The sequence below is a fragment of the Mugil cephalus genome, chromosome 9 (genome assembly GCF_022458985.1).
Source record: "Mugil cephalus isolate CIBA_MC_2020 chromosome 9, CIBA_Mcephalus_1.1, whole genome shotgun sequence".
Classification (NCBI taxonomy): Eukaryota; Metazoa; Chordata; class Actinopteri; order Mugiliformes; family Mugilidae; genus Mugil; species Mugil cephalus.
The window spans coordinates 16079136-16151224 of record NC_061778.1 but is presented as its reverse complement, the minus strand read 5'-3'; the positions used below and the strand labels follow the sequence as shown (position 1 = coordinate 16151224).

The window sequence follows — 72089 nt, the reverse complement described above, 5'->3', positions numbered from 1 at the left end:
TGCTGCTGCCGCACGCAGGAGCAGGAGGGGAGGGGCAAGGTGAAGATTCAGAATAGTTTCAGCACAATGTAAAGTATACGAACGATACACTTTTATCCTAAATCTAGTAGGAAAATATATTTGATATATCTAAAAAACACGATATATTGTCCAGTCCTGCTTCTAATTCTGCTTCAAAACTGGAAAAAAAAAGAAATTAATCTTTCAGTTCTTCTGAAACATGCGCGTAACTTGACTGCAGTTTTTTTTTTTATCTTGATGTTTTCCAGAGTGACGGCTCAAGTGCTTGTTTCACCGAACGCAGCGCAGAGACAAATATTGTACCTAGCATGTTTGATAAAGATCAAGACATCTGAGATGAGGCCGCGGCGACTGGAGGGTAATTAAAGTTGCGAGGGTCGACCTCCTAATAACATCACAGCAGGGGTGTAGCTGAGGCTTGTCGCTGACCGGCAGAAGCTGAAAAACGCCACAGAGTTGACCAAATTTTCTGTATATTCTTCGAAACATATATTCATAGCAAGCACGTTAGCGCAATCTCTGACTTCCAGTGATGGATGTAAAACCTGAGAGGCGTGCAGTGAACAGACAAGGGCCTTTGTCTGCCTTCCCTAAGTGGTCTTTTGAGAGCGGCAGGATGGGTGCCAGCCAGCCTGGGCATCATGTGGTCCCCTTCTCAGCCCAGTAAGGACCTCTCTTATCCTGTTTGTTGTGGCTGCGAGAGGGGCACAGTGGGGGCCCGTGGAAGATCTATGGGACCCTATGGTGCTGTTGTCTCACGAAAAAGGAATTACAAACAAATTGCTAAGGGCCAGCACATAATTTCAAGACTCGTGGCAATTTTATGACTTGCTAATGTTCCTAATTACATGGCCATGAAAGACTTAATTAATTGAGGGGTGTGTGGGGGGGGAGGGGTGAGGGCGAGTGCGGGGATTTAAGACCAAGGGTGCAGAAGAAGGAAAGAAAGAAAGAGAGAAAAAGCGCTAGGCCCCAAAGTAAAAGAAAGAATATAAGAGAGTGATGAGAAAGAAAGTGGTTGCCTCTGTTTGTTATCATGGTTCCAGTGCATTGGTTTTTACTGCCTGAGGAGAATTTAGTGGCTCTCACTATTGCGTGCAAAAGAAAATGTGAGTCTCCAGGAAACGCGACCATTACGATCAACCCCTTGCTGATACCTAATATGCCCTGCGTTCCCCCCATGACTTTGCCAAAGTGTCTGTAATCATATTATTGTAAATGTTGGCGCAGTTAATTGCATGGAGAAGAAAATGGGCTACGCTTGGCGGGTTATGGGGAATTTTTTGAAAGTTTGTTTGCCCTCTGGAGTATTGGAGGCACTAATAATGGTGAATTGGAAGCGAGAGTGTGAGAAAGAGGAAGATGGAGAGAGGAAGGAAGCAGGAGGAGGGCAGCACTTAACTGGGAGTGTTTCTTCCCTCACCGCCGAGTCTGATATGATTTCGGCGAATAAAGTGAAAAGAATGCAGTAGTACGCCACTCCTGGGTGGTTTAGATTCAGCACCGACGATCAGACAATTTACAGACGGGGGTGTGCATGAAGGAGACGGATTCGGTGTCAACTTTACGCGATTTAGACCCACAATCAACATTAAACCGTTTAGTTGCTCAACTGACAGTGACTAAAAAAATAAAGTATCATACCACATGAAAATGTGTTACATAAAAAGCAGTTTGTGAAATTGTCTAATCAATAATGTGGAAAAATTCATTATAATATTTGGCTTAATTATTCTATTATGGTCTCATGGTCCCTTGTCAATAGTTTTGTGTTATTTGAACTGGAACAACCTTCCGTCAAGACGTACTACCTTCACAGCAAATGTAATCTGGAGAATAAAAAAGGAAAAAGAAAGAAAAAACACACTACACTACTCTTTAAGATGAGACTGGTATGAGTACAGTGCAATTGTCATGTCTTGCAAAACAGCATGAATGCTATGACTTTTTTAAGACGTGTATTCCCACATGGAAGAAGACAATGAAGGGACTTTGCATTTTATCAGGTAAAATACTAAATTATGTTAGTTACCTTTTTTAATTTGAAAGAAATTATATATTATATTATAATAATACTTTTGATATGACTGTGGATGTGAAGAGGGTCATAAAACATCCATTCTCAATGTTCTGATCAAAAGAAAACCTTAAATTTAAATACACACCAGGTCAAATACCCGCAAGCACCTTTGATCCTTGCACTAGTTTATTCTAGAAACTAACAAGTTAATTTTGCCTAATGCACCTGGGGACACGGCAGCCTGACTTATGTCAAATATCATACCATGATATCATTGGCGCCCATTAGCTCTAGAAGATAATGGACACCGAATGGCGCACAGGAGACTGCACACACTTCCCCACACATACACGTCCATGCACATGTGCTCCGTCCCGCTCAGTCATGAAAAAGCGGCCAGACAAGGCAGTGCTGAGGCAGGCCCAAACACTCTGGGCTCACCCAGGGAACATTACTCATTTTCCAGCTCATTGCTGAGGCTCATTTAGCAAAGCCTCTTTCCAACCATCATCAATATCTTTTCTAAAGAGGCCTATAAGCGGGGAAGGACCAGGCTGCCCTAACCTGCTGTGGATAGCGCTGGGAAGTAATGAGAAATGACAAGAGGGTATTCAAACTTCTTTCATATTGCAAAACCTGTTGAATCAAGATGTTGGCCCGGGTAATGGAAGTGAACATTGTTTTTGTAGTGGGTGAGAAATGATAGAGCTCAACTGATGATAAAATCATGTTAATTATTAGGAGTAAAGCACAGCTATTTTTGTTCGTATGGTTTTGACCTTAACATGTTAAGAGGCCTGACTCCATGATTGGCAATGTATAAATAAATAAAGTAGAAAGAAAAATTGTTTCTGGTGATTCATCAGACCACGAAACAAAAATTTCCCTTCCCTTCTTTTCTTGGACCTCATATCATATGTTGGTGGTGTGCTTAACTTTTTTCCATACTAAAATCAAGAAGGCTTTGCGAGACATTATTTCAAGTGCATTTATATTACATGTAAAGATTTAAGCTTTAAGTTTTATTATTCCACGACATCTAGGCAGCGCAGATGCGTCACAGCAAGAAATATATAATAAAGAAATCCATCGTGAATAATGCTGTGAAAACTTTGAGCAAATGTTAGTGCTACAGAAGTGTGTCTAGTTCCTGAAACCTACTGTCCAGTGTAAAACAGAAACGTTTCTCACAGCTGCTTTCGACGAGGCCCAGAGGCAAGCTGCACATGACCTTTCAGAGTATTGCAGTTTGGAAATAAAAACCTTAGATAAGTCGGGACGGAGCCGTCAACAGGCTCTAGCAGTGGATAAACTGTACAGCGCGTTCAGATAACCCTGAAAATGCAGAATAAAGCAGACTAAAACACCTACAGTGGTCACATTTGGGCTTTCTCAGAGGACGAGTGATAAAGGGGAGACAAAAGACTGTTGGTGGGATGACAGGAGGGCAAAAGGCACCGTCCCACTGAGATAAACTGCTGACTGCAGTGGTGTGCGCTTGGCAATGCCACCACGGTTTGACTGGTGCCCCGAGGTGTGCTTTCTGATCTGACCATCACACTTTTTCACCACATCAGCATTTCCCCTGTACTGACAAACCTTTGAGACAGGCTCGTCAAGGTTAGTAAGGGTATAAGCTGCAGATTGCTGATATGTGTTGTGAGTATTCATTGAATATTTATGTAATTTTAATAAGTATTTTGGTAAGTGTATACCCAGAAGCGTCAGTTTAGCAACAAATACATTTCACATATTATCCAGGAGCCTGGAACTGTTTCATTCACAGTGGGTACAAACTCAATTCTTATGAGAAAAAAAACACTTTTAGTTTAACCCTCCAATTAGCTTTGGGCTCCATGTTTAACGTCTCTAAATATATGATTAACAGTATATTTAATAGGGACAGTTGGGTTAACATGAAATTTAAAATGATGATGCCTTTTCTACGTACTGTAACCATGTTACATATGTACTGGTGTTCTTTGGGGCCAATTTGATCCCAGGCTCTTTTAGCTGTATAAAACATGTAAGAAATCATCAACATTTTACACACATTTGCTGCGGTTGCTTTGGATGATGTTGAGGTCAAGATAACGTGCAATTTTATAACCTTTAAAAAGCTTTAGAGCCCTAATGTATCATGCTATGTTTGGGGGAAAGTATGGTTCCTATGAAGATATCGATAGTTCACTTAACGTAGAGGTGAAACAACATAGAAACACCTTCCTCTGATGAGAATGAGACCCTCAGTGTTGACCCTCCTGTTGTCTCTCAACCATCAGTAAACACACAACCTTCCAAAAATGGTAAGATGTTATGGCCCAGCGACAGGTTGGACGACAGGTAAGACTTAGTGCTGCTAATGACATCAAAACGGTTCCAGGCTCCAACAGATATTCTGTCAGCCATGTCCAAGACCTCAAATCAGCATCTGAGCTCTTCATAACTCCATCAATGAGAAAGTAGATAATTTTGGAAGTAGTGTATAAGTCAAAAGACGAAGGCTTTAGGCTGCTGACACCTGCCTCGGACATACTATATGTTATTGCTGACAACAGAAATAGTTTTACATAATAAGTGTTATGGAGTATGTATAAAGCCACTTAATCACGTCTAATTTTGGGTCAGTCAGTGAGATTTTATGGTGATCAGGGGTGGACTGGGACAAAACAAATACTAGAGCACCACTAGTATCTAGCTGTCTAAATGCAGTGTGTATAGCAGATATCATATACGTGTGATGGTGTATTTTGTTGTGGATGGCTGCAGAGTGCTGCTAGCCGAAAAGAAAAGCATGGAAATGAAGTGGAAAATGCATACGATTAGGCAAATACAATCTCCTTAGAACCTGAGTATACGAGCATATCTGTGTGAGTTTGTGTGTGTGTGTGTGTGAACAAGAAGCAGATAGAGACTGAGATAACGATGCACTCTAAACACATGATTACATCTGCATTTCCACATCCAACATTTGTTTTCATTAAATTTCCATTCCGGCATATTTGTGTTTGCATTCCTACATTTCACAGTATTTGGATCAAATTATGTGGTAAATGATGCACAGACATTTTAGTAGACTTAACTTATATAGAGATGCAGCCGTTCACCTCTTTAAGCCTCTAACATATCACACTTACTTCTAGTATCTGACTGCACTGATGAATAATGTCATTTTACTCAGAACTTTAATAACTTCATGTTAGAATTATCTTTAATGTGTATGTTCTGTCCTCAGTGGAAGGAAGAGGATGATGTTTTGCGTTCCTATATACATTTCATTTTCCATCTGGTACTCCGCAGCACCTCTAGGGACCCTATTTTGACTGATCTAAAATCCCTCTTATTTTGATAAAAAAAAAAACACTACTAATATATTTAGACTAAAAAAACATGATTGGACTTGTCCAACAAATAAACAAAAATTCTCATCTCAAAGGCAATTTTGCACACAGGCAATTTTCTGTGCTTGCAGGCGACCTGCACATCTGTTTGTCTATTATGGTAGAGAATGTGGAACAATGGGGGCGGAGGCAGATAGTTTAGCCATGTTTTTTTTTTTTGATCATATCAACAACATTGAGGACACGGGGCATCATTCATGACCTGACCACCTCTCCCGCCTGCATGTACTTGAACAGGCCCAACAAGTGGTAGCAATTTTCCATTTTCATTTGTTGACCACTTGACCATGTGCTTTCCCCGGCTCCAGCAAATGAGCTCCCGACTTATGGTCTGAACGCACCTGCGAGCTCTGCTCCGACGCACCGGCAGCTGACAACAGAGTGCAAACAGCATATCGCGCACCGTTTCAGAAATAGGACATACATAGGAACACAACATATGCATGGTACAGTGCCGCAGAGATCCACAGAGAGGACGAGAAAGGCGGTGAGCTGGTATTTGTGTGCGCGCTCAGACGTATAAAAAATATGCTAAAATAGCACTTCATGATCCATCGTACAGTGTATTAAAGTGAACAGGTGAGTGGAGTGGCGGGTTCCATCTAGGCCCTCGGCGTACAGCATCCTGCTCTATTCTCCTTCTCTACATGTTGGCCCTGATCCCTGGAACCACTTGCTGCTCTCCCTCTGGCCTCCTCCGCCGCTTCCTTCTCCTTTCTGTCTCCCTCTTGTTTTCCTTGCATATATCCAGCATTTCCTCCTCTCCAGCGGCCCAGACAATGGGATCCTGGCTGCAGCCAGCCACGGGGCCCCTCAAGCCGGCTGAGTCTTTTCACAACGAAGCCCAAGGGCTCCAGGGTAAATCCTACAACTTGGCATGCTACCGTGCCAGCTAAAGGGATGCCAATGTCCGCCAGCTTTGCTGCACTCTTCATTTGCAGCCTTCTCTCTCTTCATTTTACAGTGCCTGTGACTGCATGTCCTATCTCGCTGCTGTTTTCTTAGGTGCCCTGGCTTTATTAGCTTTTTTGTTTGTGTCTATCTTAGCAGCCTGTTGAGTTCACCATTGACTATTGTACCATTGGCACTCCACAAGTGAATTCATTCATTTTGTGATTTTACATTTACTTTAATATTGTAAGTTGTTTAATACACACCTCAGCTCTGATCACTTCCTGTTACCTTAACTGTAAAGCTAACCTCCTAAGGTCCTCCATTACTCTCACTCTCTTGACTCTTCTAGACTCTAGGTTTATATTCCTACAACCTCTTCATAAAACCTACACCAGGGGCTACACCTATAAAATCATTTATACCTGTGTGCTGTGTGCATTGCTTCAGTAATTATGTCGCCAAAACGCTCGCCAGCGTCTAGTCAGCTCTGTGTACTTCACACAATAACAACTGGAAATGAGCAACTCATGCTGGAGCTGGAGCTTTCAAAAACAAAAATTAGCAAAGGTTTTACTGCAACTGATTGCAACAGAGAAAAAAGAGAAGACCTCTCAATAGAGGAGCACAGTGCGTAGGAGGCAGAAGGAGGTGAATTTTCTGTCCTGACCTGAACAAGGAAATGCGTTTCGGACCTGACAGCTGTTGCTGCTTTGGTTTACCTAAAAGTGAGTCACTACTAGTTCTGATGTCCGGCTGACCTCCGGGCAAGCACACCCAAGGCTGCTAACTCCCTAAGGAGAACAACGGAATGGCCAGTTTTCTGAGGAAAAGAGGACATAGGAATTGGGCCAAACAAAAGCATCAAATTAAGGGGAAATTGCCATCCAATGGCAGTAAAAGGTCAATAGGCATGTCTTCAGCAGAGGTAGAAATGTTTCTTAAAGAAGTGTAGTACAATACATGGCAAAGCGTGGCACACCATCAGAGCAATCAGGTAGGCAGGTCACAGTGGTGACAGGGTGCTTCGTTCATGCCTGACCTACCATAACCAGTAAACATTCAGGTAGAACACAAAACACCATAACCCACGACCAATTTGCAAGATCTGAAGACAAGGTGAACATCAATGCAATTTTTTAATCTGAAAGGGAATTTAATTAAGCTGACTGCAACATTAGATTCCAACACTGAACAAAGCCCCTGAAACCTGAGGCGCTTTCACACCTACAGTATATTCCCGTTCCAATTTCAGGAAATCAGGAAGAGTTGAGATGAAAACAGATGATCAGTGGTGGTGACTGTGGAAACTGTTTCTGTTCTATTGTTTATGCACCAGAAAATGATGAAAACGGACTCTAAACAATTTTTCTTTTAAAAGTGGATTTCAGAACATTTTGGTTAAATTATACTGGTGTGAACGAACAAGGTATGAAAGCACACTTACTTAATCTGTAGCAGACGTCCATATTTGTCTTAAGATAAATGTCCATTTAAAGTCATAGGTATGTGGGGAAAAAAAGACCGATCTGGTCTGTACTTATATTTTATTTTTTAGATGCATCTGGCTCCAGTGTCTTCATCCGTTCAAGCCAGATATTACAAACTTCCAAGTTGTCCTCAGATAATGCATTCAGGACATATTCTCTCACCTTTACTCTCCATGCTTATTATTGCAGGTGACAATAAGTGGCATTATTGTTATCAGTCAAACTAATATTAAGTATTATAATAAAGCTTTCTCTCTCCACTAACATCTAAATATCCCATTCCCATGATTACTGATAATCTTGCTACCATTACACTTCTTATAAACAAATTTAATGTCTATAATTTCTAAATATAGAATTGCAATTTTTTTTTTATCACGGTTTACTATTATTTTGAGAAATATTGTCAATCTTTCCTCTGCTGCTAACACACAAGTAGAGCATGTGTGTAGTAACACACACATAGACATGCGTACTGCACTGCCCTTTGCGTTATCAGTGAGCCAGAAGGCCAATGAAGGAGAGGAGGGGGCGTGTGCAGGGGCTGCTGGACAGCTACATAAAAAGCCGCTGGCATGAAGAGTGATGGCCCGGCCCGTTGTACCCAGAATCCGGCCTTCATTTGCTCGAGCTGACCCCCACTGCTCCCCACCTTCACCCACCCTGCTGATCAAAGCTGCTCTTTCATTTTCCCTTTATGGAATAATTTGCATAGGACATTGACAGTGCACTTTTGTTTTCCTGTTACTGAGGTCATTTTTATCACCGGGACAACGATAAATCCAGTTTACTCCTGGACACAGGTGACCTTTTTTCTCTCTAATCAAGCCGTTACAAGTTGCTGATACTCTGAGATCGGAGTCTTTTCTCTTTCTCCCTCTGTGCATCAGTTGACTAAATGAATGAATGAATGATCCTCGAGTGTGTGAGTGCAGGCCTGTGACTAGGAAAGAATAATGACATCACAAAATGATACAAAACCAATACACACACCCACAAAGTAACTCATAGTAGTGACTGAAGTAAGTTCTAGTAACGAAGTTGGTCTTTTTGTGAACTTATACTAAGATTAGTTATCATTTCACTATAGTCTTGTAATTAAGCCACCGAGTGAAAAACACAATTCTTTGCCAGGAGTTGTGCAGTAGTCATGTGGCACACATTTGAATTACTTACTCCAACAGCTTGGAACAAATCATTAAGAGAAGAAAATTACTAGTTGTTTGATAAAAACTTTAACTCTACATAAAATTCTCAGGTGAGAAGTTAACTGCATTTGCCACGGTCCATTTCAGCATAAAACATCCAGAGATTCAAAAAAGATTGGAGTTTTAGTGTTGACTGAATCCAGCAGTTACGCCACCAAGGTTTGTTTCTGGACTATTTTATTAGACTGTATTAGATATAGCTAGGTACGCCCAATCAACTTACACTTGAAATGGCCAGTGGTCAGTGATACCCAGTCTTCAGCTGCTGGAGAAAATACATGTGATTAGTGTTTGGCCAAGGGGGGAGTCCCAACATGGGACAATTTGACAGGATGACGAAACGAAAGGCAAACTTTAATCAAAAGACAGAATCTTTCCCAGAACTAGGGGATGCAAAATGGCCAGTCCTTACAGATAAACGGAACATATGCACACTAGACTCTGGGAACACAGAAGATCAAGTACAAACAATAGTGAAGAACAAGACAATAAAGAGGAAATGGGGATTCAAGCCTTCTCCTACCTATAGAGAAGGTACGATTCTGGACTGAGGACTCCACACCTTCATAGTACATCTGCTCCACAGTCTACACCTACAGCCTTCTGCCCTGCGACCCTCCTCCCCAGCCACCTCCCTTCGTGCTCAACTGCGACCTGATCTGAGGCAGCTGTTGTGGAGGATTAAGTCTAGTTTTTAAACAAACACATGTCTCTGAGCGCTTGCCAGAGGCCAGGGGCAGGGGTCCAGCTCATGTGCTCACTGAGCATGAACCATCCCTGGGGGAAAGGTAGAGAGGGGGTCCCCTGTGAAATCTGATGTGTCCCCGAAGCTCCTCGCCAGGGCTACAGTAAGAGGGAGCTGTTTTGAATTCTCGCCTGTGTGAATTTAACTTAAACTGTACAGCGCATGGGTTCTAAATGTCTGACTTGAGGGGGGCAGTCGTTTTAGCTGCCGGCGGCCTTTTAACCCCTCAACAAAAAAGGGACTGTTCGCAGCTCCATTTCACATAAAGGTGAAGTGTGTTCCTCCTCTACCTTTCGCTACCTTTGCCATCCTCTTTGTCTCTGCGTCCGTCTTCACATCAGGGACGAATGCAGACAGACAGGGGTCATCTCAGCAGATTAACTGAGAAGACCAGATCCAAACGAAAAACGCTGCAGGGAACATTTATCACTGGCAGATGCAATCATGCTAAATGTGTCTATTTGCATCCTTTTTTTTTTTCGCCCCAAAAGAAGGAGGGTCGGGGGAAGAAGAAGGAGGGGGTTATCCATCTCTCTTGTAGTTGACAGTCCCCATTAAAACGCAGAGCGTGCTGAGGACTGAGCCAGCGAGACGGCCGCAACTTGTTCCTCACACTGTTGTGACAGCGAATGCAAATAGCCTGACTTTCCCCCTGGAGAGAGACGGAGAGTGGCAGGCAGGAAAAATGCAGAAAAGAGAAGTGTTAAAAAAAAAAAAAAAAAAAAGGGGGGGGTGGGGTGGATGGGGTTGTGGAACAAGCCAAAATGAAGAAAAAATGTCACTCCTCCCTCCTCTGGTCTCTTTTAATGACTTCCCTTTCTTCGCCTCTGCCATCAAAATATTATATCAATAATTGCTAGCGAAAAATTAAACAAGTAAAACAATGAGACGGCCCTGGGGGCTGCCTTTCCCCTCCAAATTAGTCTGTGCATTTTAGAAGAAGGTCACTTCCTCCTCCTTTACCACCCCCCAGCCCCAGCACACCCCTCCTCCTGCTTCCATCGGATCAGTGACACGTTCTCGAGCGTGATAGCGCTGACCTGAGTTTGAATTTAGAGTGTTCATTAATAGGATATTATGCCATATGCTCACTGCACTGTCTTATTGTAATGTCTGGCACTGGTTTAAGAATTTGTAATTAGTGCTGATATAATGAAAGGACTGGAGGGGCCAATGCTAACTATGGTGCAAGAAAGAAATTTGCACTTTGAAATGTAAGCTAGTAGAATCACTCACCTGCTGACCCACTGGCTGAACTGATTGCACACTGGGGAAAAGACCTTGATGGGTTTCTTTTTATAAGAAGTATGTCAGAGGGGGAAATCAGTATTGCCTGGTTCCAAATACACAGAATAATACATAAGGCTTAAGAGCAAAATGATTTGATCAATGATTTTAACCTAGGATATAACTCCTGTCTGGACCTATATTCAGGAGACCTCAGGGGTCTCTAAACTGTTACGATTTCTTTAAAACTCAATTGTGTTGCTTTTTCCTCACACTTACATGTGCAACCACCACGAATGGTGAGAGGAGAGACTGCGACGCCAGTCAAACTTTGCATCAACATCCGTGCAAGTCAATCCATTCACTAGTGCGTCAGAGAACGCAGCCTGGAAGCATTGAGGAATCATTTGAGTCAGTGCGTTTACATGCACAGCTTAATCGAGCTATGCTCAATATTCGACTTTGTGAATACAGTCCTTGTCCCAGTTTACATGCAACGGAGAAAATCGAATAACTGACGGGAACATGTCCTCCTCCTCCACAGTAGGTGGCGATAGGTGTTTTTTCAGTGGGTTAATACCACGTTAATATGATCCGTTTTCCGGTTGACCTATCGCGTCATATAATACACAAGAGTCGTTCATGCGTTATCCGATTGTAGTCCGATTAAGGCGTATACATGGCGGAGAAAACCGAATTCCAGTTGCATTATAAATCGGATAAAGAGAACTCCAATTTTACTCAGAGTAACGTGTTTACATGCACTTATGTTGTCCAGCTAGAGTCGGATTAAGGCAATAATTTGTTTTTTTTTCACGTGCGTGTAATCGCACTGAGTGGTACAATCTACCGCTACATTTGGAGGTGGACCACATTCGTTTAGTAGTGTGAACACAAAATGTGTCTCAGTGTGAACACAAAATGTGTCTCCTCTGCACTGTTTGCAGAGGTGAAGTTAGTCTGTGTATGGAAGCTTCCAGGGCCCAATAAGCAATAACTTACGCCATAGCTTCTCCTAAACTTTGAATCTTCATGTCATGGCGCACACACAACAAACAGCACTGTTCGCGGCTCTGATACAGAAATAGGTGGCGATCCAATAGAGACAGAAACTGTTAGAATATTCTACTACAACTGTGATCGGATTACAAGACAGATTTGGAAACACATTGAAAATGTCAGGTGTGAACAGGGTATTTTCGACTGGTTACTTGTGATTGGATCACGGAGATCCAATCACAGAATAATAAGAAGGTCTGTGAGTGTGTGCCATTATGCCCATTATCTCAGTACCACAAGTTGAGACTACAAACACTTGGAGAGGTCAGCGAAGCAATACAGATGAAGGAGACGGCCATGACAGTAGCCTTCTCATTGTATCTTTTCAGTGTGGCAAACATAAAATCTCTCGTTTTCCATGAATGACCTGGTTGGCGTGAGCCGTGCCCAAAGGTTCGTCAGGGCTGTGTGTCGTTAGTGGCTTCCGAAACTTAAGCTTTGTTTCTTTGCTGGCGTTTGCTTACGGCAGTGGTGTTGTGGCATACAATGATGCCATGCTCCCAACACTACGGCGAGCTGTTTTTCTCACCAGCACCGGCACCACTCTGTCCCACCAGCACTAATTTTCATTCATAATAATCTTCATGTGCGGCATTGAAGGATGAGGGTTTGAGCAGCTTTTGCCTTGGCACAGTCCCAGCACTTTTAGCCCTGATGTGCCGTCATAATTATGCTGTCTGTGCTAAATGCCTATTGTGTAAATGTGCAGTGCAGTGCAGTTGCCAAAAACAGCACAAAACGGAAGGACTTTTCACCAGGCAGTAAATAATTGCATACAATGTGGGTTATGCTAAAAATCTATCCCCAAAGAAGGCATAATACTGAGAGAAATGTATGGAATAAGACAATGACACAGGAAGTGCTGGCAGCTGCAGACACACACACACACACACACACACACACACACACACACACACACACACACACACACAGATTAGGAAGAGGCATTAAGGGGATTCACATTTATTTAGGGAGAATAGCTTCTACTTTTGTTCAGGCACTCAGATTCATTGTTTTCAGCTGTTTAGACTATGGTTGTGTTACACCAGCGATTAAACAAACACGGAGCAGTCCATTTTCAACCCATCACGCTGCAAATAGACTTGTGGTGCACCAGTTGGTGATACAGACTGAACCATTAACATCTGCCTGCACTGCAGCAGGAACTTGTTCAGAGTAACTTGACTTTTATTAACTGTAACCCTAACCCTCCCGGTCCATAGATTATCAGACACACACAGCTCCCACTGATGCAGCACAAAACGCCAGCCTGCAATAGCTCATCTTCATGATGGTTTTAATGATTTTGTTGAAACAGGTTTAGAGTAGTTAGGTGCATGTATGTTCCACCTTTAATTAACTATATTTTGTTACCCCGGCAGGTTAAGATTCTTTTGTTGACACCATTCATTTCAATGATTGGGGCCCATATAACTGAAACACTCATCGGTATACATCCATATATATGTATATCCATATATATATATGTATATCCATGTATATATATATATCCATATACTATCCAGTTCTACAGCACCACAACAAGCTGTGTACCTAACATTACCTTGCATTGATCCGTCCTTCAGAGTGACTTAAATATAAATAAAAACTAAGCTTGTCTGATTAATTTATGGTGTCACTGCCACTTAAATTTACATACACACCAATCAGCCACAACATTAAAACCACTGACAGAAGAAGTAACATCTTGTAATAATGAAATGTTCTGCCGGGAAACCTGTGAAATGTAGATGTTACGTAGACATGTACCTCCCACCTGGACCAGACCAGGCAACCTCACCCCGTAGCGATGACACAGACACACAAACAATAACAGTTTAGGTACAACAACATGAAGAACAGCACAAGGTGTTCACCTGGCCTTCAAATTCACTAGATCCCAAACCGATCAAGTATCTGTGGGAGGAGCCACAGAGGCCCCTCCCTTCAAACCATAGGACCAAAGGCCCGCACTAACAACACCCTGTTACCAGACACCAGATGACACCCTCAGAAGGTCCATGTCCATTCTCTGATGAGACACAACTGTTTTGGAGCCACAAGGGAGACTTACACAATATTAGGGAGGTGGTCATAATGTTATGTCTGATCGGTGTAAGTAAATATATATGTGTACATGGTAATTCCAATCGGTAATCCATTCATTTGACTGCCACCTAAAAAAATCTTTAATAGGCCTGCAACTTAACAAGAATAGATAATATAACAGAAACAATAAATAACCATTTTTCCTTCAGTAAACTGGGACCTGCTAAATCATTTATTTTATACTTACGTAAAAACTAATTCTTAAAAGCTGTCATTCCGTAGTTTCCTGTCTTAAAAGTGTCAATAGTTTCAACTAATAATATTAAGATGATTGTTGCAACATTTTGAGACCAGGTCCTGAGAAGAGTCAGAAGAATGAAAAATTTTATGATCAGAATTTTATGATTTGCTTGAGCCTTCAGTTGACATTTTACTGTGAAATCCAATTCAGAGCAAAAGATAAAAGTGAATATATAAATATAAATGATCAATATATGAGCAACAGCTCATAGAACATGCAAGGAAGTGTATTTAAAATTATAAGGTAAAAAGAATACACCAACACTAAGCCCAAAAGTCCTTGGGTTGGTCGGGGAAAAACGGGGATGATGGGTCAGAAAATTCATTTAAAATTTTTTTTTTTTGAATTCAAAATCACAACTGACAACTGTAAGCAGTTCACTGCATTTGGAGGCAGTCTTCAAGGCACTGTAACTAAGGTCTCATTTAAAGTGCTGTGCGACATCAAAGGCGTAAGATACCTTCATTTTTGTTTCTACTTCTCGATTCACTTTCAACAGCGGTGACTGAAACTTTTGCCAAACACAAGTCATACAAATTTTTGTATCTCCAAACCTCCCCAGTTAACCTTTCCTCGATGTTTCCATTTTTATTGACGCAAAACCAAGCGGACCAATCACTGCTCCACTGTGACGCAGACTGATATTTCTGAGAAAGTGGACGTCGGGCTGTGGTGTCAGGGTCTGTGTAGAGCCTGGGCTGACCCCACAGCTACGTCAAACTGACGTGGAGGCATAAACTGCGTATAACATACTTAAAAACATCAGCAAACTGACATTCAGTGCAATGGACATTAGCCTGACATTCTAATATGAGACTGCTTATACTACGTACCATAACACTTTATGACAGAGAGCTTGATGTTAGTAGGCAGAGGTTGCTTCTGAAAGTGTCGTACATACACCAATTTTATTAATAGGTCATATATAGGGTATAGGTCTTCAACAGGGGCTCCCCTAGGGGGTACGCGGAGGTACTGCAGGGGGTCGCAAAGGTTTTGGTTGATTAGATATTTTTTTGTATATATATATATATATATTATTTTTATTTTCCCCCCAAAATAGAAATTTTGTTAAATATGCATTAACATGAATCCAACATATTTTAGTGAAGGGATAAGGGATAGCTTAATATTAAATGCAAAATGATGATAAGAATGATGTATATTTATAAACAGCACTAGGCTGAGTTTAATATAGAACACATATAGTAAGTAGGGGGTCCCTGCTTAATCTCTCCATCAGTTTGGGAGTCCTTGGCCTGAAAAACGCTGTAGACCTCTGAATTAATTTCTGAATAAATTTTTCATTTCAACAGTAATATAAAACCTTACTTAAAATTATTTGTATCAGTTTGCCAGGCTCCACCTAAGTTTCCTAAGTGACTGGGGGGAAAACTGTTCCCTGTAAATAAAACTGAACATGTCTGTGTGTAGCGTGGCATCTTCCACAGCAACAGGACGCGTGTCTGCAAACCCTAAACCGTGATTGCTTTAGGAAAGTTCCAGCATGTAAAATGTAGAGCGCGGTGGAATAAATTCTGCGGCTCTCCTGCACATGACACTGCACATAAATATTCAATAAATTAGCTGCGGCCGTTTTATAGATTGATCAGTCATCTCTGGCACACTGTGACAGGCAATGCTGGGGCTGAAATATTAATGCTGACAAATTAGGGATTTCTGAGTAAATGATGTCACATTGCACGGCTTCACTCAAATTGAATCCCTGGCATGAGGGCACATTTGCCAGCGCGGTAATATACTTGCCTCCTCAGCTTCGCCCGTTTCCCTCCTCTTGTCTCTAACCCTCCATCTTCTCCCTCCCTGTTGCTCCCTCCTAAAAATGACATTCATTATTTTATCGTTAAGCAGGAGTCATACATTTTCTTTTGTGCGCGAACGGAAAGAAAAGGGAAAAGAGAGAAAATTAAGAAGCAAAATGTCAAATCACAGATCGACCACATTTTTGTGGCGCCAATTGGAGCTCGTCTCCCGGTGACCGGAGGGGCCCCGCGCTGAAAATGGCGTTGTGTTGCGCAGTGAATGCAGGAATGTGACAGTCTCTCTGGGGAAATACAACTGCATGTATGAGTCAGAGCCTGCTGGGTCAGGGATTGTCTGACAGAGTCTCTGCGAGGATTTCGACCAGCTCCAATCACAGACAGCCGGAATCAAGCCTCAGCTCTCGCAGATTTGTCTGGATTACTCGCAGCCATTGTGAATACAATTAGACAGGCTGCAGTGTTTTAATGCAGGGAAAACACTCGAGATCCGTGAGAATGAACCGCGGGTGCGGCGGAAATTATTTTTTTTGCAGAAATATGGGAAATGTGCTGCTGTGATTTTCAGAAAGTAATGGCAGTTATTAAAAACGAATGTCATGGACAGGCCAACAAAATGAAGCAGCGCATCCAAGAACGTTGCGAGATTCAACTCTTCGCTCTTATTAAATTGTATACTTAACTTACATATTATCAGTGGGATTAATAATAATATGAGTCTGGATTTTTGTCAATCCAATTTTATCACTATAAACACAATCATTTACCTGCTATCTTTTCACAAAGACGTTTATGGTTATTAAAGAAGATGATTGAAAATTCCCTGGTTGATAAATGTGGTCGTAGAAAGGATACAGCACATGATTGTTGGTGGTGGGATGTTACAAACCAATTACTGTACTTAAGTACACTTTTTGTATTTTCTGTGTTAATCAGATGAAGCAAATTATGATGTATTAATATTGATTAAGACACAACAACACCACATATATTTCACATTACTATAGTTACTGTATTTAGCCACATGTGTCACTGAGGGAATTAAAGTAGACATGTAACACTTTGACGATTGTCATACAATAATATGATGATATACGCTGCATCGTTCTCAAATAAGCCAGTCTGCTGAATTAATACTTTTACTTTTGGTACTTTAAGTATTCAACCCTTGAATCTTTTATTACAGTCACATTTAATCAGGTGCGAGAACTGAGTTTTTCCTCCAATAATATTAAACGCCTCCACTTAAATAAATATGAACGCTACAGGAGTAATATTTACGACGCCATCATCAAGAAAAACACCAACAAGTTTATAATTTTCGACCGTAAATAAGTGAGTAATTTGCTTTTTTGCAAAGAGTCTCCCTCCTTCGCTGAGAGAGTGTTATGTGTTATGCAACGCTGCTGAGTAAGACATACGGCCCACCTTCGCATTTAGTTATGCACCGGCCCTACAATTTACCCTTGTGGTTTTCCAGATCACAGAGAAAGGCCCTGCTCAGCAATAAGCCTCAGCTCATCTGCTGCTAGTCAGCCTGTAATGAATGAGGCCTGCGTCTCTGATCAATACTATCTGTGAGGAATCACCGGCAGGCCGGACAGCCGCACATGAGCTGCTCCCCGCTTTGTGTGTGTCTATGTATGTGTGTGGATACTCTGGAGATGTACATTTGCCGTACATGAATGAGACTCGTCAGCACTGCGTATGAAACCGGATGCACAATTCAGTAGAGCTGCACGATGATTACACATTATTATTATTATTATTAATTTGTTTGCAGGATATTTTCTCTATTTAACAGTACTTTTTTCCCCCAGTAATTACACAATTTCCACATGCCTTTCTTTGTCCAATAACCTTAAGCCTAAAAGCTTCTATTTAAAAAAAAGCAGTGTGTAGTCATTTTGAGAAAACAAAACGTGTATTTTTGTCACATATAGTAGCAGTGGGAGTAGCATCTCTTTCCTGAGTTTTTAGAGCATGTTCAGTGGAGGCTGACTCATTATTTTAAGGCTGTTTTGTTTTTGTTTTTTTCTCCACTCTCTGGCGATGTTGACAGTTTATTTTAAAATTCTCTCTCTTTTTACCATAGGACCCAAGGTCGTTGATTTTGTCCTGACAGTAGAGCTGTTACTGAAGGAATCTGGAGCTGTTTTTTTTTTTTTTTTTTTCAGGTAGGCAGCCTTAGAAGCCTTAGGTAACCCCTTAATCCCTCATCTAATAGCTGCAGCTCTTTAGACATAAGTAAACATTAGCTAGTTTGACAGAAATCTGGCATTACCCAAAACACATTTCATACGTAAACAAGTGTATCTTTACAAATAATATTTAAATAGAATAAAATAATGAGAAATATTGGCTTCAAATATATTTAAATGTCTAAATCTGGCTTTAAAATTCTGAATGTGCAAAAGTAAAAGCTCAAATTTTATCATTTTTTATTATATTCATGATTAGAACTTCAATTTAAATGATTTAAACTAAGTGTGCTATTATGTGTTTGCTCTAAAATCATGTAAATTCATTGTAAGAATCTTAGTTAAGTGAAATAATACATAAATAACCACACAGAGATTATAGTGTTTCAGTGAACGTAGCAGGTGTTGTGTATGTTATCACTGCAAAGTAATAGGGGTTTAATTCCCACTTGTGCCACTAAAAAAAAATAAAATAATAAAAAGTACTCTGGTTTTGAGTGTGTGAAGGTTGTCTGAGGTATTTGTACCCTGAATGTGTCCTCTGACCTGACTTCTACATCCAAAAAATGTCAGGGAAGAAAAATGAAAAAAGAAAAAAGAAAAAGGAAACTGTCCGTGGTTTGTCTATCAGTCTTGGTGATGAACAGAAATGGAACACTCTCCCCTCTTGCCTCACTCTCTCCTCCCTGTTCTTAATGCAATCACTTGGCCACGCAATCGTCTGTCTCTCTCTTTTTTTTTTTTTCTTTTTTGATGCCAGCCCGTTTTTGTAAGCAAATTACTCCATCAGAACCCGGCGGCGCCTGTCCATCACGCTGAAGGAGGAGGAATGTCGCTCAGACAGCTGACTGACAAGGAGGCACGCACAAGGGAAAAACAAGATGAGGTGGAGGATGGACGGAGCGAGGGATGGAGATAGAAGTGAGGGAGAAGAGGATAAGAAACGGAGGCACACATGATGTAAAGGCCAAGAGTAGGAGAGATAGGAAACAGGTTAAAGTGAAAGGCGGCGGGTAAGAGGAGGAGAAGAGAAAAAAAAAAAGTGGGCCTCCTTTTTTTTTGTGGAGTGTCCCCTGGGTGTGGCAGTATCAAGTCAATCTGGGGGGCTAATTCGTGTCAGGGTTTGAATCCTATCTCCTTGAGAGGCGAGCAGAAGGTTGATAAAAATTGAAGTGGAATTGAAGTTGGATGCACAAGAGGATAGGGGGCACAACAATGGAGTGGGGGAGGAGGATGTGAGCAGCCTGCTCTCCCTGCTGATCCACTCCCAATACATCTGACCTTGGCTAAAATGTCCCTGCCATTCTTACTGTAACTTCCTGCCTGTTAAAACTTGGATCTTTTTCTCTGCGTTGTGGCAGTAAAGGCCTGCACATTATGATAAAATTGGACTCATTATGGCATCGCTAAGAAAAGTCTTAGAGTTCAGGAATTATCCCTACCCACCATCTTTTCCAAAGAGAAGGGAAACAAAGGCCCGTACTTTGGGAAATCAGTGAGCCGTAACGCTGTGGAAAGCAAGCAGAACCTTAAGTGTGGTTGGAGTGAAATAAATTACCCTGTGGTGGGCAGTAATATGCCCCCACTATCATCAAAACTGCCAAAAATCTCCCAGAATCCCTAAAGAAAAGCAGAAACAAACTAGCAGGAATGGATGAATACATTTTGGAGCAGCTGAAATAGACCAGACACTTCAACCGGACGTCCCAGATATTTAGATTAGATTCAACTTTACGGTCATTACACATGTACAGGTACAGAGCAACGGAACGCAGTTTAGCATCTAACCAGAAGTGCAAAAAGCAGTAAGTACATGCAGCACAAATAGTGTGGTATAGAAGCAACGTGGTACAGGTTGATTTTTATAGCATATGGACAGCATTTACAGATAATGCTGTATGTGCTGTATGTACAGGTGAGACCATATATACCACGCGGTGTGGGTTGCAAAGGCAGTGATGGGTCTAAAAGTCATTCCCTTGTTCATGTGTCTGAGGTACAAGTGAAGAACACAAACTTCTCCATTGTTGAGGCCCATACACACCATCTTCTCTGACGTCTTCTCCGAGTCATGTGCTGAGATGATTTCTTTTAAAGCAACTGCACGTAAGGCGTAGGGTCCGTACGTAGACAGGTACGTGGTTCCTACCTCCTCTCACTTCTGTTCCTTTATCCCCAGACAACCCGCTACCCCACTCTCCTCTGTTTTCTAAGCAGCATTAATGCCTTAAATGGCCCAAAGATAGCAGAAAATAAGCCTTCTGCTCAAACACCATCTGCACACATGTGCTAATGTTTCTCTTCTTGGAGAATATAAGCAGATTTTCAGAAATTGGTGGCGTCACGTTAATCGAAGCCTGACTCTGATTTTCTAAAAAAAAAAAAAGAAAAAGGTAGGGGGATGCCGTCATGTTTATAAGGAGCCGATGAAAAAATAAATACATGGAAACATCGCAGTGAGACCTTCAGACTGAAATTCTTGACCTTTCACAACTCTTAAACAAGGATCAAGGTAATTAAGCTAGTCTTCCACTTTCATGCACCCAAATAACAACCCCCAAGCCACGGATACACTGTGCGATTAACACTGTCTCATGCCTGTTCCAAATACAGAAAGCCCACACAAACACTTTCCAAGCCTAATACCAAAGCTCGGGAGTAGCATTTGTATTGCCACAGTTTTTTCTTTTGGCTTTTTTTTTTATTTTTTCCTCATCAAATGATGTCATTCTCAAATCTCTGTAGTATTATGCCATTTCCTTTTCCATTCATTTCGGTGCAGATGGGAATGTGTGTGAGAATATCAGCCAGACTCATGTTTTTCTTATTAATAAGGGCAGATTAAGAGATTTTCCTTTTGATGCTCAAGCCCACAACTGTCAAAACAGCAGGCAGTAAAAGCCAGTCCCCCCCCCCCCCTCCTCCCCTCCCCTCTGGAACAGCCCCCTCTGAGAATACATGAACACAGATCTGTGTGAGTGGGCATATTTATGAGAGATAAATGGGTTTTCAAGGTGCGTGTGTGTGTTTGTGTGCGTGTGTCCCTATTTGTAAACGTTTTGGGATTAAAATGGATATCAGTCAATGTAACGAAGTGACCGATAAAATTCCTAACTTTTTTTTTTCTTTCTGATTTGCGCCCACAGTTGATTGTCAGATGTTGCGATAAACTAAAGAAAACCTCGTTGCGCAAAAGTGAGCGGCGACTTTCAACGGAGGGGCTCGCCCCGCGAAGAGCAGGCAGCTGTCTGGCCGCCGCGGATTCGCTAAGAGTGCAAAAGCCCCTTGTCTGGCTGCGACCTTTGAACTTCTCCGCAGAACAAATGCCTTCAGCTGCCAATGTCACAGCCGAGGTTGGCAGCGCCGGCTTTGTCCCGGACGTCATCCTTTCTCCGCTGCCCACGGCAACCCCATCATCCTCGCAGACCCTCCCCCCCGCCCCCTCGCCCCCTCGCCGCCATCCCCACCCCAACAAAGCCAGACAAATGATTTCGATTTGTCCTCTGCAGTCTAGGGAAGAAGTTATCGATACAATCCGCCAAATGATGTCAAGGATTTGTCAGCAAAGCTTATGAATGACAAAAACAGCCCACCTCTATCCACCCCCACCCCTCAGCCTAAAAACACCTCTACTGCAGGCCAAGAAGATTGAGAGCCAGGACACTTTATTGATTTCTTTCCCCCTGCATCCTCACCCTCACCTTCTTAAATAGAAGCTCAGGCTACAAAGGCCAGAGCAGCAGCTTTTGTGTGCTAAAATGTGGCTAAAAGCTTTCTGGAAGGTTGAGGGAAAGGATTGAATTGGATATTGCATCTAATGCTGCCTCCAGCAGATGGGCTTTACAGACGACGGAGGGAAAGGAGCGGTGTTTGGCTGGCAAGCTGGCCGCCTGGTTGTTTGACTGGCTGGCTGACATCTCCGCGTCCCCTCCTTCCTTCAGCTCGGGTTGTTTGTGAAAAAGATCAGTGGGATGGCGGGTAAATAGAATCAACTTTGTGCCGCTGACAAAAGGGGGTGTTGGAAGGGTAGCGGGATGAGGTGAGGCTATTGAGAGGCGGCCTGACAGAAGGGTGTGATGCCAAAGATGGTATGTCTGGCTGGGAGTGGACGTGCTAAATGAGGGCTGATGATAATCTGACTGGCAGACGGCGCAGAAATGGAGAACAAATAAGGAGCGGGAGGGGGAGGCGTGGAGCATGTGACTGCCAAAAGTCGACGTGTAATGGAAGAAATTAAAGGCAAGTACAATACACGCCGCACTAAACACAGGCTAAGCAAAGTGATAAAGGAGTATTTCTGTGGGAGATCTTAGCCCACAATGATTATGAGATCATTCGTCACTTTTTATGGGGGCAGGTTTTGGTAATTTCACAAAGCGATCTGAAGATCACATCCACTTTGCTGTGTAGTGAGTGGCCAGGTATACAAAGGTGTAAGTGTTTGGCCTTTTATTCTACGAGTTGTCAGTTGTGTCACCAATGAGACACCATAATGTGATTGTGGAAAGGTCGTCTGATTAAATGTGCACCTCTTTTCCTGTTTGTACAGTTCACTGCAAGCGTGATGCGGAGCTCACCAGAAATACAACTACACGTTGCGGCGACGCAGACCAGAGCAGCTGTGACTGGTTGTCTCTCAGTGGCCAAAATGCACAGGGTGTTTTCCCATCTAGACATCTCTCTCTCTTTGTTCTTTTTTTTTTTTTTTTTTTTTTTTAAACTTCAACTCCAACGTGAGCCGCTCACTTCCAATTGCCACCGAGTAAAGGACACACCACAGAAACTCAGCGCAATTGGCCGGCCACCGGCGAGCATTCTGGGAGTGTAATTACAAAACAATGCCAACGTACCAGCGCACAAGTATAAGTGCTTACCACTGTAGCCGTCTGCAGCATAAGCTCCGCTTTGATCCCTTGTGGGAATATAAACCGAGAGAGAGAGGGAGAGATTGAGGAGGCAGCGTTAAGGCAGCCAGGGGGAAGCTGTACTGGCAGGCTTTTCACCCCTCCCTCAAGTGTGGCCATTGGTCATGGAACTTTTTCCTTTAGACGTGGTCACATGAAGGACCCAGAATTAGAGGTATCTCATACAAGGGGCAGCCAGAACGACAGGGAGCCAACCATTTCATAGCAAAACGCCCAAAAAAGCTTGTGACTTACACAAGGAAAAATTATGGCAACGACATTAGTATTAATTCCGAGACCAATCAGTGGGTCTGCACAATTAATCGAATCAGTGTAAAGCAAAAACACATAGCTACATTTTTTTCACGGCAATGTTTTGTCATGGTGATATCCACTCACATCTAACTATGGTCAATATTAACAGAAATACTGTATTGTCAAGGTATTCTTGATAAAATCTGTTTTCAGTGTTCAAAGTCATCTCCAATTTAGAAAACCAGTACACCCAGTGGAGTCATCACTATTATTCAAAGCTGCTTGAAAAACCCTAAAGAAAAAACTGTTTAATGTTAAGATAAAGGGTATATGAAATCTCTCTCTCTCTTCATGTATATATATATATATATATATATATATACACACACACATATTTTACCTCACTCATCATAGCCCCACCAGGCCTCATCCTATCTGCATCGGAGGAGAACACACAAGAACTCCCATCTACTGAGGTAAGCTCTTTGGCAAACAGAGCGCTGAATAAAACAAATAGGCTGGGGAGCCCTGCTGCTGCTGGGGAGGACAGAAGGCCTGGAGATGGCATGATCCAGACTGCAGCTCAAAGAGCAGAGCAAAGACAAAGCCGCCTGTCGGAGGAAACCACACCAAAGCACAGGCCTTGTTCAGACCTGGTATTTACATGTGTCCTGGATGATCCGGTCACAGTTGGTCAGCTTTGATACAGGTGTGAGCTGATCACTCGTGGGACATGTGGAGTTGGTCTGCATCACTTGATGACCACATTTCTCCAACAGCGGGAATACGCAATGTGTCCTGACCACACTGGCAGACCCCCTGCTTAAATGACGTCCACCCGAGTTTTGCCTCATTTACTGAGAAAAAAAAACATAGCCACCATTATGAATCATCACCAGAAAAGACAAAAGCACCATTAATCGTGAGAAGCTCTTAAAATATTCTGTCCTTGTAGCTGTTAGATAAACAAAAGACATTAAAAAATCCTCTTCAACAAGAATAAATTAACCAATTCAATTAGCTGGTCTGGAGTTGCACCACTGGAAACTGATTGTACTCAGGGAGAGATCTGTTGGACCAATCAAATCATTATTTTTCTTGGTTTGTGTTGTTGGTTGTGTTACCATACCTGTGGACGTATCATGCCAAACTCTCAAACAGTGCCACTGTGAAATTACTGTGGGTTATAATCTGAGCCTCGTGCGCTAAAATCCCCAACAACAGAGCAGAGATAAATAAATAATAAGTTAACTTGTGGGCTTTCAGTGAGTAGGAGAGATTTAACAGCTCATTATGCCCCATCGTTTGTGTCACATCTCTATGATGTTGACTCATACACTACAGCAAAAGTGTCGCTGGGTCATGGCTCTGAAACAACAGTAGGTAGAGATCATTTTATTTATTCATTTATTTACATATGGAAACACAATTTCATTGTGCAGTTGTGGTCGCATGTTAGGAGCACACACCACAACTTCACCACAGCACTAAGTGAATTTCACCAGCAACATAACAAGTTTTAAACAGAGTTTCGGTTTCTATCATTCTTACTCAAAGACAGCACATTTGAGGTAAAAGGATTTTAGTTGTGGCCAATACGAACAAAACTAATTCAAAAAATGGAAAGGAGAAAGAATTTTATTTATTACTTAGGTCACTTGATTACACAAATTACATCCACATGCAATGGTTTCTACAACAAAGCTTTTAGAGAATAAATATCAAGATTTAAGAATGATATCCAACACCCTGATTATTTTAGACATTTTAGACTTATTCCAAAGCAACACAGCTTATTTGGCCTTGACCCTGGAAATAATAGTTTAACAAAACAATTCGAAGTACACGTCCCTGTAGTCATCAGTGAAAGTTGAGCCAAAAATGTCACTGACAAATCCTACAAGTGCTCTGAGTGGAATGCACGGGTGAAGGCGAAGCGGTGGAAAACACAAAGAAGTTTGAAGTTTCTTATTGCAAAATCAACAAACTTAAGGGGGGGAAAAAAAGTGACGTCACAGCTAAAATGTTGCAACATTTTAATTGTCGAGTTCTTTCCAAAAGACAGCTGGACGTGTTTGCATGCCAAAGGGATGAACCTCGACTCCCCGGTGGGAAAAGAGTCGGGTTCCTGTTTCGATGGCCGTCATTTGTCAGTGCACTCGATAGTTTTAGTGTCAGCTTAAAAGAGCCTTGGATCCTGCCAAGACTAAGTAACGGATCTCCAGGCATTTATGAAGCACATGAAATCTTCCTCCATGCTCTCATTCGGCCCTAATTCAATTAGGCTCCTCTCCAAACGAGCCTGAGACCACACATTCTTTCCTCTCTCTGCCTCTCTTTACTTTTTCTTTCTTTCTTTTTTTTTTTTTAAACTGGGCATCAGACGGTCGCTGGGACGTCATGACTACACTTTCACCTCATTGCTTCAGCCCCTCCACATCCTCTCTGCACGCCAACACCCCGATAAGCATCAGATGTTGCAGCGGTCAAACCAGAGTCTCATGACATCAGCCGGGCCGAGGTTTCAGCAGAGCAGGTCTGCAAAGCTCAGGAGGTACTGCTGTTAACCGCTGGCTTTCATCCATGATGACGTTACGCACAGTGCTGTGGTGGTTGTCACAGTAACAACACGATTAATGAATTAATAATAATAATACGCACCAACTTATATTATTATTCGGGGCCCAAGCACCAAAGGTGAACAACAACAGTTTTTATTATCACTATTATTAATATTAGTGTATTTCATATACACCGATCAGCCATAACATTATGACTGTACAAGTAAATAAATAACATTGACCATTTGTGACAATACAGAGTCCTGCTGAGAAACTTTTGGACCTGACATTTGTGTGGATGTTACTTAGACATGTAGCACCCACCTACACCAGACCAGGCACCCCGACCCCACAGCAATGACACTCCTTGATGGCAGCAGACATCCCCAGCAGGATGCACCGACACACACACACAAACGGTTCAGGAACAAACTGCAACATGAAAAACAGTGCAAGGTGTTGACCTGGCCTCCAAATTCACTAGATCCCAAATCAATCAAGTATCTGTGGAATGATCCAAAGAGGCCCCTCCCCTCATCACACACGCCCCACAGGGCCCCCGCTAACAACATTGTGTTGCCAGACACGACAGGACACCCTCAGAGGACCCATGTCCATTCTCTGATGAGACATAACTGTTTTGGAGGCACAAGGGAGATCTACACAATATTAGAAATGTGTTCATAATGTTATGCCTGCTCAATGTACATACAATTCACAGCATCTATATGTGGTGTTATATATATGTGTTGCATTACATTATATTGCATTATACACTATATTTGAAGTGATACTGAAATTAAGAAATATGTCTCAGTATCGAGGCTCAAAAGTGCGTGAATATAAGCTTGTATTTATGAGCTTTACTTTTCGTGAGCGTTGGATATAGGAAAAACATTGGACCTCTTGACTGTCTTTTTACAGTAACGCTGTGAAAAGTAGGACAGCAGGACGACCTTTGGCGCTTTAAAGCAACGTAAGCTGCTCTTGACATCACAGATGTCTGAAAGGCTTACTTTTAACATTTATTAAGGAATATGGGGAGATCAAAAATGCATGCGTGGGCCGTGTATTCATATAAAATTGTGAGTTGCGAACAACTTTCTACAAAAACTACAGATTTTAGAAAATATTTACTAGCCCAAAGTGAGCAGGAAAAAATATTTCGACTTTTACACTCTCTCTCTTTGACACACACTCTTTTTGAGATTTGATGAGTTCAGTGTAACAATTAGGCGGAAATGGTCTTTGTCAAGTCAAGGACTGTAGCCCGTACGATAGGGAGCCTCAGCACTAATCCCCCCGCCAGGAGTGACATCCGGAGGAATAGCTACAAACTGCTGGAAGCCCCTTTGACCTTAGCTGACACCTTCTGCTGACCTTTGTTTGACTTTAGAGCGAAGTCCCAGAGCTGTCCAACTCGAGCTCGGCTCCATAACACGCATTCTCTCATCCGTTTCTCCCTTTTTCATCTCGCTGTCCTTTCCCCCCCATTTAATAGCCTCCCCCCCCCACATCATATTTACAGAGGCTTACAAAACGGGGCCAGGGCACATGGCTGCTGCTCCTCGGATACCCAATCTGTCTGCCACTTATCTGAGGGATTACTGCGGTAAGGGCCAGCTACCGCAGATTAGAGACAAAGGCCGAATTAAAACAGGGCCTATCAACAAACACCGGGACAAGATGATAGGGAGGTGATCCAATTACACTGATAACCCACCGATCCCCTGCCTGCTGCAGGAGACTCTGGAACAAACAGAGGTAAACAGATATACACTCATGCAGAGCGGCACATGTCGATAGAGATGCATGCACGTTCGCGTGGACACGTTGGCAAGTGCCAGTGTGTGGATAAACAGCGCTGCATTGCCACACATCTGTGGGTGAATTACAACAGGTCCCTCGTTATTCCCTGAAAGGGCTCCAGTAAACGGAGGGTGTAGAATCTATGGCGGTACCCGCGCGTTACAGACGGGATGACACAGACATTACTACACAAATTATACATATGGATGAAGTGCAACAAAAAAAAAAAAAAAAATGTCCTACACAAACTGTTGGACATTCAGGGACACAGCAGAAAATGTAATTTTAAAGAAATATCGTTTTTTTTTTAAGCCACTGAGGAAGGTATTTCTCAATTTCAGAAAGCCCGATGGACATAAAGCAACATGCTACCTTTGTTTCAGGTTGAACTTTTTGTTTCGTTGCGTCTTCTCTTAGTAAATTTTTGGAGTTTTTTATTTTTTTTTATTTTCAAAGCTGCCAAAAAATTCCAAACTCTGCTGACAAAACACACTCCAAGGACCTTTTATTTGTCTGCACAATTTACTGTCTCAGGAATGTTGTTGCTTGTAATGCAGCTCTAACTGTGAGACTTTTTTTTTTTTTTTTTCCCTGAAGATGAGTTGCACCCTTAAGCCCTTCCAACCTTTACAAAAAAAAAAAAAAAACACAACTGTGGTTTGGGTTTAATGGAATTTTATTTCAACACACTACTTCAAGAGTCTGGCGCGTACACTTTCGGTCAGCGGAGGTATGTTAACAACACAGAGAAACCCTGACGCACAAAGTCCAACAGGACGGACCAAAAAAATGTTGACAAAAAAAAAAAACGGAACACCAAAGGGTCAACGGACAAAAACAACAACAAAATAATGCGTAAGTTGACATAAGTGATAATACCGTGTCAAATTAGCAAACATGAGTTCTGCGAAACTAGAACTAAATAAATAAATTGTCTTTGCCGTTTTCTTCCCCACTTCAGTGTAATGAGAGGGTCCAATCTTTGACTTCGGCTCTAATGGAAAAGACACATTCCAAGAACTAGCGAGGAAATGACTGACAAGAAAGTATGAGCTCACCGTGGCCTCGACACTGCCCTCAGCGCTGGCAGCAGACAGCCACCAACCTCCAACTCTCCTCTCGGCCAATCGCGGGCTACCTCATTACCGCCGCAGCCCTATTGTGTTAATTGAAGCCACGCTAACTACACCGTTCCTCCTGCTCTATAAAAGCAGAAGACTCGTCACCCTCTCTGGCCGCTTCTCCCTCCAGCTACACAGGTAATTGAATTGTGGCAGGTCTCTCAGTAAGCTGGCTTGTTTTAATAACTTCACTAGATTATGTTTAATAAGTGTGCCTTAAACGCTCTTTTCGTCGGGCCAGGGAGGATGAGGAAGGTCAAATGTGATAATAGAAATGAGGAAAAAGGCCATTTTCCAGGCCCCGCTCTAGGGACAGATGTAATCACGGCAGCCTATCACCTTGTCGGTACAGTGTGAAGTTCAACTGTGGGCCATGGTGATGGAGAAGGCTGAGCTGAGGTGGATCAGTTCCAATTCAGAGACGGCGGTACAGAGGAGGAGGGGGGGAGGCTCATTCCGATTCCATGAGCTTTCCTTATCTGTACACAAGTCGACAAATGGATACAGCGTTGAGATCAAAGGAGGTGATCCGCAGCCATCCAAGCAAGAAGAAAATATAAAGCCGAGAAAAAAGTTGCATAATTTAACCATGAGAAGGAATGTTTAAGTCATTCTCTGAATGTGAGTCTACATGGCACGGGGTTCCTCCGCTCAAGCCCGTGACATTATAGAATGCACATTAAGTATCAAATATTCCATTAGACACACTTTTCAGTGATTAAACTTGTTCCCCGACTCATATTTTCTTTTCTTTAGTCTAGCAGAAAGTTGTCCCAGCTGTGTTTTGACTGGCTCCGTGCATTTTAAGCCCGTCTGAAAGCTCCGAGGTTTGAGAGTCAGACCCGGGTCAAGTCTTATCAGCCCGAGCCGATGGTTCGGTTTCTCTCCGAGAGCCACACAAGCGACAGGCGGCGCCTAGGTGACACCCGGCCAAGGCGAAAGGTGCGACCCGGGTCAAAGGGTCACACCGCTGAACAAATAAAAGATAAGGACGTAAAAAAACAAGAAAAAAAAACGGTGTTCTGTGACGAGTTGGTTCCGACGTCGAGGCGTCGCAAATTAGCGATGCGGTGAGAGCTGCGAAATCGAAAGGATGGTGAAAGCGAGCCGTGGAGGCTAACACAAATAAAGAGGCTACTAGTCAAACAGTGCAAATGGGGAGGATTTGCCGTTGGGTACCAGGTGTTAGGAAGGAGGGAGAAGGCTGCAGACGGAGATGCATGGGGAATGAAAGTATGCTGATCGGCAAGGCCGTTTGAGCCACTGTCACACAGACGCCCATTTGCATAATATTGTGTGTTGTCAGAGGAGTGACGGCTAGTGCAGGTAGTTATCTAGAGGAGCAGGACATAGACGTTACCCTGAGTGAGCGTGTGTGTGTGTGTGTGTGTGTGTCTGCGCTTGTTCTGACCGCCTCTTCCCGTCACCTCGCTGGACAGGCGGCATCCCCTAGCCCTGTGATTAGCATGTCAACGTCTTAACATGTCGATGGGAGCGTCGCCGCAGGCATCTACATTCATATATAAATGTAAATTCAAACCCTCCCCCGTCCTCCCACCTTTCACGCACCTGCACCGCGTCGCCGCTGCTGACAGTTCAGGATTGATTTGGCTGCTTCCCGTCCTCGGAGACGGCGGCGGAGCCGGGCGCCGGGACACCTCGGACATTGCCAAACAATCATGACATGCTTCAAATCGTCAACACTGACGGGAGAGCTCGGAGAGGAAATGACAGCCACAAAACGTCCCAATCAGGAAAACTTTGTATGAAAGCCATCTAGGAAACTTTTGACCCCCTTATTTCTTCTTTCATATTCTAATGACGTGTGTCTGCAGATGAGTCTTCATCAGGGCTCAGAGGGAAATGACAGGCCTCATCAGATTCTAGGAGTGACCACACTGTCAGTCCACACACACTGATTTAAGATTGGGTGTGGATTGTGGGGAAACACTCTTCACACACTGACTAAGCCATCACTGATTTTTTCTTTTTTTCTCTCTTTGATGGGCAAAGAGGTTTACATCTTTTTAAGCATTTATTTATGTAGTTATTTTTATATTTTGACATTAAGAAGCGCCGGACTGAAAAAATGGCCTGTGGCCTCATCACGGCAGAATTTCTTATTTTTCTAATCCCCCTGTTGACATTGTTCAGTTCACAGCTTCTCCACTCTAAAATTTCAGTAGGAATTACGTTACCTGGAAACAAAACCAAAAGGAACCGCGATGAGAAACGATTCGTTTCAAAAGAAAAACGCTAAATCTGACGTGAGCTATTACAATGAAATGAAACTCGCGCTATATGTTATTTTATGTTAATTGAACAGAATATAAGACGATGCTTTGTTGGACATAGTTGTTGTTTAACACTTTCCTACTGACTGGCCTGCAGGAATCTGTTTCCCTCTCCAAAAGAAAGACAACAACGATTAGAACTCATTTGCAAAAAAGAAAATGTCAGTCATGTCGCACACTGACGTGTCTATTTTTTTTAGCTGCTTATGCCCTTTTAAATTGCCCCTCGGGAACAAATAAAGTGATTTGAATTGAATTCAAATCACACTTGTTTTTTTTTAATTTTTTTTCACTGTAGTGAAATAATTTCTTTTAATCTTTTTACTAGAATACACTCTCCATTGCTGATACTTAACATCATTTTAAAATGTCTACCGGTGCATATTTAAATAAAAATTATAGAAAAAATCTACAAACACTATGGTAACTGTTAATGAACGGTAATTAAAATCACCTTTCTATCAACTTTTCACACAAACTGATGACGCAAGTTGCTTTTAATGACAGGTAAAAAAAAAAAAACCTGTAAAACTTAATGCTCTAGAACAAATGAAGAAATGAAAGAAAGCAGAATTATAAATCTCACAAAGTGATATCTTAAAGCAAAGAGATTTTTTTTTTTTCAAATTTTATTGTGAGGTGTTTTCCAGAAGAAAGCAAGAAAGGAAGTAATGTGTTTTCACCGCATACAGCAACATTGAATGATTTGTTCCGTATGTATGTACTATGTATAACTGCATACAGCCATATACGCAACTACACAGCCAGGAAGCCAGTTGTGCTATATGAGTGAAACACAGTGAGAGAAAAATGACAATGATATGAATGGAGCTGTAGCACTGACCTACGTAATTCTAAAGATAGTGTAAAAAAATATATGCATTAGTAGGAGTGAGGCTGGTAGATGGCACAGACTAAGACTAAGACTATGTAGGAACTTAACATCCCACTCACCTGTCACAAGTCTTCAACCTAATCATTACGTATAAGCATTAACACTGTATAAACTGTGGGTTTTCATGAGCCAGAAGCCAGGAAGGTGAGATTAGTCTGCTTCTGTTTTGCTTTCTGTTGGGTCAAATTACTTCATTGTGAACATTTCTTTTATCTTTATAGTGAACTTTGAGTTTGTAGCAAGTAGTATGACAGTTTATGTGTTGACAGAAAGTACGGAGAAGAAGAACGCTACCCTGGGAGTGGCAGACTCGATTCTTTCAAGAACATGAGTCTGGTAACACGCCATTTGGATTTCTTTGTGGGGTGAGTTTCATCTTATACAGAGAAGAAAATTAGCTACGCAAATTCATATTCTTGCAACCAATCAGAGCTCTAAACCAATTAAACTCCACGGTGCTCAGATGATGTATCTGGTGATGTTGCTATTGCTACTCATGTCCATCAGCTCATAAAATCCACCCTGATGCTTTGATTGGCCAGACAGATATTTGCTGGAGCGTAATCAGCTCCCAACAGTGTGAATCCAGGTCAGCTTTCTGCGGCAGTTATTTGGCGGGAGAAGGAACTCAGGAGTAAGCTTTTTTCCGTCCTAGAACTTTGCCAGCCTAATTCGAGATCATGACTTTTGTGATCCACTGAGTTTTCATGCGTTACAGGCAGATGCACGTATTTGCACCACTGGCTGACTGGCCCGGCTCGCGCTCACCTCGGTGGCATTTTGAATCAATAGCGGGAGTGTAGTGTGTTTTTACTGCATGTGCACTTTTCACATACACTGTCAGCAGACACTGTACAGGTCTGAGTGGAGGAAGGCTGTCAGGGAGGGTCAATACGGAGCAATTATGGATGACCTCGTGGTAGTGGTGGTGCGTGGGGTCAGGTGGAGGCGGGGAGCACTTTTGAGGGCTGGGGTCTGCCGGGGTCTAAGGAAGGTGTGAGATAAACCCAGCTTGACCTTTACCTGCCAGCGACCTGGACACATGTTAGTTTAGATATGATTGCTTCTGGAATTGCAGGCACCACTGTGTGAACCATCCACTCACTGCCTGGGTAAAGCTGGGGTGTATTTTGCTTCTAGCAAAAAAAAAAAAAAGAAAAAAAAGAAAGAAACATTGAAGATGGACGTTGGACCGCTTTGGATCAGAATACACTGAATTTACATACATTTTATCCCATCTCCAACATATACACAAATGTATGTAAATGTGAGTTTCAACTCAGTGCAATTATCTGCAGCAATGCAACTACAATTGATATATATATATATATATATATACACACACACACACACACAGGCACATATATATACAGTATTGGTATGCATTCATGCTGGGTTACACAAAAAGACCTAGCTACAGTATCTGAGTTGAAAATGTTTAAACTTGCATGTAGGAAAGTTCTTTATGACTTACTACTGCTCATAGGACAGAAATCATGGGTCCCTGTGTAGATTTAACTCAGCATAAGTAGTTGTCTTATTAATAACACAAAATAAAATCGAAATGATCTTTGAAAAAATAAAGGGAATCTTTGGAGTTTATTTTGGGTGTGACAACAGAATTAGTCAAGAATAAGATTAATAAAATAATAACAAAAAGGGAACCAGGAATCTAAAATCGTATAATGCACTGCCGTTTGTCATGAAAAAGGAAAGATACTTTAACAAAATGATTACATTTAGGATTGAGAACTTATTAACGCTGCTCTGCTGCTAAAACATTTCAGATTGCACTGAGTCAGCCGTGCACAAACCAACAGTTTAATTTTAGGTCCATTTTGAGGACAGGACTAAAAATGTAGTGCAATATATTGTTTAGGTATTACTTATACCGACATAAATGCATACAGCACAAGTAGAAAAGGTGCTCTGCTGTCAGGAGGATACTGATAAGCGTGAATACACCTTGGGTATTTGAGACTGAAACTGTGCTTTAAATAAAAAAAAAAAAAAAAGACTACGATCTCTGCAGTTACTGTTATTCACATCGGTTATGATAAATGTGGCGTAGTTTGATTTTATCACTGTTTACTGTGTTACTCAGTACTGGTAAAAAATGGCCGGATGTTCTATTCCATTATCCATTATTTTATTATAATCATATACCGATATCATATTCATCTGCAAATGCTACAACATTAAAGACAATCATCTGAGCAGCAGTGTCAATCTCAACACAGATACTGGTAACACAAATAGCGACTGATACAACAGTCAGACAGAATGATGTACAGCTCTAATAATCCTTTAAATTTTGCAATATGCAACAGTATGATATTACCATTTTCAGATTTGAAATAAACACCATATATGCGATCCCTGAAATAATCCGTATAATGTAACATGTGTGAAGACTATAATATTATTACGTTTTAAGACATGCATGACAGGGATGACCTGGGGCACCTAGACTCAGGTCTTATCAGAACACAAGTCTTTGGTATCAGGTTATTTGAATTTCATGTTGGGATGGGTTTCAACTGATACAGAGAAAAAAATAAATAAATAATACCGGCGAGCACAATTGTATAGTCTTACAACCATCAGCCATGACTTAAAGGTGATGTTGGAAGTGATGGGCCAAGCTATTTTGTGATCGTCCCAGCGGGTCTTTGCCGGGGCTTAATCAGCTCAGCTCACAAAGAAGCGACTCCAGACCAACTTTCGAAAACACACAAATTTTCATGTTTTGGCTTCCAGTCTGTGACAGTGACGAGTTTCGCTCATCTCGATGTGTCAGAGGAAAGTCTCCTTCTGGCTATGCAAGACCAATAACGCACACTTAACCCGACCCTGTAGAATCACGTAGAGCTCTGAGTTGCGGATCAGGCACCGGCGCATGGCTCGAAGCCTGGGAAGACGGACCGTTACAGCTACGTTGCTGGCAAACCAAACAGCGGTAGTGTTGCTGTTTGATTACGCTTTCCTTTAAATGCGGAGTCGCTTTGAAATTGTGAAAGATGTTCATCTCAATCCGAGGACTGCGCACTGTTTTCTAGATCACACACTGAACGGTTTTCAGCAGTGCTGTTTTTGTTTGATTGTTTCACTTTGAAGAAAATGGTGTTAGGATCATAGATAAAGGATTTTCTTACATTTTTCCTCAGGATAATTTAAAAAAAAAAAAAAAAAAAAACTCTGAATTAATGAATTCAAGGAGTCAAGTCAAAATATTAATAATTTGTTTAACCATATTATAAGTTAATTAAACTAAATATTTTCTTTTGCTAATAAAGTCTTTAGAAGAGGTTTCAGCCTACTCAGAATTACTGCTATGATGTCAAGTGAAGGGTTCTCTGCCCTGGTGTGCATTTCAATGCGGCGTTTTCTTTAAAATCCGACACTTTGGAAATGTAAAGCATGTTTCTTAGCGGAGAGTGGCAGCTATGCAGAGTTTTAGAGGATGTTTTGTAAGATAAAACAGATATTTCTCCGCTCGTACGTTCCTTCCAGTCACACGGTCTCCTCTATGTTATTAAAAAAAAAAAAAAAACAACTGCTTCATTCACATTTTATGCTACAATTAAACAATTTAAACGGCTGTCAACTGACAGTAAAGTGTAAAAAGAGGAACCCTCCACCTACCGACACACACACACAGACGCACACACTTTAACCAGGCGGTGTGAGCGTGTGTGTGCCGTTCCAATTAAAAAACATGGGCAGGGAAGAGGAATGTGCAGGGTTTTTCCTCTGAGACCCCAGTCAATACAAACACTAAATGACACACTGATGCAGGCGAGACGCTCCCTGCACTGATGCACATGCAGCCACACACACACACACACACACACACCCAGACGCACACACGAATGAGCACACATAGGCACACAAACGAACCAGTCAGCAAAACAAGTTTAAAAACACCCACAGACAGAATCTCTCAGATGAGATAGCAAAGAAAAAAAAAAAAAAAACATCAAGCTTTTTTTTTTTGGTGTCTTTTTTTGTTCATCTTTTCTTCTGCATCTTGTGACCGGCCTAATTGAGTTGTAAATCATCAAAACAACAAGTTGATTCCATACTGAGATGTCAGAACATTTCTTGACAAAGCCGGGGAAAGGCATAATTACAGAGGAAATTAAAAAATGTGCTCAAATGTGCTGTTGCAAACAGAAACAACAAACATATTACATTCTCCCTGCAGGCTACGACAACACTAACTGTACAGTACACTGCACTCAATAATAATGCATTTAATTAGCTATTCCATTCTTCAGTGGCTTCTTTAAATGGGTTATGGAATGGTTTAATTAGAAAAGAATATAAAAATACTTTTGAAATGTTATTTTTCTTCTCTAACGTGCAAGTGCTCTTCAGAGTCGGTATTGATGGGAGCAGATGGTATCAGCAAGCTGCATCAGCGGCAGGCAGTGTGTGTGCATGTGGCAGGGCTAGTTTCAATTCATACTCACCCCACACCTTTGATAGTCAAGTGGATTACACCTTGTGTTCAAACAGAAAAGGGAGGGAAGAAAAGCGGCAGAACACAAAATGGAATTAGAAGGCTGCTTATAGGCCCTGATTCATTTATTGTTAACTCCATCCAGTTCATTAAGTCTAATCCCTGTTAGGACGGTGAGTACCAGAGGACCTGAATGGGTCCAAGCTGGCTGAGGAGGCCGGGGGGGTTCGGGGTGGGCGGGGGCATGTGCACCTATTGTAGCCGTCTCAGGGGTCAATCCTAGTCCCTGTGGTGTGTTTGTGAGATGGGGGAGAAAGAGGGAGTCAGCTGGACGAGGCTTTCCTCCCGCTGGGTGCCTGCGCTCTGTATAAGGTGGGTGTTGAGTCCCAACCTCCCACCCCGAGGGTTTTTTTTTTTTTTTTTTTTTAGCCCCCACGAGTCCCTGTGACAAGCGTGAAGCAGCTCTTTCCTTTTGTGAATCAATCTGGCGGGGCTCTTCGCGCCTCGTCTGGCCAGACTAACACACACACACACACACACAGGGAGGGTCACCGATGTCCATGTTAATACAGATGTACATGCCAATAAGGCCTCTTAATCAGTACACAAGAGGGAGAGATTGACTTTTAAAGAAGACATACGGCCCCGCTTTCTTTCAACCCCAGTGGAACCGTTTCCTCCGTGCCGTGCTGACTCCTTTAATTTTCCCTGTGTGGCTGACCTCGGCCGCGTTCGGCCGCATGAACACGGACAGAAAGGAGGAGGAGGAGGGGGGGGAGAAAAAACACTGAACAGAGGAGATAGAATCTGTAAACACACTTTTTCATTTATGTAGCAATTTCCATTCACAGTGGCAGTTCAAAGTGCTTTACAAATTGCATTAAGTAGTTTGAACAGTGTGCTGCTAACAAGAGGAGTGATTAATAGGACCTATCATTAAAGGAAAATCTGACTTATAACCGGAGCATGTGTCTAAAAATAGGAAATAATATTGAAGTGGGCATGAAACCAGACGTAAACAGTTTCACAATGTTTGTGATGACAATTGACTGATGACAGAAATATATTTCCTCAACAAAATCATTTTTTTTCCATCTATATATTTCTAAATAGATAAAAAAATAATAACAAAAAATAAAAACTAATCTTTTTACAATATGAATATAAATTAGACTACACATGGAGTTATAGGCAATTTGTAGCCTTTACTAGGAGTTTTATACTATTTCTGGTGTTAAAATTACAGAAGAGGATTAGGGCCGCTGTGAGAAAAAAAATAATTAATTCTGAGTTTAATCTCAGAATTCTGAGAAAAAAGTCAGAATTCTAAGATTAAAGTGAGAATTCTGAGATTAAAGTCAAAATTCTGAGAAAAAAGTCAGAATTCTAAGATTAAAGTCAGAACTCACCTTTTTTCCCCACAGTGGCCGTAATCCTCTTCCGTATAAAATAGATCAAATTCAAAACAAAAAAAAAACAAAAAAACAAACTTAGTTAGGTTCCATTACTATAATAGGCCTTTCATTATTCTGCCTGTACTGTTAAAATGCACTTCACAAACAACAATGTGGTAATTGTGAGCTGTTAATATGAAGCAGTGGGAGGAATGAGAGGAATTGGGTTATTTCTCAAATACACTGGTGACCAAAATGTGCCCCATTTGCATTTTTTAACTGGTGCTGGTTTGCCCCTTGGCAGGAAGTCAATCTGTTTATGGTCTTTAATGCGGGTAGCATCAATCAGTACACTGAGATGAATCATTTAGTATGAATGAAACATGGTAAACTATATAAGCTGGGACACAAAAGTAAAACACAAAAAAAGACACAAAACTGGCAGAATGACTTTTCAAATACAAAGCAGTATGTCTAATTTAAAGGCCATTCTCACCTGGCTGACACCTGCATAGGACATTCAGTGCACTACGTCTCCCAAGATGCTCCTGTAGCTTTTCATCTATATTCAAAACTGTTTTTTTTTTTTTTTTTTTTTTTTTTTAATGGTTTAAAATCTGTGTGTAGCTGTAGTATTGGCTACTAAGGTTCGTCTAGCGGTTCATTCACAGATACATTCCCTTATACCGGTAATCAGTTTTATTCACAATAAAATACTTAAATGACAACTACTAGCTAACACAACATGGGACATGGCTTAACTATGAAACTATACTGTACACATATAAATACCCTCTAATGTACCAAAAAACAGTACAAAATAGACTTTCCTTTTTGATAAAGCTTATAGTCAGGGTTGGGGTTGGGGTGACCTGCTGGACCATCCCTTAGTTATGCTGCTACAGGCCTAGGCTTCAGGTGGATGATGTAATTTCTAATATATTACTGCTCACGTATTTGCTGTGTCTCCCTTTGCCTCCATTTCTTCCTGTTAAAATGCTCATGCTTCACGCAGGCCAGAGTGTGTAAAGCGTCTTGAGACAATTTGTATTGTTATTGAGGTTACAAAGTTCAAATTGAATTAAGTACATTTGCCATCGATAATGTAGAACCTGATTTGATCAAATTTTGTGAGATTTGAAAATACTCATTTAATGCAGAAGCAGTTGCAGTTGTGATGCATAAGGAAATCTATTGATCAGTGCTGTAGGAAACAGAGCTCTAATGAAAGAAAAAGAGAGACCAATGTGGAACCTCTGGTTATTAGCTTGAAACAAACATCATAAGATGTTATATACCAGTTCTGATGCAGTGTACAAAAGGACCCAGCAGCTAAGGCAAAGTGAATACAAGTTCTGTAATCAAAAGTCTTAATTTATTACTTTTCTGGAGAGAATGCAATTGGCATGGACACTGAGAGAAAAAAAGAAAAGAAAAACAGTGTCCTGAGGCAAACCAATCAAGCCCAGAACTATGGTACCACGTTGATACAAATGCCTCTGAATCCAAATTAATCAAGTTGGACAATAGGGCCACAATGGCGTCTAGATTAGCGTCTATTACTCAGATGCATTAGCGCTTTGCGCCTGTATTAAGAGTCCTCGTTTAACACCGTTCAAGGGGCGGACCAGAAATCCCCAAGTTTCTAAATTGGAATTTCATTCCCCCAGGTACTTCTGCTCATATGAGAAAAGTTGGAATGCATTTGATCTGTCCTAATTTCAATTAATTAGCGACAATGGTTGCTCGGGGAGTCCCACAGGGCAGAGGGAAAAATGGGCTGAAGGGAAGGGAGCGTCAGAAAAGTGATGGGAGAAGTGGCATCAATAAACTGTTAGAGACTCATTAGCAGGCTAAATGGCTCTCCCAAAGTCACGACACTTTAACACGGGACCTGGTGCCTAATTACTGGCCAAAGTATCCATTACAGGCCCCTCCTCTGCTCCCCTCCCTACATTCCTCTTTCTTTTTATTCCACCCATCTCAGCCACAGTGGAATCGGCCTGTTAATGATTGCTCTACAGAGCAAGATTAGAGGGCCATTGTGGTTGGGGCGAGTGCGAGTGTGGGCAACCGGTATGAGGAAGTGAATGTATAAGTTGGTGTCTCTGTTTATTAAAGCTTTCAGGGATCTAAAAGTATCAAAATTGCCTCCTTGAGTTAATCTCTTCAACCCTGCCAGGCCCACCTGCTGTCCGTCACAAAAAGCCCATGCGTGACTGACCATTGTTCAAACGCACAAAAGGTCATTTTAGACAAAATCCCTAATCATGTGCATGTGCTTTTTACAAAGCATTTCAATTAGATATAGTAGTTGAGCCTACACATCGATTTAAAAAAAATAAATGTATATAAATAAATGTGTATACAATGGGAAAAAACTTTTACTAATTTTATACTGCAAAATTTTAAAAGACGAAAGTCAAGTGAAAAGTACTTTTACTGATAAAAATGCAAGTAAAGTAAAACTACTCTCATCTGTGATTCAGTAACATTAATATTAAATAACTATTTCTTTGACTTAAGGCTTGTCTATTAGCTGCTAGTAACTACATGTAAACCTATTTACACACAAATGGGTAGCCTGACATAGTAAGAGTCAATTCTTGATCAAATGAGAGTCTGGTAACAGTTAGATGTTTTTGTCTCAGTTCATCATGGGGCGTGTTTCAACTGATACATGACGTTAAAAAAATAAATAAATAAATAAATTCAACATTAAATTGGAGCATCCTATAACAAGTTAGAGCCATGACATAGTAGGTGACACTAAGCGATGAAGTCATTCTCTACAAATGCCTTAATCACTGTTAACTGTTCATCCTTTAGAGCTGTCTCGCTGTCAACATCTTACAGCAGATGTGTGTCATTTAGTTATGGCAGCCATTTAGTTAGAACAAATTCACCTCAACAGTACATATATATATATATATATATATATATATATATATATATATATATATATATATACATATATATATATGGGATCTAGTGAATTTGGAGGCCAGGTCAACACCTTGCGCTGTTTTTCATGTTTTTTTGAGTTGTTGCTTAATTGTTTTTGTGTGTGTGTTTGTGTCACGCTGCATCCTGCTGGGGATGGCTGCTGTCATCAAGGAGTGTCATCACTATGGAGTGGGGGTGCCTGGTCTGGTCTGGTCTGGGTGGCTGGTACATGTCGACGTAACATCAGATCGTCACAAGATGGTCAATGCTATTCGCTCCTCAGTGGTTTTAATGTTGTGGCCGAATGGTGTATATAACCCATATAAACTTGACCCAACATGTAAATCAAAGCCTCATTATTGATTGGAATGATGGGGGACTAAAAGCAACATCTACCTTATTATTCAGTTTTGTGACATGTCTTGTAAATGGGCTTAAAATCTAATAATAAAGTTGTTTTTATAATCGCTCATATTCAACGTTTCGGTGCACGGTTTATTAAACAAAATTCTGCTTAACCAAGTAAAATAAAAAAACTAATTTCAGACAGCCACCACACGTTGAATATTTATGTGTATGTATAAACGTAAGAAAGCGCACAGGACTGCTGTTTGTTGTCTAGGCTCATAGACCTCATATCTGCCCAAAAAGAAATATTGAGCGCAGCTCAGCAGGGAGCGGGGGCTAACGAGGGGGGAAGCCAGAGTCTACAGGTTAATGCTGTGGTGAGGTAATGGTGTGGCAACAGGCACACAGCAATAGAGCAGAGAGTTCTCATGGGTTAAATAAAAAGGCTGCGTAGGATATGTGTAGCAGTGACAAAAACAGGTCTTACGAGTGCAGCAGTGGATTGGGAGTTGGGTTCATCTTCACCTCGTGATGTTTTAACTAGCTGAATTATGTACTGTTCCATAGTGGGCTACAGGTGTTAGGGGTAGATGAAACAACACATTCTTACTTTTCTGGCATGCAAACTGTCACTAAAACATATTTAATGTTAGCAGAGACAAACTAAATGCACAACTGCCAACACAAAAATGTCCTTTTAAATATTGGGTGTTATTAGTCAGGCCCTACTAAAAAGGGAGCTTACACAAAGGAAATGCTGATGACAGTATACCAAAAGAAAAGAGGAGTAAGTCAGGAGAGGCTTTAAAATCAGACTATATCTACAGTAAGAGGGGTCGCGCAGAGGTGGTGGTAGGGGGGCTAACCGATCTCATCTCATGTCCTCTCTCATGCTCTCTGAATGGGGTCCTAATTGGCAGGGTTGTGTGAATAGGCAGCTGGCCGAGGAGTGTTTGTACAAAAGAACACACAGGGAGACGGCGCTGGAGACGAGGCCTTCTCTATTCACCACTGCTATCCTCAAAATAAAAAAATAAATAAATAAATAAATAAAGGGAGCTCAAGAGAGAATGAGAGAAAGAAAGCAACGGGATGGGTGTGGGTGGGTACGACGGTCAAGTAACAACTGAGCGGAGTGGAGTGGAAATTGACAAAACAGAGAGAGAGCGGAAAAGAGATAGGGCGAGCAGATGAGAAAGAGAAGGTAATCACAGAAGATTATCTTCTTGTGATGGAGGCAGAGCTGCAAGGATAAGTAGGCTATACTGAGGAGGACGATCCCAAACAAGTCAATAAAGCCCCATGTCTGGAGGCCTGATATGGGCGGAATGGGTGGGGTAGGGTGGTGCTTGAGTGGCAGTTAGGGCAGTAAGGGGCCAAAAGTGGTCCTCATAATGTGCAGCAGCACTTTGGGGGGCCTGTGGGCTCGGATTTCACTGCATGTGTTCCAGTTCCCACAGAGGAGAAAGGTGCTAGGCAGTCCATGAAGCATTCATTTTTGTGCAGGTCTACGTATACAGCCTGGTTCCCAGTGTTCCTTGGAACATTTGGAGATGGGGATGGGTGCTTTTCTTCTTCAAAATTAGTTGTTTCTCAAAACCATTCCTATCCTGAACTGTAAAGAAAACTTGAGAGTGGATCTGTTTTATAATATCAAGTATTATATCTCATCCAGATCCTTATCCTTATCCTGGAGCCTAGCCCAGCTGTCGGGGAGATGAGAGGTACACCCTGGATAAGTCTCCAGTCTATTGCAGGGCTAACACAGAGACAAACAACCATTTGCAGTCACACTCATCTCTACGGTCAATTTAGAATCACCAATCAACCTAACAAGCATGTCTTTGTAGGTGGAAGACATCAGAGCCACTGTGCCGCCCTCAGATATTATATATATTGTATATATCTGTATATAATACTAATAGTGGCCCAAGGAGTAGACTTGGCAGTGAAGGGTCTTAATATCAGGATAAACAGGGATGGATGTGTATTTTTAAGGGAATGAGCAGAACTTTCCCCATCAACGAGAAAGGTGTCATATTACATGGCGCCTAACATACAACTAACTCACTCACCCTCATTCACTGCTGTGTTTTCACTTCTCCTAACATAGGAATGGATGGACAACAAGATGGATTCAACGAGTAGGTCAAATTTCACTGTAAGCAAATGCATAAAAAGATTCAACATGGCCCGGCCAATGATTGTGATGTACTCAGAGCTTCATAAGATTTTTAAGGCTGGCAGACAGACACACACTGGAGAACCTCTCGTACTGGAACCGTTAGCTCTGCTACAACAGACGTACCCATACAGAGAGAGTCTCTCAAAGGACCACAAATGTGCTCCTAGTGACTGTCACAGCTCCAAATAACGCTCCGTCTTTCCAGCCGAGTCTCACCGAGTTGAACAATACCTTCTCTCGTGGCTGTTCGTTCTGACTAGCAGACCGCGGTCAGTCAGCCTCCCGCGGCTGTCCTGGCAAACCACAGCACACAAGTCCTAGACTCTTTGGTCTCTCACTGCACATGCATTTTTATGTTCAGATAAAGGCATCCAACAGCATTTGAGGGTGTATTTAGTCTTTACTGCCAAATGCTACTGAACTTACTGCTACTTGTCTCCTGAAGTCTTGTTAAGGCTGCTGTATTAAACAACGGAAATTTCAGATAGGTGTTTAAATCTTCTTGTCTAAAAGTCTCCTCCTTAGTTCTGTCATTACTCAACACTTTGTAAAATGATTAAACATAGTACATTACATAATGAAGGTGAATTTGTACACCTTCAGCTTTAGTACAGATGAAACCAAGAAGATACCCCCTCAAGCCAAAGTTAGGCTCATTAGCGGCTGGTGTTGGCTTAATATTGACTGTGTAGTTACCGCTGTGATAACATCTTGTGTTATTCTGATTTTAACTAATGTGCAGTAGTTTCAGTGATTGCTCCCTAAACTGTAGGTGTATGTCACTGGACAGAATCTGTGCAGTACAATTCTGCTGGTAGATAAATATTCATGGCATATTTTGTATTTATTCAAATGCCACTTCATCTGGTCATTGCTGCTTAAGCTATGCAGAAGTAATGCTATATTTCAGCTTTGGCTTTTTATTTTTTTCTCCACTGCTGAAAACACCATGTGTGCATGTGTTCAGAAATGATGCATTTTGGATGAGGCAGGTTTGGGGGAAATGGCACCTGATATGACCTCCATTTTATAGAATGGTCACAGGCATAATGAAAACTCCGGGGGGTAAGGGGGGTGACGGATATAACCTTAGCACACTACTGCATGCCCACATATACAGGTACTGGAGACACACACATCCCTTGACACATACCATTCACATGTGAAGATCTTATAAAACTTGATGATAGGAAAAGTAAGAAATGGAGCATGTAAACATTTCACATTGTGCTTTTCAAAGTGTTTCCAAAAAGTCATTCCAACCTGTTTTTCATAATTTAAACAAAATACTTTGTTTTCTAGTTTTCTGGGTGTTTCCTTACCAGGAGCTATGTGTCTATGTCTACTACTGGTCTTCCTTCATAACTACTGTGTACACAAAACTAGGCCTGACAGTATGGTCCCATGTGTATGGAAATAAATGAATACTTACTGATGAAACATGAACATGAAGATAGGCTAGATAGAATATAGACGCTGCTGGTGGTGAAGAAGAAGTTTGAAGGTGGATGAAGGAGACCTCTGATGAAGACATCTAGGATTACAATGGAGAGGTGGAGATGGGGAGGAGGAGGGTTACGCTGCAGATGGACTGACTGGGAGAAGGCGGGCAAATAGTTCATCGGATAGAAGTGGTGACACGCCACTTGAGGATGGACTGATTTTGACAGCGTGGGAAAATGGAAGAGATAAGGAAATAGAGCGACAGCCCACAGTCACCGGAGGGGAACAGATGGTGAGAGATCTTATTGAACTTCCGGCTAAGCTCCGTTAATTAAATGTCAGAGGTATCATTAGCCTGGAAGACAGACAAACTTCTTCACACGCAATTTCTTTTGTGCTTAAAGTTAGTCTGGATTTGCTCCATTGAGAACTGACTATCCTTCCTTCTGGCCAGTCAAGTCATTTTGGCAGGATTTATGCGGTGACGGACAGAAGAGTCGTCATCACGTCATCTCCATTTTGGAGTTGACAAAATGGATCTGACTAGTTGTAGGACTATTCAGTTGCATGAAAAGGCTTTTTTTTTTTGTCCTCTTGGAATGATATCCAAATGCTGTGTTACCAGACCCATATGCTGATAAGAACTGGCTGCTCCAGGCTAAGGCATACATTCATATAGACTATTATATACATTCAAACTAGCAGTGTTATTTGCATTAGTGCCAGTGATTCATAATTTTAAAAAAACAACTCAAATGTCAAATCAAATTCTTCTCAACATTCACCGGTCCTGTCTCACCATCACATTGCCCACCCTGCAGCAGAGAGAAGGAGGCTAGACTGTACAGTATGCTGCTGATGCTTGTGGTCAGTTGTGGAGCTTACAGCTGGTGACATGATAAGGCGATGCCAGGATCTGGTAGGTGGTAGGATTTAGGAAGGTGTGGCTCTCCTTTGCCCAAAATAAGTGAATATGCTAGGACATTTTCACCGAACAATGTCTACCAGATTAATTGGAAAATATCAACTAGCTTAAACATGAATCCACAGAACGGCAGAATTGGGCGTCAGTGATTTTTCCAACAATACGTTCTTATTCTGTGCAAATCTGAGCAATTCATATAGTTTTGTTTGTCAAAGGTCTACAGTGAACATGACTGTGCAGTCAACTCGTACAGCCCATCATCAGCACCTCCACATATTAATTTGCATATTGGCAAATTAGAAAAATCTGGAAATAAAACCAGCAACGGTTCTTGCACCATCATGATATCCTATGCATTATTTTATAAATCATGTCCCTGTTTCTTGAACCAAACTATACACGGCATATGGCATTTGTAAAATGTTCTGAAAAGGTTTATCTTTTTGCTACTATGCTCTCTTCTGATGGTCATAAAGACGTGATAAATGCCAGAAAATAAACCATCTGTTTCTCCCGCAAACTGTCAATTGGAAGAATCCCACCTTATCCATCACAGCGGTGCTATACTCTCACTGGGAACTATTGAGCAGCTGTAGGCCTCATCTGTGCACTTGCTGCTGCTAAAGGCAGCATGGCGGGATACCTGCGCATGCAACCCAACAGATGTTTATGGCTGTGTGTGTGAGCTTGTGTGCATGAGTCGCAGAGTGTGTTTTCTGCTTTTGAATTAATGTATCTTCGTGTGAGTCTCTCTAAATGTGTAAGTATGTGTTTGAATGGTGTGTGTTTGTGGACAATGCCAGCAGCCCCTCCACGTCTCCTGCCATCTGGATAATTGATCATTTGCTATCATAAAAAAAATAAAAGGAGAGGGAAAGTGTTATAATGGGCCACTTCTTAAACGCCCCTGTTTTTTTGAATCTGTTTGCCACGTCTGTTTTATTTGTGTGGGGAGCTGCCAGTTGTCATGATGATTATGAAGAGGGTATTATGGGCAGGGATTATGCATCATTGTGCAATGTTTGAAGATGATCAATGACCTGAGGCTTTTAGTTGGTGTTTTAGGCTCGCTACTATCTCCTGCTCTACTTAAGCTGCATGTTGCCAGTAGCTCCGTGATGTTAACCTTTTTTGGGTTATTCTCATTGTGTTACTGGTTGTTTTTTGGCTGACTTGCTCTTGTTTTGTCTGTGCCTTGAACCAGGTGACATGGTTTTTGGTCGTTTTTGTGCTGTTTTTATTTTTATTTATTTTTTTATGTTTTTGGCGTGGTGGTTGGCAGTGGCGTTCCACGGAGTGGCCGTTGTGTCTGGTGGTGTGTTCCAGAGATCAGCTGCTAGCGCTGTCCGTGTTCCCTGAGCTGCCCTGGGTGAGGCCTGTGATTCCCACTGAACTTCAGAAGAAGTGCTGGGGATGTCAGGCTGGAGTTGGAGGTGGAGGAGCGGAGAAGGAGGTTTAGGTTAGCGGTGCTGTCTGTACTCATAGGGAACGTGAGAACTTTTGCAGTAACATGGACGGACAGTGTGCGCTTGATGGGACCCAGAGGGAGTGTGTCGTGAGAAGTGCTTTGGAGACCTGGTCCATACCGACCACAATACGGCTGTGCCCGGCTTCGGGACTCTATGGGTTGACACAGTCTGTTGGCGTTTACATCCCTCCCTCAGCAACAAGGACAAGGAAAAACCATGCAACATGATGAATGCCGCTGTTGCTATGCAACTGGCCAAACAACCGCATCGCCTTGGACACCCTCGTCATAATTTTGCCAACTAACTTTGTACATTTGTTTATAACGCTGATTCTGTAATTTTTCTTGATTACAGTTTATTTTACTCGATGATAATTATATTTATTTTATTTTTTATCTTTCTTGTGTTTTTTAAGGGTGTTTACTTTTATGTACAGCAAAATCTAAGTCTAGATCGAAACAGAGCAGCTGAAGCTAATGCGAGGCCTCAGCAGGCAGAGTTAGCAGCAGCTTTGTCCAGGTAGGTTTATTGCAAGTGATTTGAGCTAACCATCTGGAAATAGTCACTGTTACCTCACGTGGACTTGCTGCACATGGGCAAGCATGATCTATTTAAGCTACACTGTGTTGTTACTCGACAGCGGCATTCTATGGGTTGTGAACGTATTCTGATAAAACAAAATCTCCAACATGTGGATACAAGAAGAGTTCAGGACCAAGGGAGACAAATGTCAAACACAGATGTCAATCAGTGGCAGCTTTACCTACTATAACATCGCTGTGAAATGCATTATAATACAGTCACTTTGGAAAGAAGGATTTATTTAAATAATATAGTGGGTTCGTTAACATGGTAGCCAGGGACATGGTGGAGCAAGTCAACCACTCACTCACCAATCTTTCACCAAGATCTTGTCTCCATGTCCCCTTTAATATAGATGAAGACTATTTACTATGGTCTGATTATAGTAACAGACAAGGTTATGCCAGGCTCTCTTTTCTCTATTTTGTGTGTAGTCTGAGCAGAGGTGCAGTTTCCATCAACTGCCGTTCTTTCCCACAACAGCAGCATCAGAGACAGACAGACAGACAAGCTCTACCATCACTCTACCTAAAACTTTAAATTTAAATGAACTAATTTTAGCATCACTCTGGCATGACTGCACATGCTTCCCAATAGGGAGTATTTATTGCAAGTGTGCAGATTGTCAAGAGCAGACTGGTTCTTTCAAACAACCTGGTGACTGGCTAAGCACAGGCTGCTGAGAAAATGTCACTTACTCTGTGTGTGTGTGTATATATATATATATATGTGTGTAAAATTGCAACTTATAGCAGTAACATAAATTAGTTATGATGTCTCCGCATGGTTCCAAGGCACATGAAAAAATATATATACAACATATCACGTATATACTATTTTAGGCACTATAGTGTCACTGCATACGGTTCTTCCACACTGTCTTAAGGTGAGGGCCCCTGCAGCTCTTAATTGCTCACCCAGTGAAAATGTGAGTTGGACTAAAATAACATAAACTCTCTATATAAAATGTATATGTAACAAGCATGTTGCAAATTCGGTCCTGTGCGCAGTCAAAATGACCAAAATCTAATTTTTCTTCAGTATTTGTTTTCAGATTTTGCATTTTCATTTTAAAAGCACTGCGTCCTCTGTGAGCAATTTAAATCAATGTGGTAATACCGTAATATAAATATAAATTCATGAACTACCAGAGTGAGAAGTTAAGCTGCCTAGCTGTAGCTTGAGATCCCAAAAAACGAGGAAATCTTCCAGCCGTGGTTGGAAGCCTAACTAAGAATAACTGCCTAAACCTGACCAAGCTGTAACTGTAAACACAAGCAGCAATCCAAAGGGGGAATAACAAGTCAAGTACATAATGAAAAGTAACAGCTCAACCTGGGACATGTGACTTCTCCTGGTTAAAAGTCCAGTGTTTGACTTACTCCATCATCAACCCCGCTACCTCCAAATGTGGACTTGATTAATCTTTGTCAGATTTACAAACAGTCAGTTTTGGAAATCGGTGGCAATTGACCTATTCTGTATATCCAGTCTTTATAGAAAATAACAGTCATCATTTAATATAGGCTAGATGTGAGAAAGTATTTCTCTCTACATTTACACCGTTGCCCTTAAGTTGAAATGATTTTGTTTTCAGACACATTCCTCTTTTTATTCCTATCTATATAAATTACAGTGTCACAATCATTTCACGAGAAGAGGTAAAAAAAAAAATATTTTATTCCACCTTTATGGGCAACAGTGTACAGTATATCTCATTAAAAAACAACGCTCTTATCACACACACACACACACACACACGAACAAACACACACATGCACGCACACACACGTCAAGTTAGCCTTTTCCTGGCTTTCAATAAACATAAACACTGGCCAATGAAGTCATTTAGCCAACACTATTGTCTATCTAATCCAACTCTGTTCTGAGCAATCTCTTTCCACCCAGCCTTTTTCTCCCTCTCTTTCCCCTCTTCACCCACTCCTCACCCTGCTCTCTTGTTCTCAGATGGCTTCCTCCACCTCACTCCCTGTGCATTATGTAGATAACCCGGGGACGCCATATATCCCCAGCAGGTCAAACGGAGGTCGCAATCACACACTGTGACAGTGGAAGCCAATCCCAGTCCATCATGGAGGAGGGGAGGGAACTGTGGTTCTCTGACTAAATGTGAGTGTATGATGTGTGGGCGAGTATGTTTGTGCGGCGGGGTTTAAGCCGAGGTGTCGGTAGTGAGCCTGTAAGACAATACGTCTAGCGGAGGACCCCGACGTGGGGGTGAAAAAGTGAAAGAAAGGGATGTGGAACTTTGATCACTGTTGGAGAAAGGGGGTCGGGGGTAGTGAGGGCTGAAGATGTGATGAGAACATGGAAGGGGGGTAGAAAGAGAGGTGTGTTATAAACATGCATCGCACACAGTCTCAACAAAGTCATTTAACTACTCCGCTGTTAGTATCCATTCAAATCACAATGAGATGAGAGAGACAACTCAGATATATGTGTTTTGTAAATGACTGAAAAATGGAAACCTTTGATAAAATCATAACCACAGAACCATTAAGTTTTCAGAGTGCATGTGACAATTAAGATTTTCAAGAGAACACACCCATGCACGGATAATTATTTTGAGGTTAAGACAGAGTTTATCTCAATAAAAAATAATCACGTCTACATAATTACTTGAATTATTAAAGATTTGATTTATGATCGGATTCAAGCAGCATCTGAATGCATGTGAACACAATAACACAGGTATTATAATATGACAAGAATTCACTTATTCAGTATCTCTGACAGGGGTTATAAAACCACTTGCATTATAGCTTAATTGTACTATTTTAACAAAGAGATCCAAATAGAAACATCCTTTCACACGTTACATGACGTAAGATACACACAAGAGATATATTATGGTACAACTTGAGAAAAGTGTAAATCGAACCTAATTTAAGCAGCTTGTGTAGGCAGTTTAACTTAAAGAATGTTCACTGTACGTATCCCACGTATGATATTACTGCAATGACATTATATTGTATGTGACACTATCAAATACAATACAAATAATGCTTACCTCTTCTATTATCTCTCTGAAAGCTTAAATTATTCAAACGCGGGACAATTTTTAATACTTTGAAAATTATCTTTATAGTTCCTTAGTTTTACTTTGAACTGTCACAAAAAGCACATGGATGCAGACATACATCCATCGAGCATTTTTTTCTCCAAACATTTCATAATCACAGTTTTTTTTAATATACACAGTATCCTAAGAAGCTGACACAGTCTCTAAATACCTAAATGTTGTTTCAGTTAAATAAATGGCACATTGATCATTTAGCCAGCCGAATCAATGATTCGAGTTTAAAACTTTCTCTGTTAGCAATCACAGATTAAGATTCAGTTTTAAGATTTGAACTTTCTTTTGCTGAAAGTTAAACACATTAAGGCCTGAGAAAAACTTAAGTTACGACATGTACCTGCACGGGTACTCAAATTGTGGAACTGTTCCTACTGTGTTTTAACGTAATTGTTCCTTGACATCCTGCTGACCACTGCAATGACTCAAAGGACAGTAGGAAGTCAGTGGAGGTTGTTTGGTAACGTCTACCCTTTTCTACATTAGTTCATCCATTCCTGCATTTCAGAAACACAAGGCAGAGAATCATGCTCTTATTTCCTATATAATTTGGGGAGGGGAAGAATAATAGATCTGCCTGCGTGTCTTCTCAAGTGTCTGTCTATCCATCAAATCTCTACCTAGTGATGATGCAACTCAACACTGCACACACGCCATTTCCAGTACACACTTTCAGTCAGTTATTATTATTTATTCTTTGATACACTTGCTGCAGGTGCAAACTTACGAGTAAGTATCCCTAAGACTTTGACAATTGTTCTTGTGTCGCTTTGTTCTTGTGTAGTTTTTTTTGTTGTCTTTGTCCTATTTAATGTCTTTTTGCTGCCTGCTCTCTGTGTCTGTGTCCTATTTAATTTCTTTTCTGGTCACTGTTTATTTTTATTTATTTATTTATTTATTTGACTTGTGCTGCTGTAGCATTTGAATTTCCCTATTGTGGATCGATAAAGTATTATTTTATCTCATCTTAATCACATGTTATCGGTGCCTCTGTTGATAATTCTGTGAATTTGTCTAACAGAGAAAAAAATCGACCTAAATACATAACATACCATCTAAAAATATATATTAAAAGGTTTCAGCTCTCATCATGAAAATATTACAAAAAACACACCAAACAGACATTACGCATCACGTTCACTTGAACTGAATGAACGAAATATAAAATAAATGCACGGTGCGTTTAAAACCTGTTACACAGTGCGTGATTTTACTTACTTTGGGCTCTTATTCAGAAAATGAAATGTGGATCACCGTGGAATAAAGTGCCCAACAAATGCACTAATTCCAACATGCAACTCCTTTCAGTGGCGTACGGACATTTTTTTTTTTGTTGAAGCACATTCGCAATAGGCGCGTGTACAACTAATATCCTGGTGTTGTTTTTCATATGCAGATCTCTGCTGATCCCTGCTCCTCTGCTGCTGTGATCAAGCTCAGGGAGAGTGGATTTGACAGGTGGGCATGGTGTGTTTACCCACAGCCGTTTGTGTCCGTGCACGCTGGCAAATATTCATGGCTGGATAGAGAACTCTTGAAATCAATTTTTTGTTGTTGTTGTTGTTTTTGTCATATTTTTTCAGGCGGTTCGTTTTCTCTGCAAGGTTGTTGTCTTTGTGTTTATCACTTTTGTTTTCCTTCTTTACATTTTGTTTGCTTTTATTTGCTTCTGCCTTTTGCCTCTTTCGTGCGTTGGTGTCTGTTTGTTCATTTCTCGTGTTGGTTTGTTTGTATTTGCACCTCTGTGTGTTTATTTCTGGCCCAGACTATCTGTTTCTGTCATGCTTTGCGATTTTCTGTCTTGTACTTTGTATGACGTTTGTTTGTTCACTCTTTCTTTCTTTCTTTCTTTCTTTCTTTCTTTCTTTCTTTCTTTCTTTCTTTCTTTCTTTCTTTCTTTCGTTCTTTCTTTCGTTCTTTCTTTCGTTCTTTTTTTCTTTCATTTGTTCTTTCTTTCTTACTGTCTTTCTTTCTCCAGACAAAGAACAGCTGGCCCACCTGTTCGAAGTGATCCAAGGAGCCACAGTTTTTCACATGCACCTCTGCTGCCCCTTGTGGCTTCACTGGAGCCTGCAGTCTTTTGTGGAGAGGCAGATGAGGGATGGATGAGAAGAAAAGCAGCAGGGAAAGCAGGAGCTAGCTCCTGCTGGACAGGAAACACACACGTTTACCTTGCAAGCAGTCGCGGTGTGAGTGTGTTGGACACCTAACACTGGGGGCTGATGGTGTCTCTGTATTTTTGTCGAGGAAGTCAGATTTTGAGTATTGCATTGCATGTTTCTAGAACTAACTTGCATCAAGTGTTTTGTAAAGTTGACCGTGAAATCTGACTCTAATCATTGGTTCCTGCACAGAAATCTAAACTGAGCCGAGTTTAATGCACATAGTTACCATGTGTTTTTTTTTTCACTGCACTTACAGTGTTGTTACAGTATTTTTTTATCTGTATTCTTGATAGATTTAATATCTGTAAAGTTTGACAAAAAATGAGCAAGAACTTTTTCCTTTTTTATAAATGATTTTAGATTATTTTGTGTAGACGTTGTTCAACTGTCTGAATTTTAGATATCAACTCACTATTATTTAAAACGATGACGAAACGTGGAAGCTTTACGGACATGTCGTTGTAAAGCATAGGAACGTACAGTTGACAGAATTAGTAAAGCTCTTTTAAAGTTAATGAACATGAATCCACACAGAAGTACAGTGGAAAAATGTAATAAATCCAATTTTTAAGTCTGAAAAACAGCAGAAATCAGTACGTTGCTAGGAGCTAAAAAATTTGTAAAAGTACGTACAGTATGTCTGAAGAACCAGCAGACCTATGACCTTCACATCTGGCCACAACGTTGGACAGTTCCTCTAAATAAAACTAGTTGCTCTGTGATGGCGCGACGCAGCTCGTTTACTCGTCACAAATGGTCCGACTGGTCACTGATAGCGCTGCTTTCTCTGTGAATTTAGAGAGGCGCTGTTTGTTCTGGTGGTGGTGGTGGATGGTGGATGGGTGGGGAAGTAACCACCTTCTTACTGTTTACCCAGAGAGAGGCAGCCGTCGTCTCCCTGTATGTCGACTCTGATTGGAGTCATCCCAGCCACGTACGGATTAATATTTAATGTTCGAGAGACCAGAGAGAGGGAGAGGGAGAGAGAGAGAGAGAGAGGGAGGGAGAGAGAGAGAGAGGGAGAGATGGACAGAGAGAGGGAAAGAGAGCAAAGCTAGGCTGATGTTTATTTAGGATATTGTGAAAATATGAAGGAAAATTTGCAATTTTATTGGTTTTCCGCAACCCTAAGAGCTGTGCAAAAGCTGTGTGTGTGTGTGTGAGTGTAAAAAAGGAGAGAAAGAGAGAAAAGCTTTGGCAGTGTGTGTGTGTGTGTGTGTGTGTGTGTGTTCAGCAGCTCTTTTGACCTTCAGCCCTCCCTCCCCGTATGTAAACCCTTCTCGCGAAACATCTTGCCTCAGCCAACGTTCACACACACACACACACACACACACACACACACACACACACACACACACACACACACACACACACACACACACACACACACACACACACGTCCTGCTCGGCCACGAGCTATTTAGAAACAGAAATAATGTTCTCATAGGTAGGTATGGAAACACAGCCTGTAAAATTTACTATAAGAACCCTGTTGTAGTTCAGTTTAAATCAAGAATCTATTTCAAATAAACCCAAATATGATGTTTTGTACTGTATTAACTAGCATTCTTCATTTGACAAGCATGTTTTTCTCCTGTCTTCTTGTACATATATATAAAATCGGTTTCAGCTTTGCTTTTGGAAATGTCATGGCATTGTGCTGTGGAAAAGGATTCAACATTTTTGCCGGATGAACCTTTGCATCTCGGTGCCCTCTCGTGATCTCAACAAATGAATGAGAAAACCACTTTTCCGTACAGTGCTGCCCGAACATGACCATTTATTAAAGAATGGAGCGATTTAGCTTAGCTAGTTATACGTAATATCACAACATTACTGGCACAACTGGGGGGCACGGACCGTGCGCGCCACGGTGTGCAGCTGGAAAACACAAGACACGCTTTTTCTTTTCATCTGCATACTAATTATTTTCTCAAAAGAAACCCTGAGAGATATAATTTACAGGGTATCTTGCAGGAAAGAGAAATAAATAAGAAAAAAATACAGCAGCCTACTTTGTATCAGCAAGGCATACAAAGCAGGTTTTGGCTGCATTACTTTCCCATGGTGTCTGTTTCACTGTGGGATAACTTGATCTGTAACCCCTGAGCTTGTAGCCTCCGCAGCTTGAGACGAAATTGTCCACTGAACCAAAGGCGTGCACAGGTCACTTGCGTTTTCTATCCACTCGCTGGGATGAAAACAACCCCCACGTGTCTCAGAAGCTGAATGAAGAGAGGGAACGGAGGAAAAAGCAGCCACTACTAGGAGATACAGAGCCAGCCTGCGAGAGAGGAATCAGGCACAGGGAGGGCAGAGGGAGGCAATTTCACCAACTCTAACTTCTTCTGCAAAATTACGACTAAATGGAAAAATAATGGAAGTGGCATCATTGGCCTCCTAGCACGGCGCTATTAGTATGCTGGTGACATGGAGCGGGGAGACCGACAGCAGTTATGTATTTTTGCAAGTATGCATATAATTTATTGTGGGGAACACAATTTACATGGGTAGTCAATGCCTGTTTTATGGGCTCACAAATAGATGTATGAATTGAAGCATATAATGGCGGGGAGCAGCAGGCACAAATACATTCTAAATCTCCCAAATGTGTTTCATGAAAAATGTAACCAAGGAATATAAAACAAATTAATTCTTGCACGGTATATGTATTGGTTTTTGATTTACAAATCTAATGGAGGAAATCTGCCCTCACGATTTAGCCAGGGCGTGGGGATTTGACATGTGGCACTTGCACATATGCGGGTGACACATGTGAATGTATAAGACGAAAATAAGTAAAAGAAACATTTTATTATAACAAAATAATAATGAAAAGAATATGAAAACAAAATTATATTAAATATTATTTTAAAATTTCTCCAAAATCCAAATTAAAAGCTTTGCAGCTAAAAGTATCACATCTAGGTAAGATTCATTGTTAAGGCCACACAAATCTATGTTATTGTGTGGTAGTAGATCTAATGATTGTATAATGTGATAAATCCAAACAGAACTATCACCAGCTCCAAACAATGGATGAATCACTGTACGGGTACACAGGTGCACACTAGCAACTGTACTCAAAACTTTTTTTCTACCTAAAGTTGAGAACTGTGTAAATCTGTGACATTCTGTGAGCCCTCACACAACAGTTAAACCCTTAGATCATAGGTCTTCAACAGGGGGTCCGCTGAGGTTTTGTAAAATCTTTGGTTGATTAGACATGTTTTATACATATATATATTTTATCCCTCCCCCCAGTAGGGGGTGCCTTCTTAATATCTCCATTAGTTTGGGGTCCTTGGCCTGGAGAACGTTGAAGACCCCTGCCTTAGATCAATTCACTGCCGCCTTGTGTCTCATATACAAAAGTGTATAGATTCATTATTGTAAAACCATGAAGACCACGAAAAATTATAGAAAAAAACTATGTTCAGGTGTTTCTTCAGATAGGCAGTCAAGTAACTAACAAACAAAAAAAGCTACTGCAAAATTGAACACAACTACTTCAATTTTTAACCCGGTGTAAAAGCATTTTCTATCTACAATACGATGGGTTGATCAGAAATTACCTTCACCTATTATTTCCTGTGTGAAAGTTGCTTCCACGCTGCCTTAGATTTCGAAATCATCAGGCTACACACCACTCAGATTCAGCCATTGAGTCTGTGATTGGAACAACCCTTATAATAAAGACTTACACTGAAAACCTTGTGTTTTGCTCACCTCCAGTGGCTTAACTGTTCACCTTGACACAATGACAGACAGGTGACCTTCACACCTATGACATCACTGTTGGGTGTGGTTGCAACAGAGCACCTTTCTGGTCACACCCACATGGAACAGTTGAGTACTTCCAGAGCAAACCAGAATTTTTTTTTTTTTTTTTTCTATGGAGCTGGCTTTGTGCATCTATACGCATTGGTAATATAAAACGCACATACTCTCCATTCTTGAAAACGTATACCACGTGGACCGTGTGACTGACCAAAGCGACATCCATCTGCTTTCAGAAAACCTCCCTATCTGGCCTCCACAATAAAAGCCTCCTCTCAGGGTTATGACTGTTTGCCAGTGACCCAGCAGCAGTTGAAGCCATGATGAATTTGAGATAAGCCCTTACCCTTAGCTGCAAAAGGAAGGGTGGGGGCATCAAAAGCATCTCAACACTATAAGAGAGGAAGGTTGGGGTGGAGTGGCAACAGAGCCCGAGCAAGGGTCGCAATTACTTTCACAAAATGATGTCGGGGAAAGAGGTGACAGGCTACTTGAGCTGTTTGCAGGCTATTGAAGGGAGGGGGCAGGTTAGGATTTTTAAAGAGGATATTGTGAATGTGTTAGCCTGTTTAGAAGGGGAGGGGTGGGGCAGAAAATGACTCCATAACATAAATCCTGTTCAAAAGCAATGTTTGGAGCAGAGAGGACAATGGCATAGTGACTACATGACATGACTAAGGAAAATGGGCACGTGAAATTCTATCAAGAAGCTAAAATGGACTGGAGTCAGACCCTTGTTATATTACAGGATCATACAGGAATATAAAGACATGGACAGTATTGGCTGAACCAACCCAAATTTGTGACTAATAAGGAAAATCAACTATACACATCACAAAAAAAAATATGATCTTACAATTTATCATAATGGAGGCCACTGCGCCTGCTTTGGTCAAGACACTGAAACAAACATTGTTCCACTTAGATAGAAGCATCTTATAAGTACGTACCATTGACTAGAAAAATAGACTTGACTTGTCTTAAGACGTATTTTCAGAGGGAATACAATGTATATTGTCACTGTGCTTAGCTCCTATGGTCCGTCAAATTTGCGTCTATAAAGAACACATGGGGGAAAACAAGGAATGGAACAAAAAGTAGTAACCACAGGGAGCTCCTTTTTGGTTTACGCTTCACAGCATAAAATTAGTTCCCAGTGTGTGAAAAGTGTTCAACTTAAATTTGCTGTTGTTAACCAGAGGTGTTACCTGGACTGAAATCTTAATGGTGACCACTCTAAGTCATGTGGCATTTTAATATTTAATCGCTGCTTTTATCTAGTAGATTAATACGAATTTAGATGTTTATAGTAGTACAAGAATTAGACTAATCCGACTATGTTTCTGATTACAACGACAGCAAGCTGAGTAAGACTTTTGTTACCGTAGAAGTGTTCTCCAGCTCTTCTTCCAGATGGGTCAGGGTCAGATGGGTTGTGTGGAGTCTGTTCTCTTCAGTTCATCTTGCCTGGACATGTTCTCAGCAGAGCCAGTCTAGAGGCATCCTTACCAGGAAACCACCTCAACGTATACCCTTTAAAGCAAGAAAATAGCTGCTTTAGTGCAAGTTTCTTTGAGATGTCTGAACACATGTGTCTGAGGGTGAGTGCAGCCCTCCAGAAAACAGCTGAGCTGCTTGTGCTGTACTGTATTCATGACTGCATTCTTGCAGTCTTTTCCTGGAGTTACTTGTCATAGGTAAGGGTTGAAACATGGACTAAAAGTTGCCCCTTCCTCTTACAGTTTTTCGTTCACTTTAGATTCCTGCATCTCTGCAACAAACTGGCCAACAACAACCAATTCCATTTGGAAAAAAAACCTTTCCATTCCATTAAATAAGATTTGGAGCCGTTCAAAGCAAATACGAAATTCAAATATTTAATTCCAAACTTAGAAATGTCCAGCACATGAGATTCAGTGCAGACTAAGCAAAGGTACAAATCTGTCCAGGCACGTCGTCAATACAGCTCACTTCTTCGTAGACCTTATTCTCTTGCCACACGCCCTCCCACCTCCCCCCCCACCCCCAACTTCTATTAGGGTCCAGTCAGTCGGCCATGTCCTTCCTCTCCCTCTACTTTACGTCGCTGTTCGTCTCCGTGTGCGCATGGCTGATCTTGTGCTCTCGCCTCCCTCTCTTCGAGCGCGGACACCTGGCCAGGCTCGAGCGATCAATACCAGGCACGGCCCTGCAGGAGAACCCTGTCAGCTGCTACTCCGGATCCATGCTATTCTAGCCGCCATCAGTCAAACTCATACCACACACACAAGATGGATAGAGCCACAGACACACGAATAATGCATGTGCAAGCACAGAGTGACGAAGAAAACTAAATGTGAGCCAAACCAGTTTAGATTTACAAGTGTTAAATGTTGTTCCAGGGGTCACGTTGACTAAAAGGAGCTTTGAAATATGCTATAAATAAAAATGTTACATGAGATATGGACTGTTAGAGCATAGTAAAGGATCAGTGACATGAACAATGTTCCTAAATTACCTTGTGCTCATACACTTCATGATAACAAACACAGTTTACTGTACAAACTACTTTGTGTTGTTATTTTAGTAGCAGCTAACCAAATTCATATGATACAACTTGACAAATTTATAAGCAACATGATATTAGGTGCATGTGGCCCATGGTGCTCGATTCAAACACTAAACATCCATGTCAACTTGCAATTACACAAAGAGAAACTGAAACTTTTGGACGTGGTATTGATGTGGATGTGACTTAAACATGTAGCACCCACCTAGACCGGACCAGACAGGCAGGATGCAGCCTGACACATGCTGCGTTTTCCTTTACACTTAAGACAAAATAAAAGCGATATTTCTGAAATTTGATAAAGTACACTTTGTACGCTTTTCCATTGAAAGGTGTTTTGCTGATGAGCCGTAACTCCCGTAAAGTCACTTTTAGGAAATGGATTTCAAATGAACTGGTCACATGACCCCCATGCGTAATCTCCAGTGACGCTAGTGATGGGCAAATGGGAAAAAACTGCTTCCATTGCACTTTGGCGATAAACCTTTACATCGATATGTCTGAAAAAACACCTCATCAGAGCATTTTAGTGATATTTTAGACGTTTTTCGAAATGTAGGCGTTTCCGTTACCAGTTTTTTCTAGGGGTAGTGGAAACACAGCAACAGAAACACGTGAAAACGGTTTAGGAACAATTTAAAAAAGCAGGAAAAATTAGGTGTTGACCTGGCCTTCAAATTCACTAGATCCAAAATTGATCAAATATCTGTGGGACGATCCACACAGGATCCAAAGACCCCCACTAACACATCCTGTTTCCAGACACCACAGGACACACTCAGAAGACCCATGTCCATTCTCTGATGAGTCACAACTGTTTTTTGAGGCGCAAGGGAGACCTACACAATATTAGGCAGGTGGTCATAATATTATGCCTGATCTGTGTAGATACTAGCTTGCAGAGCACATACACAAATATTGCATTAGATCTTCTTTAAAATCCCACCGCATTAAAGGCCCTGTACATCTATAAAACACTCACACTCCTGTTTAATGCATTGTTCCACTAACCTTGAACAAAAGTCTCCATAATAAATCAGCAGAGCTTTAATTCATTACGTCTTTTTTTCAACCTCACACCATAATCTTTGTTGGCCACCACCGACTGAAGGTTAGAAGTCTGCAAATGTTTGTACGTTAAAGCCCGGAGATGGCAAAGGGTCCACGAAACACGTTTTACACAAAACGCGAGCCACATTTAAAGATTCACATCTTCACCAGACCAGACCAGGTCTAGACGTCCCAATATCAGGGATGAAAGTATTGAAAAATTGCACACATCTTTTAACAGAAGGAGAAAATGTAGACCTCACTTACGTACGGAAGTAAATGAATGCAAATTTGCACACATGTGCAACGGTGCATTTAGACACACACACAAAAAGAAACGGTGCAAGCATGTGTGCGCACAGGCGCATGCACAGAGGATGTATGAATGTGCACACGCTGCACACACACACACACACACACACACACACACACACACACACTAATGTAGACAGACACGTACACAAGAGCAATGAAAACTGCATGCACAAAGGCCCAGCTCTTATCAATCTTTCACCAGGCAATTTCTGTTAATGCTATAGTGGGCCCAGCAAAACAAACAGGAGCAAAAAATTAATAAAGGTCTTTGAGATAAATAACACACAATCGAGTGTGATGTCATGCCACGGACTCTTATTTTATTTTTAGTCGCTGCTTCCGTCAAGTTGACTGGGGGGTTTCTTCATTCTGAAATGTGTTTACTGGTTTCTTCGTGCGAGGTATTTCCCATGTCTTCTCCACACCTCTCAGTTTAATTAGAGCTAAATTAATACAATTATCCGCTGCGTGTTTGTCATGCGAATGCGAGGGGCCTGTAAGTGTCTCTCTGTAAAGTTAGTTCCCAAAGAGCGCTGTAATGTGAATGCAAAATATACAGTAGCTTGCGGTTTTCAGATCAGCGTTTGAAAAACACGAGGAAACAAAGCAATGCGCCAGGAGAGGAGTGACAAATTCAAAAAAATGTGTTGGGGAATCGCTGTAAAATAGTGGCGCAGCCGCGAAGAAGGAAAACTTTTATATATGATAACTTTTGCAGAGATTAGATTTTTTTTTTTTTCAGAGTTTCAAAACGTTTCATCTTTCAAACGTAGTTTCAGCTTTGCTCAAATGCTGATTTTCACCCTCTGAAAACATTTTAGATTTGTGGCACCGTCTTAATCCAATACATGGACATTTGAACTGAACCTACACAGCAGAATAACACAATTTTTTTTTGTTCATGTGCTTTACACTACCTTTGTTTACCCAGTCTCTTGTGCTGAATTACTTGAATGCAGCCTTAGATGCAAAGACAGAATATATTGTTAAAGACTTAAAACCTCTTGAAGCTGGCGTGACGTCAACAAAGCGCATATCAAAAGATGCCAGAGTGCTACTCAGTGCCTCTTATTTTCCTCCACATTTTACTGTCACTATGACCATGAACAACACCAAAAAAAAATAAACAATAAACTCAACTCAGTGGTTTTTGTTGTAACTTTGACCAGAGACCAAACAGACCTTGACAAAGCCGATATTCTCAGTTTTTTAACCAAGCCAAATCTTAGCATAATCAGGAACGTTCTCTGAATTGCCCTTTTCCAAAGGTACTGAGGGATCACCAGATCACAATGATTTGGTCAATTGGTGCAGGGAACTTGTCGTTTGAAGAAGTCATTCTGAAATGCTGCCTTACCTGTATTCAGTATTTAGAATGTGTGGAATTTTAATACGTCTTAATTCCAGAGTGAAAGAACATTAATCAACCACTGATAGGGACGAAATCTCCACTGAATCAAGAGTAAATCATGGCACATGAGGGATGACACACATGTTGTGTCATGTACTGTATCAGTTTTGTCCCTTTGCCCATTTTAAAAATAAAGCCTCTTCGTTTTAAATCACAGCCCCCATGACCCGCAGTAGCGCAGGTATACGGTGTGGTTCATAAAGTGGACGCAAAGTATGCAGATAAATCAAACAAAGAGTTCACTGTCTGATCATTAGTAGGTCACTCTTATACACCACCACCACCACTCCTCCATTCACGCTATTATGGCATAATAGGAAGTGTATGCTAGTGAGAGGGGAGGGGGGGGGAGGGCACGCAGCCTGAGGGAGAGGAAGGAGGACGGCGCCTCCGAGCGTGGGGTGAGGCATGGGGCAATGACCATCTGCAAAATGAAAACAAATGGGTTGTCATCCCCCAGGAGGAAATCTATCGCCATCTATTTTTAGTCACGAAGTCTCTGAACTGGTTAGACACGTGGGCCGCGTATGAAGGCCGATACAGATCATTTTAACGTTGCTAGCGCGTGTGTCACCTGCAGTCATTCGGTGTCACCGGTGAGGCCTCCTCCTTATGAATGCATGAATTAATATTCATATTAACAATGACCACAGAATTCTGACAGCTCCAGCACGACGGCTACAGTCCCACAATAGGTCACAAAATGCTGCAACAACTGCTTCTTTCGAAACAACGCGAGACAATGGGGAGTGACACATCTCCTCAATAGTAATGTGCGGCGTCTGTGTGTGTGTGTAGGTGTGTAGGTGCGTCTGTTGGGGGTACATGCATCAGAGAAAGCTCATCAAGCCAGCGAGATAATTAATGAATATTTTAAATGTCATGATGATGGGTACCACTTGAGAGGAAGACCAAAGACTCGGTGGTTTGTGTGTGTGTGTGTGTGTGTGTGTGCGTGTGTGTGATTAAGAACTCTTCCCTATCACTGGTCCATCTGCAGCCACTGTGGGAGACCCTACCCGCGACACGAAAACCATCACTCCTCTCCTCGCCGCGGCCTCCCTTCCCTTCTCCCGCTCCCGCCCAGAGCTCACATCCACCTAAACTGCGGGATGAAAAATGCACTGCCATTGTATTCACGTTAGGAGGCGTGTGAGCGTCTGGTAATTGGGTGCCTGCACCTGCTGGGAGGACCGGGCGAGGGGAGGAGAGGCGAGGCTGGTAACGGCAGGAGGAGGGAGATTTAAATGGAGCAGTAGATCAGGGGAAGGTGTTAATAACTGGAAGAAGTTATTGCAAAGAAGCAAACCGCGGTTTGCCATTAAAACCTGATGTAATTAATAAGTCATTGAAATATAATTAAGTTACAGTCACCTTCTATACATGGCAGCACTTTGGTAAACATCATGTCGGAGGAAGACGTTGGACAGACGATATCTTTATAACAAGAAAACTGCTCATTAATGTTGTTTGATTTGTTCACTCCAGAGCTGAATCTCATCCTTCTTTGGGATAGATGCAGTCCTAGCTTTTGATTGCATCCGGCTACTATTCCTGCTGAGTTTTAGTACATTTTTAGTACATTGTGCAGGATGCTCTGCCCAGAGTAAATGTTCTGCATTGTAACATTTGTAAAAAAGTAAAAAAGAAAAAAAAGAAAAACAACAACCTTTCTGGAAAAAAAAAATAATAGCTAATTTAACAAATCAGCTGGGAAGGGACATACCAATGTCGCAGAGATTAGGTTTATTGGGAGACCAGACACAAATTCAAAACACAACGAATAGTGAACTTTCTGTAATCGTGGGGGGGCATCACCATGGCCGCCAGGACAACACTAAAACATTGGAAGCAATAAAAAAAAAAAAATTAATTAAAGGAATGGATTAACGCCATGACAAAGACTACCTCGTATGAGCTTAATCATCAATAGGCTAAATAACAGTGATAAGGCTGAAACATGAAAGCCCCTTAAAGTGGCTAAAGTAGGTAACCTGTTGGATCAATGTTTCCTCTTAGCTATGACATCGATAATTGCTCCCGTGTGGTATTTTGTTATTTTAGTGTATTGCATTTTACGTTATCTCCCTTAAATTATCTCAGTTCTGTTATATTTTAGTTAACGACAAGAATAATTGCTAATAGTGATTTAATTTTACATTGTTCATATTTTAGTACTTTCTTGCAGTAACTGCAGAGAACCGGAAACGCTGTGATGTCAGGTCTGAGAGTGAACCATGTATTTGTGTGATATCTCAATTGGGATTGTTTAGCTGCCTGTTCTCCTTTGCTGGTGTGTTTTTTTTTTCCCATCTTAAGGTCACATCCAGGCACCTTTTGTGGCGCACACACGTGCGAACAATGGAAACAACTGTCTCAAAATGCTTAATGATACCACATTTTCTCCCGTACTGTACATAAACAGTTCTGAACACGCTGATAAATGAGGAACAATGGCCACGGCGGCGCGGGTTGAATTTGTCAGACGCAGCAGACTTAATCACAAAATGCTACCGCACAACCGTCGCCCACTACTTTGCATGCGCACCCACTCCCCCCCCCCCCCACGTCTGCGGAAATGTCACAGAACAAACTGTGGCCGTGTAGGGACATGACAGCAGCGCTCTTGACAGAGCTGGCCCTTTAAACACCCCCCACCTCTTTATTCAAAACAGGAGCCTGATTTCTCGCACCAGGGCCGATAAGAGGTTTGAAAAACAGGAACCCAATTCCCATTATCTGCCTCCCTTATTGTCTGTATTAACCTTCTCCCATGGTAACTTGTTCCCCCCGTAATGCTACACTTGTCTGGCCACAACACACTGCCGCCGAGAGCCAATTGCACCATGCAAATGAAGGCGGATAGTCTATTGTGAAGGGGGGGGTGCAAGAGAGCAAGAAAAAGAGACAGAGAGAGGGTAGGAAGGAGCGAGAGAGGTGGTTTATCAGGAAGACGTGGACTCTGCCAGCTGATGATTGTCTTGATGACTGTGTCACACACATGCGTAAGCGCACATGCACGCCATGCGGCGGGCGTGCCGGTGTACGTTCGGCCTGCTTGCACATACTTGTGTGTCGGGAGGGATGATAGAGGGGAGAAAGGGTCTGGAAAGAGGGGAAGCGAGTGCAATTTTTTTTTTTTTTTTTTTTTTTAGCTCTTTTCAAGGCTGGCTGCATTTTCTCTCCTCATCACCATGTCCCTGAACAGCACAGGAAAGAAAGAGAGCGAATGCGAATGGGGACACAACCACTGTCGCCATAAAACGAGCGTTGCAGTGTTATCAATATGCAGGCGAGCTGCCACCCCCACCCCCACCACCCTCCACCCTTTTCAGAACACCACCTCGGGCCAAATTGAACTCTTAGTCTCTGAGTCAACAACTGGCTCAGAGATTACCTGTTTGACATGTAAGCCTCGGTGAGCATCGGCTGAGGGGCTCGGTCCACTATAAACAAGCAAAACACACGTCACTGGGGATTCGGGCGCACATTATGATAATTGGGGGTCGGGAGGTGTGGATGGGGGGGGCAGCAAATATTAAACTTTTCTTTTTGAATGGATCATCAGTAGCTACTTCTCCCTTATTACATCAGCTTCCAGGTGTCCTACTTAAAATATACTTAATATCTTATATATAAGAAACCTTACTTTTAACGTCTTACCTAAAAAGGGATAAAGTATCCATCTATGTGAACGACTTTTACATAAGTGTATATCTTGAATAAACACATCAGCAGAGAGTTGGATATGTTAAGTGTTAAAAACCCAAGTCTTAATTACCTTTACAGCGTTATGTATTACAAGCATTGTAAAATCTTCCAGTTGAATAAAACTGACTAATCTGTGTTACAGCTTGTCTGACACTCGGTTACATGAGGAGATAGTGATGATGGGGCTGAACAGATTAAGTCTGCAGGGGCAATCAGGCAACTATTGCAGTTGCTATTAGCGAACAGTTGGCGCCCTGGTATGATATCAGCCTGTTTGAGGTGGCAACAAAAAAAAAAACAAAAAAAAAAACACCACTGTGCATCTGCAGCCAACATACGGAAGGGATTGGGACGGAGACAGCTGGGTCAGCTCATTCAGCGTCTCATCACCTGCGCTGGAATTTTTTCATTCGACTACAGAAACATGCCTGAATTCCACCATCATTTATCAGTTCCCTATTTTACCAATCAAAGCTGAAATGGCCATAGAGTGTCGGGTTCAATTGTGTTTTCATTTTATAAACTGAGCATTACTTTTTTTTTGTTGTTTTTTTAGGAAGCACGCCTTTCTGAGAGACTTGCGATCAGATAAATCAGAGCAGCTAGCATGTGCGGACATACGGCGAACATGGCCTTCAGCCTCACCAGCTTTATGCTATGTGTCATTCTTCATTCTGCGTGGAGCTCTAAGTAAGGCCGTAGCGGGAAGCAGAATCTGAATGAATGAAACTGCAGCTTAACACATGCAAAGGGGAGAGGAGCGTCAGGGCTTTAGAGCATGTGCAATTCTCAGGATGGTCAGCTGTGAAGTCGGTCACCAACACCTTCAGTCAGCTGGTCCATTACACGCACGCACACACACACACCTGAGTCTGTAGCCAGACTAAGACGAGAGATGAATCCATAGCGTCCCACCGACCGCGACACGCGCGCTGCCCCACCCGTCTGCTTTACTGTCATCTCCAACAGCCCTCCTCTTCCTCCCTCTCTCCACCACTTACTCTCTGTGGGTGCATTTTAATTTATGCCCGGCATAGGAAGCACTCAATACAGCCCACTGTCTGCAGTGCAGTAGATAGCTGTTAATGAGAAGAGGTCCCCCCCTCTTTATCTCTTTTCTTCTGCCCCCCATTATCTGGGTGCAGTCTATAAGCGTGCAGTTACCTTACTAGGTCCGATAACGCCCCAATAGGCAACCAGCACTGATGAGCTTTCTATACAGTGTGCCGTGCACAATGCCACTATCAGGGGAGCAGACCTCTGGTTTAAAAAAAAAAAAAAAAAAGATGGATGCAGTCACACAAGCAGGGCCAGCTTGCTCTGAATATCCTGCAAATTTACAACGGTGGCCCCCATCGAAACACGACTTCTCACACGCCTGATTCACTCTCTCTCCTTGTCTCTCTCTCTCTCCCTCTGTCAGCTGCAGCAGTTTCTTATCTCAAACCCCCCCCCATCCACTCCCCCCCCCATCCACTCCCCCCCTCCCCCCTTCTGCCTGGGAGATAACAGTAATTCTTCTCCATGCGGTATCCCCCTACCTCACTCGCCTTGCAGACACACGCGTGAACACGCCCGTACGCACGCGGCGGCGGCGGCAGCGCGCGGTCCATCCGTCTCTCATTAAGCTTTCCAATTCCAGCACATAGGGACACGCTGCCTACACACATATTATTTGCACGCAGTCACAAACACGCAAGTGCCCGCGTGCGCACACACACGCACGCGCGCGCGCACAGCTCCACCCACCCCCTTAAGCCCAACACAGACAGAGATGCTGGCAATGTCTTTCTGCTCAGTCAAGATAAAGGGTTAAGACTGCACTCGGACAGCCTTTCTTTGTAAGACTTGTGGCGGTGGGGGTGGGGGTGGGGGGGTGGAGGGGGGGTTTGGAGTGATGAGGGAGGGTGGGGACGAATAAAAAAAAATATGAAATCAAGTATTCAAGTACAGATTATATTATCAGTTGTACAGTGCCCTGTATATTCCTGCATTCTCATTGGTGATGCTTTCATTTTCTCTTTGGTTCCTCTCTATATATACAGGATATACACACTCACTATATATATATATATATATATATATATATATATATACACACACATATATGGACACCATTTTTTAAATATTTTCTTTTTGAATGTGGCTGAAGCCTGGAGTGTTGCAGCCAGATAAAAGAATTAGTGGTTGCACACAGGGACCGGGGCGCGAATTAGAATGTCTATCTCATCCGCTCTCAGCTCATCCGCTCCAGTTAGCCGCGCTTTGCACTCGTAAACAATTTAATCTTTTCACTACAGTTTTTGGAAAAGAGAAGGAATGAATGAAGGAGAGAGGGAGCGGGAGAGAGAGAGAGAGAGAGAGAAGGGGTCGTGGACATTACCGCCGCCCCGTCCCCTGCTCTCTCTCTTTCTCTCTCTCTCCTTCTCTTCCTCCACATCCTCTCACCGACCTCTCCTTTTAGACAAGAAACCTGACGGAAACGTGTGTAAGGTGCTTGAAGATTGAATCAGCTCGCTTTCATTTTCCTCCCCTCGCTGCCATTCTTTTGGGCCCTTCTCTCCCTCTTCTCTCTTTTTTTTTTTCGTTTCACGGCATCCTATTCACCCCACCCACCACCCCCGCCCCTTTCCTCTTCTCTCCACCTTTTTGAAATTGAAGATGTGTAGAGGCTTGGGCTTTGGGGCCAGAGTCTATTTTGGAGCTGTAATAAAATTCATAGCTTGACACACACTCACACACACACACACGCACGCACACACACACACACACGCGCGCGCACACCTGGCCAAGGGAATCACACTACAGTATATAGTGGTCTCTCGCTGTATTACCTTTAAACCATCCTTCATATGTGCAGCACTTCAGCAGCCACACCACATTTTGTAACCCTCCAACACTGCGCTGTCTTTATTCATAGTAAACTATCAATTCACTGCGACGATATACTTCACAGTCTGCTGTGGGGATACACTGTAGCTAAAGTGAGAAGAATTATGGGAGATGCCAGCGCACACACTCAATAATGTTGATTAATAGGCCTTTGCGTAGCACAGTGCCAACATCTCTGCTGCTTAAAAGGCATTTTACTATGGGTTGCAGCCCAATTTGTTTTTTGTTTTTTTTTTTCCTCTCTCTCTTCTAACACCTGAAGCAGAATAAACAAACTTTGTGTTCTTTGGCTATGAGGTGCCGATTCACACCGGAGAGCGGAGAGGTTTGTTAACACCGTCTTAAGCTACATCTGTGATCGTCTGTGTCCCCTTTTGTTTAGTAGAACGCACATGCATATAGACAAGACACGAGGCGAGGAGTTTTTGTACGACAGTACTCGGTATAGCTGTGCGCTCCACTCCCTGTGGTATGGTAAAAGACTTTAGAGGCTACGTGATGGATGTTAGTGCCGTATACTGCTTATGCACCGTCATACCGATACGAAATATTAAATAATTTCAACAGAGAAAAGACAGCGTTTGCAGCCGCGTTAGTGCGTCTGCGAGGCTCTATTTGACTAAATGAACTTATGAGGAGCATGTGCATAATGGTAGCGTTGACCTGCATCCGAGGCTGATGGGAAAGCCATTAAAGTTTTCAGGTATTTAGTTAGAAAAAGTGCGGAACAAATTGAAAATTTGACCTGAAAAGTGTTTGCAGACACGTTTCCCAGCCCATCCGTCATCTTAACTTTGCCTCCGCGAAACGATGTTCCTGTTAAACTAAATTACCTTTCCAATTATGTTTAGGATATGTCTGATTGCTGATGGTATTTCTTTGTGTTTTTCAGTATTTATGATGTGCATCACACAAGTCTCCTTTGCACCCAACATCAGGTTTTGCATCCAGCGAAGAATGTGGTTTAGGAAACAAAATCAAAATAACTCTGTTTTGCCATTGTAATGATACAGCTTGGGATACTTCTCAACATCAACAGCTAGTCTCCTCAGCTGTTGCTCTTTTGTACACACATAAGAAACAGCGGCAAAAGCTGAGAATAGGGACATCCTATGGGATTTAAGTAAGATATCACTGGGTAGGACCTGTAGCAGGTCGCACCATTATTGATGTGGAGGTTGTACACATGCTGTTTGACACACGCATTTAAGCAGCAGTGTGCTGTGGCTTGATATGATCAGTATCAAGGTGTCTTAAAGACCTTTCAACACTTAACTTTTGGATCTGGTGTGGAGTCTACTAACTAACAGTACCAGGCTGGTAGGAAGGTCTTAAGCAATGTTTTTTTTTTTTGTGACCAGTTACCTTTAATGGGAATAAAAATAACTGTACCTTGTTGTGGAAAAAAGTGCTGGTCCAGCTCAAATAAATAGTCACTGAGTCCTAAAGGCTATTGTGAATTTAGCTCACGGTTGCCAACATAGCCAGAGCTCAACCAAAGTGTTGGACCAACAAGTTTATGGACAATCGCACAATTTTATTCCGGAGTCTTGGACTGCGCTCAGCACACTGGACCAAAATGAACGGGGCAAAGACTTACTCCTAGTAATGCAAATAGGGACACTTGTATGCTTTGGCTTGCTATGATTGAAAAAAAAAAAAAAAAAAAGTTAACTGTGATCCAGCTGCTATGAGGAGCCTCCAAAATTGGTGTGTGTGTGTGCGCGATGTAAGGAAAAGGGTGTGCGCGCAAGGTGGGGGGAAAATTGTTGAGGCAAGAATTTGAATGAGAGAAGAGGGAGGGATGAAGGGGACGACAGGGAGGAAGATAGGTATCAGAGTGTGGAAAGGCAAGGCCCTGAGCACCCTGGGTAAGGAGATAACACCCTCATTTGAATGCACACTGACACATACACATATACACACATTGTATGGCTTTTTTTTGCTAACAAGAGGAGCAAACCTGGGCCATGAGAGTCTGCAGAAAACTCAGAGCGAGCACGGAAACCATTACTGAATACACACACACAGGCATACACGGGAAAGAAAAGTTCAACTTTTTGGAAAAGTTGCAGGTTTTTGTTTTAGAGAGCGAGAAAGAGAAGGCAACTATTGATTTTATGCCTGTAACCGTACAGTGCAGGAGTCGGGTCAGAAACACGGGAAAACCGATATCACGGATGTACTCAAAGGCTAATGAAACACCAAGAAAATATTTAAGACTTGCAAATTAAAACATAATAATGTGTTTTCAATACATGCACAAACTTGTTAAGTGCTCCACGTATGTCTTGGTGAACACCAATGTGGCCATCTGCATCCATCTTTGAAGACATTCCTCAGCCTCTTCCACAATTATCAAGAAAGTTTTTGTGAACTTAGAGCATTGCAACCTCAATATAATGACACGTCTTTGGGAAATGGTGACTACGCATGCCCATTCATTTCAGTTTGGGCAATGAGACAGAATTGGACGCATGTAGAGGGACGAGGAGGCACTGACCTGATGCAACAGGAGCTAAAATAAAACACGCTTTCATATAACACACACCTGTCCTGAAGGGAAATATATTTTGTGACAATGAAATGGAAGAATAATTTATGTAAATGAAATCTTATTGTGCAAACTGCAGTACATAAATCATACCTGTGATTGCATGAAATATATATGTAGGTTAGTAATATAGAGGCCCCTCTGCAATGGATCTCGGGGAAGCCTGGGGAAATTCAGCAGAAGCAGAAAAATGAACATGGTGAAAGAAAGACACATTGATATCATGCAAAACAACTGGATCTATATGACCTTTTTTTAAAGTTACAATGGGTATTTGTGTTGTTTATTGAACTAGGGGACAAATGTACAGGAAAAAACTGGTTTGCACGCCGGTCAAATGGTCTGATACCTATATGATACATTTTGCTTAAGAAACTTGATCATCCTCAATGTTTGAACTTAATACTGAGAGTATAGCGAACAAGTAGAATTAAACAAGACATGTATGTATTTCACTGGATTGCCCTAATCTCTTCTTCTTCGTCCCTCTCTCTCTTTCTCTTTCTGCTGTTGCTGTGGGTACCACTAAGATTCAGGTCAAAGATGGGGAGGCAAAGAGAATTTGATTCCAGCCCC

At 41.8% G+C, this 72089-nt stretch overlaps 1 long non-coding RNA gene across 1 annotated transcript; it reads left to right on the top strand.

Moving 5' to 3' along the window:
- Positions 1 to 49964: 49964 nt before the first annotated feature.
- LOC125013972 lies at positions 49965 to 53331 on the top strand. The gene is made up of 3 exons (XR_007113418.1): positions 49965 to 50120; positions 52484 to 52545; positions 53066 to 53331. It is a non-coding gene; the product is annotated as an uncharacterized LOC125013972 (long non-coding RNA).
- The last annotated feature ends 18758 nt before the right edge of the window (positions 53332 to 72089 follow it).